Source organism: Heptranchias perlo, unplaced genomic scaffold, assembly GCF_035084215.1.
Source record: "Heptranchias perlo isolate sHepPer1 unplaced genomic scaffold, sHepPer1.hap1 HAP1_SCAFFOLD_1038, whole genome shotgun sequence".
Taxonomy (NCBI): Eukaryota; Metazoa; Chordata; class Chondrichthyes; order Hexanchiformes; family Hexanchidae; genus Heptranchias; species Heptranchias perlo.
This window is the reverse complement of record NW_027138258.1, coordinates 1-63604: the sequence shown is the minus strand read 5'-3', so window position 1 is coordinate 63604 and position 63604 is coordinate 1. Positions and strand designations below refer to the sequence as shown.

At 47.2% G+C, this 63604-nt stretch overlaps 1 protein-coding gene and 1 long non-coding RNA gene across 2 annotated transcripts; both read right to left on the bottom strand.

Moving 5' to 3' along the window:
* Positions 1-33608: 33608 nt before the first annotated feature.
* On the bottom strand, positions 33609-48410 carry LOC137307536 (eukaryotic translation initiation factor 4 gamma 2-like). The gene is made up of 15 exons (XM_067976862.1): positions 48350-48410; positions 48114-48265; positions 46437-46547; positions 42779-42862; positions 42586-42684; positions 42351-42492; positions 42049-42206; positions 40161-40289; positions 39717-39815; positions 38983-39198; positions 37495-37753; positions 36366-36570; positions 35527-35732; positions 35190-35311; positions 33609-34507 (listed from the first exon to the last, which is right to left on the bottom strand). The coding sequence occupies exons 2-15, from the start codon at positions 48195-48197 to the stop codon at positions 34439-34441; spliced, it is 1983 nt and encodes a 660-aa protein (XP_067832963.1). The 5' UTR covers positions 48198-48265; positions 48350-48410; the 3' UTR covers positions 33609-34438.
* A 9211-nt stretch (positions 48411-57621) lies between these two features.
* Positions 57622-61291, bottom strand: LOC137307537 (uncharacterized). Its single transcript, XR_010959136.1, has 3 exons — positions 61017-61291; positions 59098-59213; positions 57622-57687 (listed from the first exon to the last, which is right to left on the bottom strand). It is a non-coding gene; the product is annotated as an uncharacterized lncRNA (long non-coding RNA).
* Positions 61292-63604: the final 2313 nt, after the last annotated feature.

Sequence of the window (63604 nt, the reverse complement as noted above, 5' to 3'; positions counted from 1 at the left end):
GTGGGCAATAGCCAGGGGCCGAGATATGGCACTCGCAGCGGCCAGGAGCACCGTCTGGGTGACTCTGTGTCCCAATATTCACAACCCTTGGTAACACATTCTATTTATCACACAAAATAATATGCAGGCTAATGGAATGCTGGCCTTTATATCTGGAGGACTGGAGTACAAGGGGGCAGAAGTTATGCTGCAGCTGTACAAAACCCTGGTTAGACCGCACCTGGAGTACTGTGAGCAGTTCTGGGCACCGCACCTTCGGAAGGACATACTGGCCTTGGAGGGAGTGCAGCGTAGGTTTACTAGAATGATACCCGGACTTCAAGGGTTAAGTTACGAGGAGCGATTACACAAATTGGGGTTGTATTCTCTGGAGTTTCGAAGGTTAAGGGGTGATCTGATTGAAGTTTATAAGATAATAAGGGGAACGGATAGGGTGGATAGAGAGAAACTATTTCCGCTGGTTGGGGATTCTAGGAGTAGGGGGCACAGTCTAAAAATTAGAGCCAGATCTTTCAGGAGCGAGATTAGAAAACATTTCTACACACAAAGGGTGGTAGAAGTTTGGAACTCTCTTCCGCAAACGGCAATTGATACTAGCTCAATTGCTAAACTTAAATCTGAGATAGATAGCTTTTTGGCAACCAAAGGTATTAAGGGATATGGGCCAAAGGCAGGTATATGGAGTTAGATCACAGATCAGCCATGATCTTATCAAATGGCGGAGCAGGCACGAGAGGCTGAATGGCCTACTCCTGTTCCTATGGAATGCAAGAGAGAGGAGGTTATGTTACAGTTATATAAAGCTGTGGTTAGACCGTATCTGGAGACCGCGTTCAGTTCTGGGCACCGCACCTCGGGAAGGATTTATTGGCCCTCGGAGGGGGTGCACCAGAAAGGGTTAAATTCCGAGGACAGGTTGCACAGACGAGGCTTGTAATCCTTCGAGAATAGAAGATTGAGGGGTGATCTAATCGAGGGGTTTGAGATGATTAAAGGATTCGATAGGGTCGATAGAGAGAAACTATTTCCTCTGGTGGGGGGAGTCCAGGACAAGGGGGGCAGAACCTTAAAATTAGAGCCAGGCCGTTCAGGGGTGATGTCGGGAAGCACTTCTTCACACAAAGGGGAGTGGGAATCTGGAACTCTCTCCCCCCAAAAAAAGCTGTGGATGCTGGGGGTCCATTGGAGCTTCCAAGACTGAGATGGATGGATTTTTATTGGGTAAGGGGATTAGGGATATGGAGCAAAGGTACAGATCTGATTCGTCCATCCTTGCAGAGTCCCGCCTTCCCACGGCCAATTAGCAAGCGAACAGACCTCCCCGCTACCCGATTGGACGATTCTCAACTGTCAATCAAACAGACTTCCCCCCCCCCCCATCATCTCCAATATATAACCAAAATTATTCAAAGAAAGTGAACAAAACACCCACTTTTTTTTGACGCCCCCAATGATGTTTCTCCCAGGTTTTTTTGTTGGCAGCAGTGTCCTGGAGATTAGTCTTTAATTCCTGGAGACTCCAGGGGCAATCCTGGAGGAGTTGGCAACCCCTGCACAAGGGTTGACATTCCAGTGATTGGATGGGTTCGTCTGACCAGGCCGTTCAGGACAGGGGCAAAACACGCAATTGTATCTTCGAAGACGAGAGAACATAAGAAATAGGAGCAGGAGGAGGCCAATCGGCCCCTCGAGCCTGCTCCGCCATTCAATAAGATCATGGCTGATCTGATCCTAACCTCAAATCTAAATTCATGTCCAATTTCCTGCCCGCTCCCCGTAACACCTAATTCCCTTTACTTCTAGGAAACTGTCTATTCTGTTTTAAATTTATTTAATGATGTAGCTTCCTGGGCAGCAGATTCCACAGACCTACCACCCTCTGAGTGAAGAAGTTTCTCCTCATCTCAGTTTTGAAAGAGCAGCCCCTTATTCTAAGATTATGCCCCCTCGTTCTAGTTTCACCCATCCTTGGGAACATCCTTACCGCATCCACCCGATCAAGCCCCTTCACAATCTTATATGTTTCAATAAGATCGCCTCTCATTCTTCTGAACTCCAATGAGTAGAGTCCCCAATCTACTCAACCTCTCCTCATATGTCCACCCCCTCATCCCCGGATTAACCGAGGTGAACCTTCTTTGTACTGCCTCGAGAGCAAGTATGTCTTTTCTTAAGTATGGAGACCAAAACTGTATGCAGTATTCCAGGTGCGGTCTCACCAATACCCTTATATAACTGCAGCAATACCTCCCTGTTTTTATATTCTATCCCCGAGCAATAAAGAAGTGTTTGCATGAGATGGTCTGAGAATAGGTTTCCATAGGGAGCTGGGGCCTGTTTACTCCAGAAAGGCTCAGGCCCTGCGGATCGAGGGCTTTGAAGGGGATGAAAGGATTGGACTTGGTCCATGTGAGTGGGGTCATTCGAGGTGGATGAGTTAGGGAGCACCGGGGGGGGGGGACATAAATTACATAAACATAGAACAAAGTTAGATGTCAGGAGGTTTATTCTGCTCACTGAAGGCCATCGACCGCTGGGACGAGTTTGTTGGCTCGAGCCAGAGGGGAAGGAGCTGGACCACTTCCTGAGTTTGGGCCAACGCAACCTCATCGAGAAGGTGGGTGGGGGTTTTTTTGGGGGGGGTGTCTCCGGTCGGCGGGGACTCTGTAATTTGTTTCATTGCTTACAGGGATTGGAGAGGAATTTATCAGAATTTATGCCCCTCATTCGGCCCAAGGGTTTTCTCACCTCTCCCAAGGGATTGGATGGGGGAGGCGTGGGGCGGGTGGGGAGGTGGAGGGGGAGGCTTAGGAGGTGAGGTGGGGGAGGGGTGGAGAGGTGGGGAAGGGAGGGAGATGGGGAGGTGATGGGGGAGGCGGAGGTGGTGGGGTAGGGGAGGGAGGGAGTAGGGGTGAGAAGGTGAGGAGTGGAGGGAGGTGTGGGGAGGGGAGATGGAGGGAGGTAAGGGGAAGATGGAGGGAGGGGGGGTGGAGAGGGGAGGGGCTGGAGAGGTGAGGAGAGGCGTGGGGTGGGTGGGGGAGGTGGTGAGGAGGGGAGGGAGGTGAGGGAGATGGAGGGAGGTGGGGTGGGGGAGGTGGGGTGAGGGAGGGGAGGAGGTGGGGGAGGAGGGAGGTGGGGGAGGGGGAGGAGAAGGGTGGGGAAGGGGTAGGTGGGGCGGAGAGGGTGAGGGGAGGTGTGGGGATGGGGGGGAGGTGGTGAGGGGGAGATGGAGGGAGTGGGGGAGGGGAGGGAGGTGAGGTGAGGGTGCGTGAGGGAGGTGAGGGGAGATGGAGGGAGGGGAGTTGGAGGGAGGGGGAGATGGAGGGAGGGGAGATGGAGGGTGGGGAGATGGAGGGAGGGGAGGGATGGAGGGAGGGGAGATGGAGGGGTGGGGATATGGAGGGGAGGGGGAGATGGGAGGGTGGCGGAGATGGAGGGGAGGGGAGGATTGGAGGGAGGGGTGGTGTGTCAAAGCCAACAATTGGACGAGTGTGGGACAGGTCGGAAGCAAACTGGTCTCTGTTTCGGCTTTTACTAAATATAATTAGCTCAGTGGTCGTTTACTCAACTCCTCTCCTCCCCTCTGCTCCCTCTCCGCCTCTCCTTCCTCCCCTCCCTCCTCTCCCTCCCTTCTCCACTTCTCCTTCTCCCCCTCTCCTCCCTCTCCCCGCCTTGCCCAAATCGCTGAGACAGAGGGACTTCGGAGGCCCAGGTAAAGGCAGCACTGGCGGTGAGGTTGGGTAACAGAGCGTCTGCTGCCCAGAGGTGGCCGTCGGTGCTCGGAGACTGGACAATCCCAAGAAAAGGAGGTGAGAGAAAACAAACTCCGAACATCAGACTCCAGGAGGAAATCGGACAACTGAAGGAGCAGGTAAAGGACCGCCCCCCCTCGCAGGGTAAAGGACCCGCCCCCCCCCGCAGGTAAAGGACCGCCCCCCCCTCGCAGGTAAAGGACCGCCCCCCCCCCCCGCAGGTAAAAGGACCGCCCCCCCCTCGCAGGTAAAGGACCGCCCCCCCCCGCAGGTAAAGGACCGCCCCCCCTCGCAGGTAAAGGACCCGCCCCCCCCCCACAGGTAAATGACCGCCCCCCCCCCGCAGGTAAAAGGACCGCCCCCCCTCGCAGGTAAAGGACCGCCGCCCCCCGCAGGTAAAGGACCGCCCCCCCCCCCCCACAGGTAAAGGACCGCCCCCTCCGCAGGTAAAGGACCGCCCCCCCCCGCAGGTAAAGGACCGCCCCCCCCCGCAGTAAAGGACCGCCCCCCCCCGCAGGTAAAGGACCGCCCCCCTCGCAGGTAAAGGACCGCCCCCCCCCTCACAGGTAAAGGACCGGCCCCCCCCGCAGGTAAAGGACCGCCCCCCCCTCACAGGTAAAGGACCGGGCCCCCCCCGCAGGTAAAGGACCGCCCCCCCCCGCAGATAAAGGACCACCGCCCCCCCCCCTCACAGGTAAAGGACCGGCCCCCCCCCCGCAGGTAAAGGACCGCCCCCCCTCGCAGGTAAAGGACCGCCCCCCCCTCGCAGGTAAAGGACCGCCCCCCCCCCCCCCGCGCAGGTAAAGGACCGCCCCCCCCACCCCCGCAGGTAAAGGACCGCCCCCCTCCGCAGGTAAAGGACCGCCCCCCCCCGCAGGTAAAGGACCCGCCCCCCCCCCCACAGGTAAAGGACCGCCCCCCCCGCAGGTAAAGGATCGCCCCCCCCTCGCAGGTAAAGGACCGCCCCCTCCGCAGGTAAAGGACCGCCCCCCCGCAGGTAAAGGATCGCCCCCCCTCGCAGGTAAAGGACCGCCCCCCCCCCCCACAGGTAAAGGACCGCCCCCCCCGCAGGTAAAGGGACCGCCCCCCCCCGCAGGTAAAGGACCGCCCCCCCCGCAGGGTAAAGGACCCGCCCCCCCCGCAGGTAAAGGACCGCCCCCCCCCGCAGGTAAAGGACCACCCCCCCCGCAGGTAAAGGACCGCCCCCCCCCCCCCACAGGTAAAGGACCCGCCCCCCCCCCCCCGCAGGTAATGGACCGCCCCCCCCCCCCCCCCCCGGAAAGGACCGCCCCCCCTGCAGGTAAAGGACCGCCCCCCTCCCGCAGGTAAAGGACCGCCCCCTCGCAGGTAAAGGACCGCCCCCTCGCAGGTAAAGGACCGCCCCCTCGCAGGTAAAGGACCGCCCCCTCGCAGGTAAAGGACCGCCCCCCACGCAGGTAAAGGACCGCCCCCGAGGTAAGGACCCCCCGGACCGCCCCCCCTCGCAGGTAAAGGACCGCCCCCCTCGCAGGTAAAGGACCCCCCCCCCCTCGCAGGTAAAGGACCGCCCCCCCCGCAGGTAAAGGACCGCCCCGCTCCGCAGGTAAAGAACGCCCCCCCGCAGGTAAAGGACCGCCCCCCTCCGCAGGTAAAGGACCCGCCCCCCCCCGCAGGTAAAGGACCGCCCCCCCCCGCAGGTAAAGGACCGCCCCCCCTCGCAGTTAAAGGACCGCCCCCTCCGCAGGTAAAGGACCGCCCCCCCCCCCGCAGGTAAAGGACCGCCCCCCCCCCGCAGGTAAAGGACCGCCCCCCCCCCCCCCCCACAGGTAAAGGACCCGCCCCCCTCGCAGGTAAAGGACCGCCCCCCCCCGCAGGTAAAGGACCGCCCCCCCCTCGCAGGTAAAGGACCGCCCCCCCCCTCGCAGGTAAAGGACCGCCCCCCCCCCCGCAGGTAAAGGACCCGCCCCCCTCGCAGGTAAAGGACCGCCCCCCCCCCCCCCACAGGTAAAGGACCGCCCCCCCTCGCAGGTAAAGGACCGCCCCCCCACCCGCAGGTAAAGGACCGCCCCCCTCGCAGGTAAAGGACCGCCCCCCCCCCCCCACAGGTAAAGGACCGCCCCCCCCCCCCCACAGGTAAAGGACCGCCCCCCCCCCGCAGGTAAAGGGACCGCCCCCCTCGCAGGTAAAGGACCAGCCCCCCTCGCAGGTAAAGGACCGCCCCCCCCCCCTACAGGTAAAGGACCCGCCCCCCCTCGCAGGTAAAGGACCGCCCCCCCACAGGTGAAGAGCCGCCCCCCTGCGAGTAGGTAAACAGCCTTCAATGCCATTTGTGCCCCCACACGGTCCTGGTCCAGATATTTCCACTTTACCCCTGATCCCCCCTCGTTCCCAGGATACAGACCCTTCACCCACTCCCAGGGATCACTGCTAGCTTTTAGGAAATGGCCTCCTTTGAACTTTGTTTAACGACACAGAGTGGGTTCACTCTTTACTGAGGTTTCAGAAAAATAGGAACATTTTGGATCTCCAAGTTTGCAGATGACACAAAGCTGGGGTGGAATGTGAGCTGTGAGGAGGATGCAAAGAGGCTCCAATGTGATTTAGACAAGTTGAGTGAGTGGGCAAGAACATGGCAGATGCAGTATAACGTGGATAAATGTGAGGTTATCCACTTTGGTTGTAAAAACAGAAAGACAGATTATTATCTGAATGGTGATAGATTGGGAAAAGGGGAGGTGCAACGAGACCTGGGTGTCCTTGTACACCAGTCGCTGAAAGTGAGCATTCAGGTGCAGCAAGCAGTTAGGAAGGCGAATGGTATGTTGGCCTTCATTGCAAGAGGATTTGAGTACAGGAGCAGGGATGTCTTACTGCAGTTATACAGGGCCTTGGTGAGACCACATCTGGAGTATTGTGTGCAGTTTTGGTCTCCTTATCTGAGGGAGGATGTCCTTGCCATGGAGGGAGTGTAACGAAGGTTTACCAGACTGATTCCTGGGATGGCAGGACTGACGTATGAGGAGAGATTGGGTTGACTAGACCTATATTCACTAGAGTTTTAGAAGAATGAGAGGTGATCTCATCGAAACGTATAAAATTCTAACAGGACTAGACAGACTAGATGCAGGGAGGATGTTCCCGATGGCTGGGGGAGTCCAGAACCAGGGGGTCACAGTCTCAGGATACGGGGAAATGCCATTTAGAACCGAGATGAGGAGAAATTTCTTCACTCAGAGGGTGGTGAACCTGTGGAATTCTCTACCACAGAAGGCAGTGGAGGCCAAGTCATTAGATGTATTCAAGAAGGAGATAGATATATTTCTTAATGCTAAAGGGATCAAGGGATACGGGGAAAAAGCGGGAACGGGGTACTGAGTTAGAAGATCAGCCATGATCATTTTGAATGGCGGAGCAGGCCCGAAGGGCCGAATGGCCTACTCTTGCTCCTGTTTTCTATGTTTCTATAAACAGAGCACAGACCACAAGAGTAAAGAATTAGAGATAAATTTGAACAAATTATCCACAGTTAGAGACTGTGTGCAGTTTTGGGCCCCCATTACAGAAAGAACATTAAAGCCATCGAGAGCGTACAGTGTAGATTCACCAGGATGGGGCCAGGGAGAAGGTATTTCCTCTGGTCGGGAGACAGTGACGAGGGGCCAATGATTTAAAATTATCGCTGAGAGAATGAGGAGAGAGACTAGGAGGGTTGTGGGAGCAGGGAATGGTTTTCCACGGGGAGTGGGTGAGGGAGAGGCCGTTGGATCATTTAAGGGAAAATTGGAAAAATATTTGAAGCATTGGAAGATGCAGGACTATTGGGAGAGAGCGGGGGCAGTGGATTAGTTTGGGATTGATACAGGACTATGGGGAGAGAGTGGGGCAGTGGGATTAGTTTGGGATTCATACAGGGCTATGGGGAGAGAGTGGGGCAGTGGGATTAGTTTGGGATTGATACAGGACTATGGGGAGAGAGTGGGGCAGTGGGATTAGTTTGGGATTCATACAGGGCTATGGGGAGAGAGTGGGGCAGTGGGATTAGTTTGGGGATTGATACAGGGCTATGGGGAGAGAGCGGGACAGTGGGATTAGTTTGGGATTGATACAGGGCTATGGGGAGAGAGCGGGGCAGTGGGATTAGTTTGGGATTGATACAGGGCTATGGGGAGAGAGCGGGGCAGTGGGATTAGTTTGGAATTGATACAGGGATATGGGGAGAGAGCGGGACAGTGGGATTAGTTTGGGGATTGATACAGGGCTATGGGGAGAGAGCGGGGCAGTGGGATTAGTTTGGGATTGATACAGGGCTATGGGGAGAGAGCGGGGGCAGTGGGATTAGTTTGGGATTGATACAGGGCTATGGGGAGAGAGCGGGGCAGTGGGATTAGTTTGGAATTGATACAGGGATATGGGGAGAGAGCGGGGCAGTGGGATTAGTTTGGGGATTGATACAGGGCTATGGGGAGAGAGCGGGGCAGTGGGATTAGTTTGGGGATTGATGCAGAACTATGGGGAGAGAGCGGGGCAGTGGGATTAGTTTGGGATTGATACAGGGCTATGGGGAGAGAGTGGGGCAGTGGGATTAGTTTGGGGATTGATACAGGGCTATGGGGAGAGAGCGGGGGCAGTGGGATTAGTTTGGGATTGATACAGGGCTATGGGGAGAGAGCGGGGCTGGCAGTGGGATTAGTGTGGGATTGATAGAGGGCTATGGGAGAGAGAGCGGGGCAGTGGGATTAGTTTGGATTGATACAGGGCTATGGGGAGAGAGTGGGGCAGTGGGATTAGTTTGGGATTGATACAGGGATATGGGGAGAGTGGGGCAGTGGGATTAGTTTGGAATTGATACAGGGCTATAGGGAGAGCGGGGCAGTGAGATTAGTTTGGATTGATACAGGGCTATGGGGAGAGAGTGGGGCAGTGGGATTAGTTTGGGGATTGATACAGGGCTATGGGGAGAGAGCGGGACAGTGGGATTAGTTTGGGTTTGATACAGGGATATGGGGAGAGAGTGGGGCAGTGGGATTAGTTTGGGATTGATACAGGGATATAGGGTAGAGAGCGGGGCAGTGGGATTAGTTTGGGATTGATACAGGGCTATGGGGAGAGAGTGGGGCAGTGGGATTAGTTTGGGATTGATACAGGGATATGGAGAGAGTGGGGCAGTGGATTAGTTTGGGATTGATACAGGACTATGGGGAGAGAGTGGGGGCAGTGGGATTAGTTTGGAATTGATACAGGGCTATGGGGAGAGAGTGGGGCAGTGGGATTAGTTTGGGATTGATACAGGGCTATGGGGAGAGAGCGGGGCAGTGGGATTAGTTTGGGGATTGATACAGGGCTATGGGGAGAGAGTGGGGCAGTGGGATTAGTTTGGAATTGATACAGGGCTATGGGGAGAGAGTGGGGCAGTGGGATTAGTTTGGGATTGATACAGGGCTATGGGGAGAGAGCGGGGCAGTGGGATTAGTTTGGGATTGATACAGGGCTATGGGGAGAGAGCGGGGCAGTGGGATTAGTTTGGGATTGATACAGGGATATGGGGAGAGTGGGGCAGTGGGATTAGTTTGGAATTGATACAGGGATAAGGGGAGAGAGTGGGGCAGTGGGATTAGTTTGGGATTGATACAGGGCTATGGGGAGAGAGCGGGACAGTGGGATTAATTTGGGGATTGATACAGGGCTATGGGGAGAGAGCGGGGCAGTGGGATTAGTTTGGGGATTGATATAGGGATATGGGGAGAGAGCGGGGCAGTGGGATTAATTTGGGATTGATACAGGGATATGGGGAGAGAGCGGGGCAGTGGGATTAATTTGGGATTGATACAGGGATATGGGGAGAGTGGGGCAGTGGGATTAGTTTGGAATTGATACAGGGATAAGGGGAGAGAGTGGGGCAGTGGGATTAGTTTGGGATTGATACAGGGCTATGGGGAGAGAGCGGGACAGTGGGATTAGTTTGGGATTGATACAGGGATATGGGGAGAGTGGGGCAGTGGGATTAGTTTGGAATTGATACAGGGATAAGGGGAGAGAGTGGGGCAGTGGGATTAGTTTGGGATTGATACAGGGATATGGGGAGAGAGCGGGGCAGTGGGATTAGTTTGGGGATTGATACAGGGATATGGGGAGAGAGCGGGACAGTGGGATTAGTTTGGGGATTGATTCAGGGATAAGGGGAGAGAGCGGGGCAGTGGGATTAGTTTGGGATTGATACAGGGCTATGGGGAGAGAGCGGGGCAGTGGGATTAGTTTGGGATTGATACAGGGATATGGGGAGAGTGGGGCAGTGGGATTAGTTTGGAATTGATACAGGGATAAGGGGAGAGAGTGGGGCAGTGGGATTAGTTTGGGATTGATACAGGGCTATGGGGAGAGAGCGGGACAGTGGGATTAATTTGGGGATTGATACAGGGCTATGGGGAGAGAGCGGGGCAGTGGGATTAGTTTGGGGATTGATATAGGGATATGGGGAGAGAGCGGGGCAGTGGGATTAATTTGGGATTGATACAGGGATATGGGGAGAGAGCGGGGCAGTGGGATTAATTTGGGATTGATACAGGGATATGGGGAGAGAGCGGGGCAGTGGGATTAGTTTGGGGATTGATACAGGGATATGGGGAGAGAGCGGGACAGTGGGATTAGTTTGGGGATTGATACAGGGATATAGGGAGAGAGCGGGGCAGTGGGATTAGTTTGGGATTGATACAGGGATATGGGGAGAGAGTGGGGCAGTGGGATTAGTTTGGGATTGATACAGGGATATGGGGAGAGCGGGGCAGTGGGATTAGTTTGGGATTGATACAGGGCTATGGGGGGAGAGCGGGACAGTGGGATTAGTTTGGGTTTGATACAGGGATATGGGGAGAGTGGGGCAGTGGGATTAGTTTGGGATTGATACAGGGATATGGGGAGAGTGGGGCAGTGGGATTAGTTTGGGATTGATACAGGGATATAGGGAGAGAGCGGGGCAGTGGGATTAGTTTGGGTTTGATACAGGGATATGGGGAGAGAGCGGGGCAGTGGGATTAGTTTGGGTTTGATACAGGGCGATGGGGAGAGGGCGGGGCAGTGGGATTAGTTTGGAATTGATACAGGGATATGGGGAGAGAGCGGGACAGTGGGATTAGTTTGGGGATTGATACAGGGCTATGGGGAGAGAGCGGGACAGTGGGATTAGTTTGGGGATTGATACAGGGATATAGGGAGAGAGCGGGGCAGTGGGATTAGTTTGGGATTGATACAGGGCTATGGGGAGAGAGCGGGGCAGTGGGATTAGTTTGGGGATTGATATAGGGATATGGGGAGAGAGCGGGGCAGTGGGATTAATTTGGGATTGATACAGGGATATGGGGAGAGAGCGGGGCAGTGGGATTAATTTGGGATTGATACAGGGATATGGGGAGAGAGCGGGGCAGTGGGATTAGTTTGGGGATTGATACAGGGATATGGGGAGAGAGCGGGACAGTGGGATTATTTTGGGGATTGATACAGGGATATAGGGAGAGAGCGGGGCAGTGGGATTAGTTTGGGATTGATACAGGGATATGGGGAGAGAGCGGGGCAGTGGGATTAGTTTGGGGATTGATACAGGGATATGGGGAGAGAGCGGGACAGTGGGATTAGTTTGGGGATTGATTCAGGGATAAGGGGAGAGAGTGGGGCAGTGGGATTAGTTTGGGGATTGATTCAGGGATATGGGGAGAGAGCGGGGCAGTGGGATTAGTTTGGGGATTGATTCAGGGATAAGGGGAGAGAGTGGGGCAGTGGGATTAGTTTGGGGATTGATTCAGGGATATGGGGAGAGAGCGGGGCAGTGGGATTAATTTGGGATTGATACAGGGATATGGGGAGAGAGCGGGGCAGTGGGATTAGTTTGGGGATTGATACAGGGCTATGGGGAGAGAGCGGGGCAGTGGGATTAGTTTGGGGATTGATACAGGGCTATGGGGAGAGAGCGGGGCAGTGGGATTAGTTTGGGGATTGATACAGGGCTATGGGGAGAGAGTGGGGCAGTGGGATTAGTTTGGGATTGAATAGCAAAGAGCCGACACGGACATGATAGGTCAAATGGCCTCCTTCTGTGCTTTAAATCCCTGTGGTTCTGTAGCTGTTACAAGATTAAGACACTGGGTCTGTCCAGCCTGTTTGGTTACCATGGCAGCTTTATCTCTTTAATCCTAATCCCCTGCCTTTTCTCCATATCCCTTAGTCGTCTTAATACTGCTAATCACAAGTAAGTATCTATTTCCTTTTAAACACCTCATTTGGCTCCTTGTGTTTAACTCCCTCTGTGGCCTCGCCCCTCCCTTTCTCTGTCACTTCCTCCAGCCTTACAAACCCCCCAGAACTCTGTATCCCTCTAATTCTGGCCTCTCGTGCCACCCCCAATCTCTTCGCCCCATCATTTTGAATGGCGGAGCAGGCCCGAATGGGCCGAATGGCCTACTCTTGCTCCTATTTTCTTTGTTTCTATTAGCGGCCACGCCTTCTTACGCCCAGAAGGCACCGGAATCCCCTCCCTAAAACCCTTCGCCTCTCCACTCCCCTCTCCTGCTTTAAGATCCTCCTTAAAACCCATCTCATTGACCAAACTGCAGTACTTTTACTGCAGTACAAAGGGATCTGGGGGGTCCCGGTGCAAGAAAACCAAAAAGTTAGTATGCAGGTGCAGCAGGTGATCAAGAAGGCCAACGGAATGTTGGCTTTTATTGCTAGGGGGATAGAATATAAAAACAGGGAGGTATTGCTGCAGTTATATAAGGTATTGGTGAGACCGCACCTGGAATACTGCATACAGTTTTGGTCTCCATACTTGAGAAAAGACATACTTGCTCTCGAGGCAGTACAAAGAAGGTTCACTCGGTTAATCCCGGGGATGAGGGGGCGGACATATGAGGAGAGGTTGAGTAGATTGGGACTCTACTCATTGGAGTTCAGAAGAATGAGAGGCGATCTTATTGAAACATATAAGATTGTGAAGGGGCTTGATCGGGTGGATGCGGTAAGGATGTTCCCAAGGATGGGTGAAACTAGAACGAGGGGGCATAATCTTAGAATAAGGGGCTGCTCTTTCAAAACTGAGATGAGGAGAAACTTCTTCACTCAGAGGGTAGTCGGTCTGTGGAATTTGCTGCCCCAGGAAGCTGTGGAAGCTACATCATTAAATAAATTTAAAACAGAAATCGACAGTTTCCTAGAAGTAAAGGGAATTAGGGGTTACGGGGAGCGGGCAGGAAATTGGACACGAATTTAGATTTGAGGTTAGGATCAGATCAGCCATGATCTTATTGAATGGCGGAGCAGGCTCGAGGGGCCGATTGGCCTCCTCCTGCTCCTATCTCTTATGTTCTTATGTAAACTTTTGGTCTCCCCTCCTAATATCTCCTTCTTTGGGCTCGGTGTCAATTTCTGTCGGCTTGCGCCTCCGTGAGGCGCCTTGGGACATTTCACTACGTTAAAGGCGCTACATGAATGCAAGATGTTGTTGTTTGTTTGAACTGAGGAGGTGCTGACCGTCACCAATGGGCTAAACAGGTTAGTGTTCAGAGACCTGAGGACATAATCCAGGCTCATTGTCATTCAATAATCACCTCCTCAAACTGATTCCACTCTTGGTCGGTTACTTTAGTCGCTATTCCGACCAATTCCTTGCTTGTCCCTTCAATATCAGTCTTGTTAAAATCCAAACCCTTGGTTTCATGGCCCTCCGTTCTCCCCCTTCAAGCCTGACAATGAGTTAATTCACGTCAGGGTTCATTTTTTAAAATATATTCGTTCATGGGATGCGGGCGTCGCTGGCGAGGCCGGCATTTATCGCCCATCCCTAGTTGCCCCTTGAGAAGGTGGTGGTGAGCCGCCTTCTTGAACCGCTGCAGTCCGTGTGGTGAAGGTTCTCCCAAAACGCTGCCAGATTACGAACAAGTTTTGGTTCATTACTCATGACTAAATCGAACTGAATTCGATTCTGACAGATGTGCAGCACAAATAGTTCTAATCATAGAAAATAGGAGCAAGAGTAGGCCATTCGGCCCCTCGGGCCTGCTCCGCCGTTCAAAATGATCATGACTGATCGTTTAACTCAGTACCCTGTTCCTGCTTTTTCCCCATATCCCTTGATCCCTTTAGCATTAAGAAACATATCTATCTCCTTCTTGAATATATCGAATGACTTGGCCTCCACTGCCTTCTGTGGTAGAGAATTCCACAGGTTCACCACCCTCTGAGTGAAGAAATTTCTCCTCATCTCGGTTCTAAATGGCATACCCCGTATCCTGAGACTGTGACCCCTAGTTCTGGACTCCCCAGCCATCGGGAACATCCTCCCTGCATCTAGTCCGTCTGGTCCTGTTAGAATTTTATATGTTTCGATGAGATCACCTCTCATTCTTCCAAACTCTAGTGAATATAGGCCTAGTCGACCCAATCTCTCCTCATACGTCAGTCCTGCCATCCCAGGAATCAGTCTGGTAAACCTTCGTTGCACTCCCTCCATGGCAAGGACATCCTTCCTCAGATAAGGAGACCAAAACTGGACACTAATTTACCCTCTCTGCCCCTGTATCCCTCCAACCCACTTTCATTCATCCACCTATCCGATCTAATCTTCAATATTGACATTAGTTTCTGCCTCAATCACTAACCCTGGAAGCAAATTCCAAATCCTTCCCAATCTGTGTGAAGAAGTTTCTCCTGCCTTCTGTTCTAAACCTCGTAACATTTAATCCTGTATCTCCGGCCCCTCGTTCTTGGCCCTCTCAACCACTGGAAACAGGCTGCTTCTATCTGCTCCGTCCCATCCTTTCATAATCCTCTGCTTCAAACTTTTATCCAATTTTCCCTTAAAAAGATGTCATGGTCTCTGCCTCAATCACTCCCCGTGGTGAATCATTCCGTGCTCCAACTACTCACTGTGCGAAGAAAGTTCTCCTAAAGTCTCTCCTCACTCTCTCAGTGACAGCTTTGACTTGATCCAGTGCCCAGTCACAAAACTCCCCAGTCCTTCTCCCTCCCTGTCCTTCTCCAGATTGAGATGGCGAGTGAGAGGCCTCCAAACTGATAAGTGCTATTATTATCTGCACCCATAGCAACCTTCCCCCTGTGAGTCGTGCCCGGTCTCACTACAGGATATTGGGAGACATCAAATCATAAGAACATAAGAAATAAGAGCAGGAGTAGGCCAATCGGCCCCTCGAGCCTGCTCCGCCATTCAATAAGATCATGGCTGATCTGATCCTAACCTCAAATCTAAATTCATCTCCAATTTCCTGCCCGCTCCCCGTAACCCCTAATTCCCTTTACTTCTAGGAAACTGTCTATTTCTGTTTTAAATTTATTTAATGATGTAGCTTCCACAGCTTCCTGGGGCAGCAAATTCCACAGACCTACTACCCTCTGAGTGAAGAAGTTTCTCCTCATCTCAGTTTTGAAAGAGCAGCCCCTTATTCTAAGATTATGCCCCCTCGTTCTAGTTTCACCCATCCTTGGGAACATCCTTACCGCATCCACCCGATCAAGCCCCTTCACAATCTTATATGTTTCAATAAGATCACCTCTCATTCTTCTGAACTCCAATGAGTAGAGTCCCAATCTACTCAACCTCTCCTCATATGTCCGCCCCCTCATCCCCGGGATTAACCGAGTGAACCTTCTTTGTACTGCCTCGAGAGCAAGTATGTCTTTTCTTAAGTATGGAGACCAAAACTGTATGCAGTATTCCAGGTGCGGTCTCACCAATACCTTATATAACTGCAGCAATACCTCCCTGTTTTTATATTCTATCCCCCAAATCGTAGAACCAAACAGCACAGAAGGAGGCCATTTGGCCCATCGTGCCTGTGCTGGCTCTTTGCAAGAGCTATCCAATTAGTCCCATTCCCCCCTGCTCTTTCTCCACAGCCCTGCAAATTTTTCCTTTTGAAAGTTATTATTGAATCTGCTCCCACCGCCCTTTCAGGCAGCGCATTCCAGATCATCACAACTCGCTGCGTACAAAAAATTCTCATCTCCCCTCTGGTTCTTTTGCCGATTATCTTCAATCTGTGTCCTCTGGTCACCGACCCTCTGGGGCGCCAAACCCAACTGGTTGGCTGATGTCCTTTTAGGGAAGGAAGCCTGCCGTCCTTACCCGGTCTGGGCCTATATGTGACTCCAGTCCCCCACACCAACCTGGTTGGCTCTTAACTGCCCCTCTGAAGCGACCAGTCTGTTTCATCAAACCCAGCGGTTCAAGAAGGAGGCTCACCACCACCTTCTGAGGGCAGCTCGGGATGGGCGTCCGCAACCCGAGAATGAATTGAAATAAAGATTGTTTTTCCCCTGTTCCCTCGTGCCAAGCCAAACTCCAGGCTCATTACCCGTGCAAGGCCAGCGAGTCAGTGTCGCAAGAGCACATGGTGGGAGGGCGAAGAGTTTCGTGGTAAATATTTTTTAAGAGCTCGTCATCTGTGGTGAGCCTTGACCAAAATGATGCCCTTTGGCTCCTGCCTCGTGAAAATGAATCTGCGGCGAGGTCGGAGGTGGGTCTGTGTTGCGTTAACCCACATCTCTCCTTGTTGGTCACAGGAGGAGAGACACAAGGAGCAACCGTGTGTCATTGGTTCAGTTTATTAATTGAATTCACAGTCCCCGTTGTATCTTAAACATCTGGAGAAACTGATCGGCTGACAATGCTTCGCTGCCTGAAAGCTCCTCCCTCATACAAGTATCTTTGGAGATAAGATCTACTAACACTTCAAAGTCGACCAGCGAACAGGTCCAATGCATCAGATCATTTCTTACACTCGATGCTGACATACATTCACCCCTCACCCCCTGACCTACATCGGCTCCCGGTCCGGGCAACGCCTCGATTTAAAAGTTCTCAGTCCTGTTTTCAAATCCCTCCACGGCCCTCGCCCCCCCTCCCTATCTCTGTAACCTCCTCCAGCCCTATAAACCCTCCGAGATCTCTGCACTCCTCCAATTCCGGCCTCTGATTTTCATCGCTCCACCATTGGCGGCCATGCGCTCAGCTGTCATTTTTTTTTTATTCGTTCATGGGATGCGGGCGTCGCTGGCGAGGCCGGCATTTATTGCCCATCCCTTAATTGCCCTTGAGAAGGTGGTGGTGGTGAGCCAACCTTCTTTGAACAACTGAGTGGCTCGCTAGGCCATTTAAGAATCAACCACATTGCTGTGGGTCTGGAGTCACATATAGGCCAGACTGAGTAAGGACAGCAGGTTTCCTTCCCTAAAGGGCATTAGTGAACCAGATGGGTTTTTAAGACAATCTGGTAATTTCATAGCCACTGTTACTGATATTATTTTTTTTTTAATTCCAGATTTTATTTAATTGAATTTAAATTCCCCAGCTGCTGTGGTGGGATTTGAACTCATGACTCTGGATTATTAGTCCAGGCCTAGCTGGATTACTAGTCCAGTAACATAACCACAATGCTACCATACCCTTTTTTACCATACTGACCCCTGTCTATGCCCTAAGCTCTGGAATTCCCTCTCTAAACCTCTCCGCCTCTCTACCTCTTTCTCCTCCTTTAAGACGCTCCTTAAAACGCACCTCTTTGACCAAGCTTTCGGTCACCTGTCCTAATATCTCATGTGCCTCGGTATCAAATATTGTTTGATAATTGCTCCTGTGAAGCACCTTGGGACGTTTCACTACATTAAAGGTGCTGAGCAAGTCTGCCCTCTCAGATGGACCTAAAAGATTCCATGGCATTATTTCGAAGAAGAGCAGGAGGGAATTCTCCCCGGTGTCCTGGCCAATATTTATCCCTCAACCAACATCACCAAAACAGATTATCTGGTCATTTATCCCGTTGTTGTTTGTGGGATCTTGCTGTGCATAAATTGGCTGCCGCGATTCCTACATTACAACAGTGACTACACTTCAAAAGTACTTCATTGGATGTAAAGCGCTTTGGAGCGTCCTGAGGTCATGAAAGTTCCCCTCCGAGTCACACACCATCCCGACTTGGAAATATATCGGCCGTTCCTTCATCGTCGCTGGGTCAAAATCCTGGAACTCCCTTCCTAACAGCGCTGTGGGAGAACCTTCACCACACGGACTGCAGCGGTTCAAGAAGGCGGCTCACCACCACCTTCTCAAGGGGCAATTAGGGAGGGGCAATAAATGCCGGCCTCGCCAACGACGCCCATGAACGAATAAAAAAAAATTTTTAAGCCCTGAATGTCACCGACTCACTCAGCTTGGCTTCCTGCCACTCTGGGGGACAATACCAGGGTCTTGTGGGCGCCTCTGTTGTCAAACCCAGGTGACCATTAATCATGTATGAGCTTCATCAGTGGGTGTTGGCAAAGGGGGCATCACAGCTCAGTCTTGGTGCCACCCTCAACTACGACTGCACACGCCTGCTTCCAGCATGGGGTCACTGGCCAGCGATCCAGAGTTGGAAGGCAAGCCAACTTTCCCGCACACTAACCCAGCGGAGGCTAATTGTACTGGTTCTGCCGCTGATCAGCTAATTCCTGGCAGATGAGGGGGGTCCAACCTGGACCATTCCTGGTCTGAATAGCTCGTATCCCCACTGAGCTGTTGACCACATCCCTGCTTTCCATTCTTACGGTATTTTGGTATTCCCTGTCCAAGAGCCCAGCGAGCTCGGAGAACCTCGCCGATGCTGTTGTTACTCAAGCCGTGAGGCGTCTCGACCACCAACTTCTTCCACTCACCGGAGAGTCGAACTTTGCCCTTTCCTTTGGCAGCACAGAGGAGAACGGCGGACACCGTCCCTCCTCTTACCTCGGTCTCTGTGCTGTCCCTCGCCACGGCACTGCCCTGTTCTCCGTTTAACAAATACAAATTTATGTTCTCTGGTCTCATTTGTCTGACTTTGAGGTAATGGTCTTTCCTTTTCCATCCCATTTAATACTCTCAATGAGGTACGGTAATACTCTGGGTTTACTTTGTCTATCCCATTTAATACTCTCAATGAGGCACAGTATTACTCTGGGTATACTTTGTCTATCCCATTTAAAACTCTCAATGAGGCACAGTAATACTCTGGGTTTACTTTGTCTATCCCATTTAATACTCTCAATGAAGTACAGTATTACTCTGGGTTTACTTTGTCTATCCCATTTAATACTCGCAATGAGGCACAGTAATACTCTGGGTTTACTTTGTCCATCCCATTTAATACTCTCAATGAAGTACAGTATTACTCTGGGTTTACTTTGTCTATCCCATTTAATACTCGCAATGAAGTACAGTATTACTCTGGGTTTACTTTGTCTTTCTCAGTTAATACTCTCAATGAGGCAAAGTATTACTCTGGGTTTACTTTGTCTATCCCATTTAATACTCTCAATGAGGCACAGTAATACTCTGGGTTTACTTTGTCTATCCCATTTAATACTCTCAATGAGGCACAGTAATACTCTAGGTTTACTTTGTCTATCCCATTTAATACTCTCAATGAAGTACAGTATTACTCTGGGTTTACTTTGTCTATCCCATTTAATGCTCTCAATGAGGCACAGCAATACTCTGGGTTTACTTTGTCTATCCCATTTAATACTCTCAATGAGGCACAGCAATACTCTGGGTTTAATTTGTCTTTCCCATTTAATACTCTCAATGAGGCACAGCAATACTCTGGGTTTACTTTGTCCATCCCATTTAATACTCTCAATGAGGCACAGCAATACTCTGGGTTTACTTTGTCCATCCCATTTAATACTCTCAATGAGGCACAGCAATACTCTGGGTTTAATTTGTCTTTCCCATTTAATACTCTCAATGAGGCACAGCAATACTCTGGGTTTACTTTGTCCATCCCATTTAATACTCTCAATGAAGTACAGTATTACTCTGGGTTAATTTGTCTTTCCCATTTAATACTCGCAATGAAGTACAGTAATACTCTAGGTTTACTTTGTCTTTCCCATTTAATACTCTCAATGAGGCACAGCAATACTCTGGGTTTACTTTGTCTATCCCATTTAATACTCTCAATGAGGCACAGCAATACTCTGGGTTTACTTTGTCTATCCCATTTAATACTCTCAATGAGGCACAGCAATACTCTGGGTTTACTTTGTCCATCCCATTTAATACTCTCAATGAGGCACAGCAATACTCTGGGTTTACTTTGTCTATCCCATTTAATACTCTCAATGAGGCACAGCAATACTCTGGGTTTACTTTGTCTATCCCATTTAATGCTCTGGATGAAGTTGCCCCTCAACCACCTTCTTTCTATTCTTCTCCGACCTCTTCACATTTGGGATCTGTCCTGCTCCTCTCCTTTGCACTTTTTCCAATGCATGTGCGGCAATTCAGTTATAACGTGTGTGTGTGTGTGTGTGTGTTTCGGAGAGTCAGTGAATGACCCGGGGCAATTTTCAACATGTAAATTCCATCTATTTCGGGATGGAGAGCAATTGCACTTCCCTTTCCCTGTTGCTGAAAGCCACGACGGTGAGCAATTAACGGCCACGGAAGGTGGGCTTCCGAAGTTTCAACATCGAAAGATCGAGACATTTCTCTTTTGCAATGGACGCCCATGTCACAAACACCATGTCCGGCCGGTTATCCAGGAACGCTTCCTTCCACCTCCGTGATATTGCCTGTCTTTGACCCCCCCCCAAATCCCCTGAAACCATTGTCTGTGCCTTTTGTCCAAGGTTTGACCTCTCAAACACTTTCCCTGGTGGTCTCTCAGCCTTTGCCCCGTACGAGCACCAATTCATTCAGAACTCATTGGGGTTGTATTCTCTGGAGTTTCGAAGGTTAAGGGGCGATCTGATCGAAGTTTATAAGATATTAAGGGGTAACGGATAGGGTGGATAGAGAGAAACTATTTCCGCTGGTTGGGGATTCTAGGAGTAGGGGGCACAGTCTAAAAATTAGAGCCAGACCTTTCAGGAGCGAGATTAGAAAACATTTCTACACACAAAGGGTGGTAGAAGTTTGGAACTCTCTTCCGCAAACGGCAATTGATACTAGCTCAATTGCTAAATTTAAATCTGAGATAGATAGCTTCTTGGCAACCAAAGGTATTAAGGGATATGGGCCAAAGGCAGGTATATGGAGTTAGATCACAGATCAGCCATGATCTTATCAAATGGCGGAGCAGGCACGAGGGGCTGAATGGCCTACTCCTGTTCCTATGTTCCTAAGTACATGTCCAATGGCTCTTTGAAAGTTCCTATGGAATCTGCTTCCACCGCCCTTTCAGGGAGTGCGTTCCAGATCATCACAACCCTCTGTGCGAAAAAATGTCTCCTCATTTCTGCTCAAGTTTTTAAGACCCATCGTGCCTGTACTGGCTCTTTGAAAGAGCTATCCAATTAATCCCACTCCCCCCTGCTCTTTCCCCACAGCCCTGCAATTTTTCCTCTTCAAGTATTTACCCAATTCCCTTTTGAAAGTTATTATTGAATCTGCTTCCACCGCCCTTTCAGGCAGCGCGTTCCAGATCAGAACAACTCGCTGCGTTAAATAAAAAATTCCCATTGGTTCTTTTGCCAATTATCTTAAATCTGCGTCCTCTGGTTAATGACCTTTCAATGAGCAAGGAGGTTATGATGGAGCTGTATAAAACACTGGTTAGGCCACAGCTGGAGTACTGTGTGCAGTTCTGGTCGCCACACTACAGGAAGGATGTGATCGCTTTGGAGAGGGTGCAGAGGAGATTCACCAGGATGTTACCAGGGCTGGAGCGCTTCAGCTATGAAGAGAGACTGGGAAGATTGGGTTTGTTTTCCTTGGAGCAGAGGAGGCTGAGGGGGGACATGATTGAGGTGTACAAAATTATGAGGGGCACAGATAGGATGGATACTAAGGAGCTTTTTCCCTTCGTTGAGGGTACTATGACAAGGGGACATAGATTCAAGGTAAAAGGCGGGAGGTTTAGAGGGGATTTGAGAAAGAACTTTTTCACCCAGAGGGTGGTTGGAGTCTGGAACTCACTGCCTGAAAGGGTTGTGGAGGCAGGAACCCTCACAACATTCAAGAAGCATTTGGATGAGCACTTGAAATGCCATAGCATACAAGGCTACGGACCAAATGCTGGAATATGGGATTAGAGTAGACAGGGCTGATGGCCGGCGCGGACACGATGGGCCGAAGGGCCTCTATCCGTGCTGTATAACTCTATGACTCTATGACCTGTTACATGCCACCAATACAAAAAAGGGAAAAAATGTCCCCCAAATATCCAGGACTTACTCTGATCAGCTCACGTGTTAAACCACTCTGCTCCAAGCTTAAAAAAAAACGATTTCTTAAGCCACCGGCTTTAGCAAAAACAGGAAACGACAAGTTTCTCTTCAACTAACTCATGCTCCAACCTACCGTCCATCGTAACAACCCAACTTAAAATTTCAAATCGCAGTCAAATCTGCTCACGTTTAACCCTAACGCAGGTCACTAGATCCCAAAGTGAATCATAGCACATCTGCTTTTATTGTCTTGATAAGAACAAGCCCGTGCTCTCTGGGTAGGAAGGTTCCAGGTACAAACATTTGTTTTAATCTGAAAGATGGTTCTGTTGCAAAGGTGCAAAAACTGAAATTGCAGAGAAACTATTAGGAACATAGGAACAGGAGTAGGCCATTCAGCCCCTCGTGCCTGCTCCGCCATTTGCTAAGATCATGGCTGATCTGTGATTGAACTTCAGTTATGTGGAGATATTGGAGAAGCTGGGGATTGTTCTCCTTAGAGCAGAGAAGGTTAAGGGGGAGATTTGAGAGGTGGTCAAGAACATGATTGGTTTTGACAGAGTAAATAAGGAGAAACTGTTTCCAGTGGCAGAAGGGTCCGGTAACTAGAGGACACAGATTTACGGTGATCGACAAAAGAGTCAGAGGGGAGATGAGGAAACATTTTTTTTTAACGCAGCGAGTTGTTATGATCTGGAATGCGCTGCCTGAAAGGGCGGTGGAAGCAGATTCAATAATAACTTTCAAAAGGGAACTGGATAAATACTTGAAAAGGAAAAATTGCAGGGCTGTGGGGAAAGAGCAGGACTAATTGGATAGCTCTTTCAAAGAGCCGGCACAGGCACGATGGGTCGAACGGCCTCCCCTCCTGTGCTGTACCGACTACGATAATCGATGAATATCTTGGCTGCCCGAAAACTCTAATCCAAGAGAGACCCCAAGGTTCGAGGCTCGGAGCCGCAGAGCATAGAGCTCCAGAGCTCGAATATATTAAAAGTTAACTTCATGCTAAAGGTTAATATAAACTTTCTACCCTATTAATTTGCATACATGTATTTGTGGAGAGAGAGAGAGATCTGGGCATTCTGGTGCCTAAAGGTTCACGAGCAATGCTGTGAAGCAATAGCCAGAGTGAATAGGGTGTTGGGGTGCATTTATAGGACAATTGACTAAGGCAAAGCCTTCTATTTCCTCCTTGTACAAGATCTTAGTCAGGCCCCACTGTGTCCAGTTTTGGTCTCCTCGCACGGTGGATGATATTGAGGCTTTGGAAAGAGTACAGAGCAAGGGAGGGGGGGTGGCCCCTAGATTAACTCCCAGCTTAAAGCATCCTGGGTGTCAAGACAGGCAACAGGAGCTGGAACTCGGCCCTTTAGAGAAGTGTTGACCCGGGGGGTGATCTGATTGAGGTCTACAAGAATGAAAGGAATAGATTGAGGTCCAGTTGAGTTTGTTTCAATCATAGAATGGTTACAGCACAGAAGGAGGCCATTCGGCCCATCAAGCCTACGCTGGCTCTTTGCAAGAGCAATCCAGTTAGTTCCACTCCCCCGTAACCCTGCAAATTTTTTCCCTTCGATTATTTATCCAATTCCTTTTTGAAAGCCACGATTGAATCTGCCTCCACCACCCTTTCAGGCAGCGCATTCCAGATCATAACCACTCGCCAAGTAGAAGTTTCTCCTCGTGTAGCCTTTCGTTCTTTTGCCAATCACCTTAAATCTGAGTCCTCTGGTTCGCGAACCTACCACCAATGGGAAGTTTCTCTTTATTTACTTTATCTAAACCCTTCATGATTTTGAACACGTCTATCAAATCCACTCTTAACCTGCTCTGCTCTAAGGAGAACAACCCCAGCTTCTCCAGTCTATCCATGTAACTGAAGTCCCTCATCCCTGGAATCATTCCAGCAAATCTTTTCTGCACCCTCTCTAAGGCCTTCACATCTTTCCTAAAGTGCGGTGGCCAGAATTGGACACAATACTCCAGTTGTGGCCGAACCAATGTTTTATAAAGGTTCATCATGACCTCCTCGCTTTTGTACTCTATGCCTCTATTTATAAAGCCCAGGATCCCGTATGCTTTTTTAACCATTTTCCCAACCTGCCCTGCCACCTTCAAAGATTTGTGCACATATACCCCCCCAGATCTCTCTGTTCCTGCACCCCCTTTAGAATTGTACCATTTAGTTTTTATTGCCTCTCCTCGATCTTCCTGCCAAAATGTATCACTTTGTACTTCTCTGTGTTAAATTTCATCTGCCACGTGTCCGCCCATGCCACCAGCCTGTCTATATCCTCTTGAAGTCTATCACTATCCTCCTCACTGTTCACTACACTTCCAACTTTTGTGCCATCTGCAAATTTTGAAATTGTGCCCTGTACACCCAAGTCCAAGTCATTAATATATATCAAGAAAAGCAGTGGTCCCAGCACCGACCCCTGGGGAACACCACTGTACACCTCCCTCCAGTCTGAAAAGCAACTGTTCACTTCTGTCTCCTATCATTTAGCCAATTTCGTATCAATGCTGCCACTGCCCCTTTTATTCCACGGGCGTCAATTTTGCTGACAAGTCCATTATGCGGCACTTTATCAAACACCTTTCGAAAGTCCATATACACATCAGCCGCATTGCTCTCATAGACCCTCTTACCTCATCAAAAAACTCGATCAAGTTAGTTAAACATGATTTTGCCTTCAACAAATGCATGCTGGCTTTCCTTTATTAATCCACACTTGTCAAAGTGACTTAATTTTGTCCCAGATTATCGTTTCTAAAAGTTTCCCCACCACTGAGGTTAAACTGACTGGCCTGTAGTTGCTGGGTTTATCCTTACACCCTTTTTTGAACAAGGGTGTAATATTTGCAATTCTCCAGTCCTCTGGCACCACCCCCATATCCAAAGAGGATTAGAAAGTTATGGCCAGAACCTCTGCAATTTCCACCCTTACTTCTCTCAGCAACAGAGGCTGCATCCCATCCGGACCGGGTGACTTATCTACTTTAAATACAGCTAGCCTTTCTAGTACCTCCTATCAATTTTTAGCCCATCCAGTATCTCAACTACCTCCCCTTTTACTGTGACTTTGGCAGCATCTTCTTCCTTGATAAAGACCGATGCAAAGTACTCATTTAGTACCTCGGCTATGCCCTCTGCCTCCATGAGTAGATCTCCTTTTTGGTCCCTAATTGGCCCCACCCCTCCTCTTACTACCCGTTACTGTTTACATGCCTGTAGAAGACTTTTGGATTCCCTTTTATATTGGCCGCCAGTCTATTCTCATACTCTCTCTTTGCCCCTCTTATTTCCTTTTTCACTTCCCCTCTGAACTTTCTATAATTCAGCCTGGTTCTCACTTGTTTTATCAACCTGTCATCTGCCTCCTTTTACTGATTCATCTTACTCAATCTCTCTGGTCATCCATGGAGATCTGGCTTTGCTTGCCCTACTTTTCCCCCTTGTGGGAATGTACCTGAACCATCTCCTCCTCAAAGGCCACCCACTGTTCAATTACAGTTTTGCCTGCCGATCTTGGATTCCAATTTACCTGGGCGAGATCCGTTCTCAACCCACTGAAATTGGCCGCCCTCCAAGTATGTATTTTTACTCTAGATTGCCCCTTATCCTTATCCATAACTAATCTAAACCTACAATCACTGTTCCCCCACTGATACTTGCTCCACTTGATTGCCCAGAATCAGATCCTGCAATGCCGCCTTCCTCAATGGGCCAGAAACATCCTGATCAAGTTCTCCTGAACACATCAGAAATTCTTCCCCCTCTCTGCCCTTTACACGATTACTATCCCAGTCTATATTAGGATAGTTGAAGTCCATTATCACTACTCTATAGATCTTGCACCTATAATTTCCCTGCAAATTTACACTCTATCCTTCCCACTAGTTGCTGGTCTATAGAATACACCCAGTTGTGTAATGGTGCCTCTATTGTTTAACTAACCAAATAGATTCTGTCTTTGACCCCTCAAGGGCATCCTCTCTCTCCAGCACTGCAATATTCTCAATCAATACTGCCACCTGTACACCGCCCCCCCCGCCACTCTTTCTCCCCTTCCCTAAACACCTTTTATCCAGGAATATTTAGGACCCAATCCTGTCCTTTTTTGAGCCAAATCTCCATTATCGCCACATCGTATTCCCATGAGGCCATTTGCACCTGCAGCTCATCAATCTTATCTACCGTGTTTTGTACGTTTACACACATGCACTCCCAACCTTAGATCTCGAGTCTCTGCCTGATCCCACCTAATACTCTTACTCGAGTGCTCTATCTCTTCCAACCCTTTGCGCTCCTCGTTTCTCCTTTCTAGTACTACATCCTGGTGCCCATCTCCCATCAATGTAATTTAAACCCTCCTCCACAGCACTAGTGAGACCCTCCGCGAGGACATAGAATCATAGAAGTTTACAACATGGAAACAGGCCCTTCGGCCCAACATGTCCATGTCGCCCAGTTTATACCACTAAGCTAGTCCCAATTGCCTGCACTTGGCCCATATCCCTCTATACCCATCTTACCCATGTAACTGTCCAAATGCTTTTTAAAAGACAAAATTGTACCCGCCTCTACTACTGCCTCTGGCAGCTCGTTCCAGACACTCACCACCCTTTGAGTGAAAAAACTGCCCCTCTGGACCCTTTTGTATCTCTCCCCTCTCACCTTAAATCTATGGCCCCTCGTTATAGACTCCCCTACCTTTGGGAAAAGATTTTGACTATCTACCTTGTCTATGCCCCTCATTATTTTATAGACTTCTATAAGATCACCCCAAAACCTCCTACTCTCCAGGGAAAAAAGTCCCAGTCTATCCAACCTCTCCCTATAAGTCAAACCATCAAGTCCCGGTAGCATCCTAGTAAATCCTTTCTGCACTCTTTCTAGTTTAATAATATCCTTTCTATAATAGGGTGACCAGAACTGTACACAGTATTCCAAGTGTGGCCTTACTAATGTCTTGTACAACTTCAACAAGACATCCCAACTCCTGTATTCAATGTTCTGACCAATGAAACCAAGCATGCTGAATGCCTTCTTCACCACCCTATCCACCTGTGACTCCACTTTCTTTTTTTTTTATTCGTTCACGGGATGTGGGCGTCGCTGGCGAGGCCAGCATTTATTGCCCATCCCTAATTGCCCTCGAGAAGGTGGTGGTGAGCCGCCTTCTTGAACCGCTGCAGTCCGTGTGGTGACGGTTCTCCCACAGTGCTGTTAGGAAGGGAGTTCCAGGATTTTGACCCAGCGACGATGAAGGAACGGCGATATATTTCCAAGTCGGGATGGTGTGTGACTTGGAGGGGAACGTGCAGGTGGTGTTGTTCCCATGTGCCTGCTGCTCTTGTCCTTCTAGGTGGTAGAGGTCGCGGGTTTGGGAGGTGCTGTCGGAGAAGCCTTGGTGAGTTGCTGCAGTGCATCCTGTAGACGGTACACACTGCAGCCACAGTGCGCTGGTGGTGAAGGGAGTGAATGTTTAGGGTGATGGATGGGGTGCCAATCAAGCGGGCTGCTTTATCTTGGATGGTGTCGAGCTTCTTGAGTGTTGTTGGAGCTGCACTCATCCAGGCAAGTGGAGAGTATTCCATCACACTCCTGACTTGTGCCTTGTAGATGGTGGAAAGGCTTTGGGGAGTCAGGAGGTGAGTCACTCGCCGCAGAACACCCAGCCTCTGACCTGCTCTCGTAGCCACAGTATTTATATGGCTGGTCCAGTTCAGTTTCTGGTCAATGGTGACCCCCAGAATGTTGATGGTGGGGGATTCGGCGATGGTAATGCCGTTGAATGTCAAGGGGAGGTGGTTAGACTCTCTCTTGTTGGAGATGGTCATTGCCTGGCACTTATCTGGCGCGAATGTTACTTGCCACTTATGAGCCCAAGCCTGGATGTTGTCCAGGTCTTGCTGCATGCGGGCTCGGACTGCTTCATTATCTGAGGGGTTGCGAATGGAACTGAACACTGTGCAGTCATCAGCGAACATCCCCATTTCTGACCTTATGATGGAGGGAAGGTCATTGATGAAGCAGCTGAAGATGGTTGGGCCTAGGACACTGCCCTGAGGAACTGCTGCAGCAATGCCCTGGGGCTGAGATGATTGGCCTCCAACAACCACTACCATCTTCCTTTGTGCTCGGTATGACTCCAGCCACTGGAGAGTTTTCCCCCTGATTCCCATTGACTTCAATTTTACTAGGGCTCCTTGGTGCCACACTCGGTCAAATGCTGCCTTGATGTCAAGGGCAGTCACTCTCACCTCACCTCTGGAATTCAGCTCTTTTGTCCATGTTTGGACCAAGGCTGTAATGAGGTCTGGAGCCGAGTGGTCCTGGCGGAACCCAAACTGAGCATCGGTGAGCAGGTTATTGGTGAGTAAGTGCCGCTTGATCGCACTGTCGACGACACCTTCCATCACTTTGCTGATGATTGAGAGTAGACTGATGGGGCGGTAATTGGCCGGATTGGATTTGTCCTGCTTTTTGTGGACAGGACATACCTGGGCAATTTTCCACATTGTCGGGTAGATGCCAGTGTTGTAGCTGTACTGGAACAGCTTGGCTAGAGGCGCAGCTAGTTCTGGAGCACAAGTCTTCAGCACTACAGCTGGGATGTTGTCGGGGCCCATCGCCTTTGCTGTATCCAGTGCACTCAGCCGTTTCTTGATATCACGTGGAGTGAATCGAATTGGCCGAAGACTGGCTTCCGTGATGGTGGGGATATCGGGAGGAGGCTGAGATGGATCATCCACTCGGCACTTCTGGCTGAAGATGGTTGCAAACGCTTCAGCCTTGTCTTTTGCACTCACGTGCTGGACTCCGCCATCATTGAGAATGTGGATGTTTGCAGAGCCTCCTCCTCCCGTTAGATGTTTAATTGTCCACCACCATTCACGACTGGATGTGGCAGGACTGCAGAGCTTTGATCTGATCCGTTGGTTGTGGAATCGCTTAGCTCTGTCTATAGCATGTTGCTTCCGCTGTTTAGCATGCATGTAGTCCTGAGTTGTAGCTTCACCAGGTTGGTACCTCATTTTTAGGTACGCCTGGTGCTGCTCCTGGCATGCTCTTCTACACTCCTCATTGAACCAGGGTTGATCCCCTGGCTTGTTGGTAATGGTCGTGAGGAATATGCCGGGCCATGAGGTTACAGATTGTGGTGGAATACAATTCTGCTGCTGCTGATGGCCCACAGCGCCTCATGGATGCCCAATTTTGAGCTGCTAGATCCGTTCTGAATCTATCCCATTTAGCACGGTGGTAGTGCCACACAACACGTTGGATGGTGTCCTCAGTGCGAAGACGGGACTTCATCTCCACGAGGACTGTGCGGTGGTCACTCCGACCAATACGGTCATGGACAGATGCATTTGCGACAGGGAGATTGGTGAGGACAAGGTCAAGTAAGTTTTTCCCTCGTGTTGGTTCGCTCACCACCTGCCGCAGGCCCAGTCTAGCAGCTATGTCCTTCAGGACTCGGCCAGCTCGGTCAGTAGTGGTGCTACCGAGCCACTCTTGGTGATGGACATTGAAGTCCCCCACCCAGAGTACATTTTGTGCCCTTGCTACCCTCAGTGCTTCCTCCAAGTGGTGCTCAACATGGAGGAGGACTGATTCATCAGCTGAGGGAGGACGGTAGGTGGTAATCAGCAGGAGGTTTCCTTGCCCATGTTTGACCTGATGCCATGAGATTTCATGGGGTCCAGAGTCAATGTTGAGGACTCCCAGGGCCACTCCCTCCTGACTGTATATCACTGTACCGCCACCTCTGGTGGGTCTGTCCTGCCGGTGGGACAGGACATACCCAGGGATGGTGATGGAAGAGTCTGGGACGTTGGCTGAAAGATATGATTCTGTGAGTATGGCTATGTCAGGCTGTTGCTTGACTAGTCTGTGGGACAGCTCTCCCAATTTTGGCACAAGTCCCCAGATGTTAGTAAGGAGGACCTTGTAGGGTCGACTGGGCTTGGTGTTTTGCCGTTGTCGTGTCCGGTGCCTAGTGGTCCGATGCCGGGTGGTCCGTCCGGTTTTATTCTTATGACTTTTCGTAGCGAGATTTTACAACTGAGTGGCTTGCTAGGCCATTTCAGAGGGCAATTAAGAATCAACCAGATTGCTGTGGGTCTGGAGTCACATATAGGCCAGACCGGGTAAGGACGGCAGGTTTCCTTCCCTAATGGACATTAGTGAACCAGATGGGTTTTTACGACAATCCGGTAGTTTCATGGCCATCATCACTGATACTAGTATTTTAATTCCAGATATCAAGGAGCTATGAACCTGTACTCCTAGATCTCTTTGTTCTATATCTCTCCCCAACGCCCTACCATTAACGGAGTAGGTCCTGGCCCGATTCGATCTACCAAAATGCATCACCTCACATTTATCTAAATTAAACTCCATCTGCCATTCATCGGCCCACTGGCCCAATTTATCAAGATCCCGTTGCAATCCGAGATAACCTTCTTCACTGTCCACAATGCCACCAATCTTGGTGTCATCTGCAAACTTACTAACCATGCCTCCTAACATTGGTCCCAGCTCTGTTGAGGTGCAACCCGTCTGCCTTGAACAGGTCCCTCCTGCCCCAGAACCGGTCCCAATGCCCCAAGGATCTGAAGCCCTCCCTCCTACACCATGTCTCTAGCCATGCATTAACCTGCCTTATCTTCCTATTTCTGTGCTCAGTAGCACGTTGCACTGGGAGTAATCCAGAGATTACTACCTTTGAGGTTCTGCTTTTTAAACTTCCTCCCTAGCGCCTGAAACTCTGACCGCAGGACCTTGACCCTTTCCTATGTCGTTGGAACCCACATGGATCATGACTTCTGGCTGTTCCCTTCTCCCCATAGAATGTTCTGCACCGATATGCTTTACCCTGGCACCCTGCAGGACTCAACTTGGCAGTCACAAATGCCCATCTCTCCCCAACTATTGAATCCCCTATGACAACTGCATTTCTACACTTCTGTGCCCCAAGTGCAGTCCTTTGCCCCGATAGTGCCATGCTCAGGACTGCACTCAGGTGGCATCACTCAGGAATCTGATGCTGAATTCCAGTTTGAGTGTGCCACACATCAGGATTCCTGCACTGCCTGCCTCTTCCTACCCTTTCGATGGTCACCCACTTGCTATCCTGAACTCTGTGGCTGCAGGGTCATCACCTGCTGGAATATATGATTCAGGAAAGCTTCGGCCTCCCTTAGGCTCTGCACTGACTCCAGCCGCCCCTCATGCTCAAACCCTCAGCTTGAACTCTAGCAACTGGAGGCATTACCTGCACATGTGGCTCTCCAGGACACACGAAGCATTCTGAAGTTCCCACATGGTGCAGGAATTGCAGGCAATGAGTCTCAGCTGCCATTATAGTTAGAATCTTTCTAAACTATTACTTACCCCGATTAACCTACCCTTTTATTCCTGGTTTCAGAGCTCCTCTGTTCACTATCTTTCCCTCTCTACACGTAGTTCCCACTCTGTTCACAATCCACATCGTTCACAGAATGCAAACAGTGAATGCAAATATTATCAGGACTGAGGTCCAAGGGTCAGACTGTCAGGATGTGGTCCTAACCACCACAGTTTGGACACCACCACATGTTGGAGATTAAACCCTTATTCACAGGCTATATGAAATAAAAGGGTAGTTGGAATTAAGATAAAGATCAGCCACGAGCCAATTGAATGATGAACAGGCTCGAGGGGCTGAATAGCCTCTTAAGTAAAGCTGATGTACTGAGGATCTGTAACAGGAACACTCAAATTGAATTGTTTTAAAAGATAATAAACTTGGACTCTGCTAACCTTCTGGAAGTCATGATGTGGAGATGCCGGTGATGGACTGGGGTTGACAATTGTAAACAATTTTACAACACCAAGTTATAGTCCAGCAATTTTATTTTAAATTCACAAGCTTTCGGAGATTTTCTCCTTCCTCAGGCAAATGTTGAAACATTTGAAACATTTGAGATCTTGAAACATTTGCCTGAGGAAGGAGAAAATCTCCGAAAGCTTGTGAATTTAAAATAAAATTGCTGGACTATAACTTGGTGTTGTAAAATTGTTTACAATTGTAAACCTTCTGGAAAGGGGACAAGATCCCTCCCACCTCATGATTACACCTCCAAATGGAATCAAGATTAGTTTACTTCAAAAGCAAACTACTGCAGAAGCTAGCAATCTGAAACAGAAAATGCTGGAAACACTCAGCAAGCCAGGCAGCATCTGGAGAAACAGTTTGTTTCAGGGGTCAAGGACCTGTCAGAGCTGAGTTTCCAATGAAGGGCCACTGACCCAAAACATTAACTGTTTGTCCTCCACAGATGCTGCCTGACTTAAATATTTCCAGATTAGTTCACTTGGTGTTTATGGGGGCAAAAAAAATTTACAAGAACAACATGCATCCTGGCGCAAGGACAAGTGAAACAACCCAAGTGATAATGACTGACGAGCTTTGGTTATGCAAAGAAATGTATACATCTCATGGAAATTAGCCCACACCAGCTCCCTCCTCTACACTGGGGGGGGGCCAAATATAATGGAGGCACACACTTTAGAAACTTCAAGATGGATTATTAAAACCCTCTGGTAGGGTCAGTTGCCCTCTGCAATTAAATCGGCCTGGATAACTAACAGCAAATCACAGGAGTGTCCCTTTAAGATCAAGCTAGTAACACAAGACCTTGCGCCAAGCTGAGTCCAGCCCCGGCTATTTTCAATGAAGTTCCTGAACTCCCAACATGTTAAATAATCTCATATCTCCAAGTTATAGGATGGTGTTAAAAAGTGACTGACATTTTCATTGCATGACTAATACAATAACCTCTAAATTACTTTGCTGAAATCCTTAAGATTTACCCAAGGATTCAGGTGCTTGCAACACTACTTCTAACATAAAAAGGTATTTAGTATATAACTTCCCCACAAGATTTCTACTCAATTATTTCTCCTGTCATGATCCACACAAAAAAAAACCAAATTGAGAGATCAGTAGGATTCAACTTACCAGGTGTTCTCTCCCCACCTCAAGGCAATGGGCCAGATGTTTGAGCAGCCAACGATCGGGCTTAGACTACTTTGTCAGTTCATCCTTGACCCACACCAATGCAAGACACTAAAGTCTGGGGGGTTCCCCCCCCCCACTTCTGATGTTTTGAATCCATAGTGCAAAAGTTTTCAAAACACAAGCAGGAATCCATCACCTCCATTTTCTTGGGCTCAACAGGAAGATTACCTCCCGAGTTGGTTAGGAATTTTGATGTTTGCCAATCCATCTAGCGTACCAGAAAGATCAACATTAACCCTATGGAAATGCAGTTCATTCCACATTTTTAAGAGGCGTATCTGCTGTGTGTGTGTGTGTGTGTGTGTGTGTGTGTGTATACACAAAGTATCTGCATCCATAATGGTCTAAAAGAACAGCTTTAAAACCACCATTTTGAATCATGAATTTATTCCATAACTGCATGAAAATATTGTAGGCCTCCCACCCGCAAAAAACAAAGCACAAAGGGGAAAAAGAGATAACAGCCCCAATTTCCTTTGACCACACTTGGATAGAACAGATCGAGGGGGGCAGGCAGACAGCTGGTTTTTTTAGTGCTAGGAGTTCTTCTCCCCATTTAAAAAAAAAAGGTCAAATACTTAAAAAATAAAACCAATAGGAAAATAATGCATCAAGTATCACAATGTTTATTATAGATACAAGTTACTTGTATATAAAATCAGGGCATGTGAACAAGTAGTGAACACAACTTGATAAATTAAGTAGGCTTCATTTTGTTACTATCACATACAAGGGGTCCAAAGAAAGGTTAGTTCCATTAATCTCACCATTGAAGTTTTTTTTTTCCCATCTTAAACAAGCACTTTAAGGTCATTTTACCACATCACAATATAGTATTGTGCGAGTAAACTAGAGATTAAAGACTTGTGCACTTGCCCAGGATGTAGGATTTAAGCATAGTTAACCCTGGCACATACCTTAAAACAAAGCCCAATAGTGGAGGTAGAAATTCAGGCAAATTAATGTTACAGCTGCAACCCATTGATTACAGTTTCCAATTTATTTTAGGTTTTTCTTTTTAACAATCCAAGGGAAAAAAAAAATCAAATATTGCAACGACTCAAGTATTTTGCTGAGCAAAGTGCATTTCTACAGTGTCTTGGTGTTGCTATTCAGTTTGTAAATCAAACAATGTAGAACAGCAGCCAACAGTAATGTCTTTCATTATAACTACTGCTTGCACTGAGTAAATTTAGGGTTCAGTTATTGCATGCTATTCATAGGTCATGAAGTTGCCTAAAAGGTACTGTAATCTTAAGATTCAATGGTACACTACGCTTAAGACATACACTAAAGGTTATGCAGAAGAAATTTGAGCCATGAACATGCTCCTGCGCTAAATACTGCAAACAGTGGAATGAATCTCTGCAGTGGTTGGGCTGAACACAGTCACATCACAGCAACAGTATAGTCGCACAATTTTAAGGCTTTGGCTGGTTTTCAGTCACCTTCCTCCTCCTCAGATTCTTCCTCCTCTGCAGTTTCCAGCCAGGTTAGCCACTGATTCACCTAAAAGTCAGATCAGGTTGATTAGTTGAAAAGCAACTCACCAGAGGCTGGAATCACAATTGATAAGACTCTAATACAGATTTCTGCAATCAGATTTGATGGTATTGCATTTTTTTTTTGGTATCAGTTGGCAAATCTCAGATTATGAGAAGGTCACAGGATCAAATCGCACTCCAGGAGACTCCAGTGCCAGGCTAAGTGCTACAGAGTCAGGGGCACCAGCATCCCAGGTGGTTACAACCCACCCCATGGTAGGATATGAAGAAACAGTTTAATGTCCTGGCCAACATTCTTTGACATAACAGCTGAATTGGCCAATTATCCTGGCCATTTTTGGGACATCCTGTGTCTACTTGCACTACAGCTGCTGCACTTCGAAGCAATCCACTGCAGGTGAAGTGCTGGGACACATCCCAAACAGATATAAAGCAAAACTGGTTCACATAGCATTTAGTATCTAACTATAATATGAATCCCAAGCTTTTATTTGAATAGTTTAAGTTACTAATGCATGGTATAGCCCCAATACAGTAAGAATGCAAAGCCCCGATATTTGCATCCTAAAAATAAGGCACAGGGGATTATCTACAAACTTGACAGTGCTGGTGTTATTTCAGCACCTCCCCAAGTTCATTCCTTAAAGAACAGATACAAGTTTACTACACACACTTTCCCCAGTTACCTGGAATAAAGCTTTGCCCTTTCCTGGGAATTCCTGGCTGATATCCTCTTTCCAGGCTAAGAAGGCTTCCTCTTCTATTATCTCCATGTCATAAAAGTTCACAAAAAAGCGCAGTAACATACCTGAAACACACCAGTTCACGTGTAAACATCTCACGCAGAAAATAATTTCAATTTTAAATCACTTTCAAACTAAACATAAAATCAAAATTAAACTAGTGAATCTCAGCTTCAACATTCAGATAGTCTTTACAGAATTCCAGATTCCTCCCACACCTGCGCCTCAAAAAGGTGGGGGGGGGGGGAAAAAAAAGTGAATTCAGTGCAAGGAGCCTTACCTTTAGGAAAGTTGTGATTGTAGCAGTGCACCTGCAATGCATATAGGGCGCTAACCTGCAGCTCAGTGTGGTCGTGCAGGAATTTCTGCATTACTGGCTTAAAGGAGAGAAGCAGCTGCTTCTCTTGTTCCAACAGCTCTTTGGAAGGGATGCCGGTCGGATCACCTACTTCAGCAGGGGTTATCTTAAAAATGTACTGCAGGAAGCTGGAAAAGGAAAAAAAAAGTTAGTTAATGGAAACTCATAACGAGCTCAAATAAAATCAACTGCAATCGAACTTCCTTAGGTGCAAGATATTGTGCAACAGCACATTATGCCAAATACACCTGTACACACTCCCAAGTTTCTCAGATGCCACAGGGAATGGGTTATTAAATTGGTTTTCCAAGAAATCAACACAGCATGGCAGTTTTTAATTTAGCCAAATATAATCCCTTAAGGGTTGAAGTTTCATTTAAACCAAGGATTATGACGATAGGGAGGCTCAGTCGGTAGCCCTCACCAAGTCAAAAAGTTCAAGCACAAGTCCAGGACCAGAGTACACGGGCTAGGCTGACCAGTGCAGTGGTAAAAGGAACGATGCATGGTCAGAGGCACCGTCTGATATCTGCACATTCGTGTGGGTGTAAAAGATTGCACAGTACGAGGAGTTCTGGAGCTTTGCTGAGCAGAGATCGGCTGAAAGATCTGCCTGCGTGACATTCCAGGCTCAGCATTTTGTTTCCACCGTCTGTTAAAACCAAGGTGGAGCAGAGTTTACTGTCAACACATTTTCCTTCAGAAAGATTAGGGAGCATTCAGGATTGAGTGATCCAGAAAGTAGCAATTGCTGTACGCACCTGGTTAAAAGAATGTTGACAAATCCTTTATCTGTATGCAATTTGGGAGAAATGTTATCCTTGATCCACTTATAAATGGCTTGAGGGGATGGGTCATTCTTGATCTGTTCTGCCAACTCTTTCTCCAGTTTTAGTAGTGGGAACAGGAAACTCAGGCCTTTCCCCTCCAGAATCTCCAACATGCGATCCTTATTCTGGTCAATCTCTGTTCGAGAGAAGGGGAGAGTGTAAATTGATCATGCACTAGAAGACTGTACAAATTTGATCTGGGAAACCTAGATTTTCATGTAGCAGAAAACAGGAAACCAATGACCTCACAAACACACTCACAAAATTCAATTCCAGAAACAGGAAGCAGAAAGTTTAACAGCCAAAACCAGACAAATCTACAATGCAAAGTCTGAAGTGGGGTTAGAGTACCTAACTGATGAATAACCACAAGGAGCTCACCAACACATGAAGCACATTTCACAGTAATCTAGTCTCTGGATGAAAATTTGAGATGGGAAATGTTTAGTGAGATGCAAATCAAGTCCCATTGGTTTGCTTGCATGCAACAGATGGTCACACAGCTCTAACAATGCCCTTGGTCACTATTTAAAAAGGACATCTCCCCACAATTACAAGAACAGTTTGAATTCTTCCCCAAATGACCTCAGTATATAGAAAAATAGGAGTAGGCCATTCGAGCTGATCATGGCTGCTCCTCAATACCACATTCCCGCTCCCCCCATACCCCATGATGTCGTGTCTAGAAATCTATCAAATGTATTCAGTGACTTGGCCTCCACAGCCTTCTGTGGTAGAGAATTCCACAGGTTCACCACCCTCTGACTGAAGAAATCTGTGTCCTAAATGTCCTACCCCATATCCTGAGACTGTGATGCCTCGTTCAGGACCCCAAAGCCAGGGGAAACATCCTCCCTGCATTGTCTGTCCAGCAACCAAAAGGTATTAAGGGATATGGGCCAAAGGCAGGTATATGGAGCTAGATCACAGATCAGCCATGATCTTATCAAATGGCGGAGCAGGCACGAGGGGCTGAATGGCCTACTCCTGTTCCTATGTTCCTAGCCCTGTCTTGTACCACACCCCTTACGCGAGACAATCGACCCCAAGCAGCACACACCTGGCAGCATTTTCTGCATGTTGACCTTGCTCTGCTGAAAGAGATCCGTCAGCCACTCTCGATCCTTCAATTTGGCAAGCTGCTGGAGGCAAAGCAGGAACAAGGGGAATTGGGTTCCATTCTCAAAGGGCTGGGCGAGCTCCAAGAGGGTTACAAGCTCCGCGATGACTGCACGTGCTGCATATTGGGCCAAGTACGATTTCACCAGAGGGATATCCCCTTCCAGCTTGGGGCACTGGTCCAATACATTCAGGAACGCCTGTAACCAAAATTAACATAAGCAAATTTATATATTTCTCATGAACAGGTGCAGAAAATAATCAAGGCTGGCCTTTATATCCAGAGGACTGGAGTACAAGGGGACAGAAGTTATGCTGCAGCTGTACAAAACCCTGGTTAGACCGCACCTGGAGTACTGTGAGCAGTTCTGGGCACCGCACCTTCGGAAGGACATATTGGCCTTGGAGGGAGTGCAGCGTAGGTTTACTAGAATGATGCCCGGACTTCAAGGGTTAAGTTACGAGGAGAGATTACACAAATTAGGGTTGTATTCTCTGGAGTTTCGAAGGTTAAGGGGTGATCTGATCGAAGTTTAAGATATTAAGGGGAACAGATAGGGTGGATAGAGAGAAACTATTTCCGCTGGTTGGGGATTCTAGGAGTAGGGGGCACAGTCTAAAAATTAGAGCCAGACCTTTCAGGAGCGAGATTAGAAAACATTTCTACACACAAAGGGTGGTAGAAGTTTGGAACTCTCTTCCGCAAACAGCAATTGATACGAGCTCAATTGCTAAATTTAAATGTGAGATAGCTTTTTGGCAACCAAAGGTATTAAGGGATATGGGCCAAAGGCAGGTATATGGAGCTAGATCACAGATCAGCCATGATCTTATCAAATGGCAGAATGGCCTACTCCTGTTCCTATGAGTGCAATATAGCCCAAAGATTGTACAAAGAATAGGATACTGAACCTGCAAGAACAAGCATTACAGGTTAAAAAAAGTCACCTAGCTTCATTAAAACATGCATAATGAAAGGACAGATCACAGTCAACTTGTTTTGAAGAGTCAGATGGCTCCTATTTGCCAAGTAAAAAAGGGTTAATCCTTACTAAACTGTAAGGAATCCAGGTTATAGTCCAACAGTTTTATTTGAAAATCACAAGCTTTGTTGTGAGATTCCTTACATTTGTCCACCCCAGTCCATCACTGGCATCTCCACATCATGGCTTACTAAACTGGACATTAAAAAAGTTAACCGCACTCCCAAGATAAAATGGCTGCAATAGAAAATGTGGCATCTGCTTTAAGATGCTACAGCTTTAGTTCACAGCATTTCAATCTCTAAGTAGATTCCAAATAAGCAAATATAATTTGGTTTGTTTGGGCCAGGCAGGGGGAAAAACACAAAGCAAACTCAAGTAGCAGGCCTCAACTTGGATACACCAACAATTCTATAGGCTAAAAAGGAGCTTCACAATTCACTTACTTGCATGAAGTTTTCACCCGTAACAAGCCCCTCCTGTCTGAGTGCATTTATCAGAGTGCTGGCCTGTTCTTTGTCCTCATCGGAGCGATCTAGAGTTTGTACGATCATCTTGCTCAACATTTCTGGCAGGAAAGGCTTTGGTGCCCTCATCTCCTTCACTCCATTGACAGCGTCTTTAACGTTAACATTAGTCAGGTACTCTGTTAGGATGGTCTCCTGTCAATGAAGGGACCCAGAAACACCAAATGAAACATACAAAAGCAGCAGATGCAAGGGATATATTAGCTTCACCACGGCAGGGGGAAGAGTATAATTGGCACACCCAAGTAACGTACACAATGCAGTTGGTCATCTTATAGTAACCTTCCCCTTTAAATGAAGTCCGCACCATCACCCACGAGGAGTGAATAACCAGAGCACTTCCATCCCCTTATTAGGAAAGTGCACAGCGCCATTAGTCGCTATTTGGCTGCGTTGGCTTTATGCAGCATTTGCTTGAGCACAGGTCGATTGTCCAACTGACCAAGCAAGTCGAGTTAGTGGTATTGAGATGTCATTCAGAGCTCAGCAGAGAATGGGCCCCAACACCAGCCCAGCTTCCTTGAACCTGTTCAAAAACCACTGGGCCCACAGTGCAAAAGACCACCACATTCTGTTTTTACTAGCTGACAGAGTCGGAACTAGACATATACCTACCCCTGCCCCCCATGAATTTAAATCACTGAGTCACTCACAGTCAGTTTTATCAGTTCTTCTTTGGAAGGTGTTTTCTTGTTCTTCACAGGCTTCTCCTGAATTAAGGGTGGATTTGTTTTGAGACCTAGTTGAGGGGGCTAACAAGGAACACATTATTCCTCAAACACTATATGCAGGTGCTTGCAGAAAACATTTTACAGCAAGAGTTATGGCTTCTCAAATGACAAACTGTGTTAAGAATCTCATACCAACAGGCATTAGAAATCAAAAGTAGAACGTTAAAGTTGACTATTTATCCCACTCATCCCTGTGTTAAGAGCGAGGATGATGGGAGAGCCCCACAATATAGCAGGGCATGCCACTTATGTTTGGATCCACGACTCAAGTCTCAAAAAAAGGGTAGAGTAACAAAGGGAATTGGATTAAAATCTAAAAATTTACTCTGAAAACTAACTGCTGCCGACAGCAAAAATGAACCATACCTGCCCCAGGGGTGGTGTCTGCGTACGAGGCGGCTGCGCACTTGGTGGGATCATAGTTGGTGTTTGTGGTTGAAGCTTGTGCATCTGATTTTTATTCAGCAAAAAAGACTGTGCAGGCCTCAAACTGATCTGTAAGGTAACAGGCCAACCTTAGTATCAAAGGCGTTCTAAAATATACACACACATACACCAGTTAGCACTGCATGTAAATACATAATGCTTCAAAAAGGAGGTTTATTATGGTTTAATGCAAGTCCAAATATCTGAAGATATTTGAACAGCTTGTTATTTAGTTGGGCTCAAACGCGAGTGGCTGCCCTCATTGTTCAATCGCGCTCACAGGACACTGGCCAGCTATCCCAGGTGGGGAAAAGGGTGGGGGGCGGGGTAGAGAAAGAGGGAGGAAGGGGGAAATAAAAGGGCAAGAGAAGGATGGTCGAAGTCAAATATGAGAATGGCCTGCCAGATTAGTCCTCGCAATAACGCGTCATTCCTTAATCATTGGGCACCAAACTAGTCCAGATGCCCTCGTCTGTATTTCTGTCCTTTCCCTTGTGAACAGGAGGAGGGCATGCCCTTGGATTGTGTTGGTTGCTGGGATGAGTGCCCCTGTAATAGAACACCAGGACTTCCTGTGCCACTACCAGGCTCTGCCTCAACTAGGAGCTGAGCAGGCCCCAGACTCCACATATTCCAACATCAGTGCTTTCTTGTCCACCAGCGACCAGTTCCCACGGAGACGGACATCCCGAGTAGCAGGAAATCTCTTCAGGCTTGGTCGAAAGCCGAATACAAGAAAGCACAGAAGCAAGGACAGCCTCGACCGTGCATTTAAGACTACAGCTGCCCTGCAACCGCAGCAATGTGAAGCCAGTGGCTTACTGCTCATCACCAAACTGGTTTGCAGGCATACATCTTGGTTAGAAAAGACTTCCATTTTAACAGGTGGAAGACAAGGAATCCAATGACTCATTTCCACCGACATTTCAATGCAAGTGGCAATCTGGTGCCAGCCCCCCTTCAGAAACATTAACCCTACCTTTCTCTCGATGCTGCCTGACCAGCTGAGCATTTCCAGGATTCTGTTTTTATTTCACTGTACATTCTTGGCATGTACCCCTTAATGCGTCATAGCAAGAAAGGGTGGAACAGTAAGTAACATTCATTTCAGCCACAAGATGTGTCTTGCAATAGTTTCAAGTGTTGCACAATGACAGCTGCTTCAAGGCATTTCACTCTTACTAATAATCTACCCTAAAAAAAACCTGCCTCATTCCAATGAAACCGGAAATGTTGGACACCAAGAGCAAACGGCAAAAAGGTAGTCTTACACGCCCATGTTCAGTCGGGTGCTTGAAACAGCTTGTGCCCTATTCTGTGTCCTACAACAATTAAGCCACTATAAGTGAGCCTCATCATCTGTGTGCTAAGACACTAAATTCCAGCCTGGTCTTTTTTTAAAAAAAAAGTCTTAAACTGCACATAGCTCAGAATATGATGGCCACCGAACAAGTTCACTCCTTCAGGCTGGCAGTGTAGCAACACAAGCTGCTTGCCCCAACTTTAATCTAGATTTATTACACCCATCACCTCTTCCAACATACATCTAGATACATCAAGTTTAATGACTTGCAACAATAACCCATTAACTTGCACACAAATGCTAATACAATAAAGGCAGCGTCAAATTGAAGATAAAACACCCCAGAACCAGTTTTCCATTTTTGAATTATGGGATATGCAGTGCCCATTACTTAAGGGTTGGCATAGCAATCTTAACACTTTAAATCATCTACACAATCCAACGAAGGAGAACAAGATACACAAGCTCCGAACAAATTGTTAGCCATCCATTCAAACAGACGAATGCAACAGTCTCATTCCTCACCTGATTAGATTTAAGGAAAGACTTGTTTCCCATTTCCCCAAACTGCGACTGAGGTACATGCCCCCCATGCCCATTAAAAAGTTGGTTGGAACGGTGACGCCCCATGGTCGGTGAGAATCGGTCTTGAATTACTCCTGGACCAGTACCAATTCCGCTACCTTTAAAGGCAAAAAAAAAGTTGAAGCAGCAAGTTAAGGCTTTTAGAAAGCAAACTAAACACAATCACACTTGGACGTATTTAACCTGTACATAGGACCATGTCCTTTGTCTGACAGACTAAGAACTCGAGACCCAACACTTACCAGGCATTTGTCCAAACATATCAGCAAGCCCTCCAAGTGGGTCTCTGTCAAATTTCCGTCCTGGTGGTATAAAAGGTCCCTCCAGAAAAAAGTCATTCCTCATTCCATGAGCCATAGCTGGCGGAATAAAAACTCCCAAATCCTGCACGCAACAAGGAGGAAAGTGAGAGCTACAGTTCCACAAAAACGGAATCTAATGTGCAGGAGTTTCAAACTCAGCCTCTCAATAACCCACCTTTACTGCATCTTGACGAATCTGGTTTATCGTCTTTGGTCCATTGTCAATAAAAGCCTTGCGAGGAACCCAGCGGTGCGCACGCAACTCCACGGTATCCTACTCGGAGAGGGGAAAGGGAGTTCAGAGCCACACCTTCAGATTAGTTTTAAAACCACATTCAAAAAAAAAGGGAAAAAAAAACACAAGTTACCTGCAGCAGGAAACGAATCCTAGCTGGCAATTCCTTATTTTGCATCAAGGAACGCATCCGGGCAAAGTACTGATCCATTAGAGACTAGGGAGAGCAGAAAGTTTCAAGTATTGGTACAAAGTTGAATTAAATGCAGGTACACAGGAAATATTCTAATGCGACACTGAACACCAGTACATCAGCATTCAATTAGAATCACAAAGGTTACAGCACGGAAGGTGGCCTTCGACCCATCTAGTCCGCACTGGCTCTACGCAAGAGCAATCCAGCTAGTCCCACTCCCCCGCCCTATCCCCGTAACCCTGCAAATTTCCTTTCAAGTACTTATCCAGTTCCCTTTTGAAGGCCATGGTTGAATCTGCCTCCACCACCCACCTCGGGCAGTGCATTCCAGATCCTAACCACTCGCTGTTTAAAAAAAGTTTTTCCCCTCATGTCACCTTTGGTTCTTTTGCCCATCACCTTAAATCTTTGTCCTCTGGTTTGTGACCCTTCCACCAATGGGAACAGTTTCTCTCTATCTATTCCCCATATGATTTTGAATACCTCGATCAAATCTCCTCTCAACCTTCTCTGTTCCAAGGAGAACAACCCCAGCTTCTCCAGTCTATCCAAGTAACTAAAGTCCCTCATCCCTGGAATCATTCTAGTAAATCTCTTCTGCACCCATTCTAAGGCCTTCACATCTTTGCTAAAGTGCAGTGCCCAGAACTGGACAATATTCCAGTTGTGGCCAAACCATGTTTTATAAAAAGGTTCTTCATGACTTCCATACTTTTGTACTCTGCCTCTATTTATAAAACCCAGGATCTCTATGCTTTTTAACTTCTTTCTCAACCTGCCCTGCCACCTTCAATGATTTGTGCACATATACCCCTAGATCTTTCTGTTCTTGTACCCCTTTTAGAGTTATGCCCTCTAGTTTATATTGCCTCTCCTCATTCTTCCCACCGAAATGTATCACTTCGCATTTTTGAGTTAAATTTTGTCTGCCATGACGCCAGCCTGTCGATAACCTCTGGAATACTTTATTAGCCGAGGCATAGAATAGAACAGCAGGGAAGTTATGCTAGAACTGTGTAACAATGGTTAGGCCACAGCTCAAGTGCTACATATAGTTCTGATCATTACCGGAAAGATGCGATTGCACTAGAGGGTACCGGAGATTTACGAGGATGTTGCCAGGACTGGAGAATTTTAGTTTTGAGGATAGATTGGATAGGCTGGGGTTGTTCTCTTTGGAACAGGGGAGGCTGAGGGGGGTGATTTAATTGAGGTGTACCAAATTATAAAGGGGCCTAGATAGTGGATAGGAAGGACCTATTTCCTTTAGCAGAGGGGTCAATAACCAGGGGGGCTAGATTTAAAGTAATTAGTAGAAGGATTAGAGGGGAACGGAGGAGAAAGTTTTTCACCCAGAGAGGGTGGTGGGGGTCTGGAAGTCACTGCCCGAAAGGATGGTAGAGGCATAAACCCTCAACGCGTTTTAAAAGTACCTGGACGTGCACCTTAAGTGCCGTGACCTACAGGGCTACGGACCAAGTGCTGGAAAGTGGGATTAGGCTGGGTGGTGTGGACATGGGCCGAATGGCCTGTGCCATAAATTTTCGATGATTCTAAGTATCACTATCCTCCTCACTGTTTACTACCCTTCCAAGTTTTGTGTCATCTGCAAATTTTGAAATTGCACCCTGTACACCCAAGTCCAAGTCATTAATATAAGAGCAGTGGTCCCAGCACTGACCCCGGGGTGGAGGGACACCACTGAACACCTCCTTCCAGTCCGAAAAACAACCGTTCACCACTACTGTTTGTCACTTAGCAAATTCTGTACCTATGTTGCTACTGCCCCCTTTATTCCATGGGCTGCAATCTTGATAAGCCTACCATGTGGCACTTTATCAGACACCTTTGTCCATATACACCACATCAACTGCACTGCCCTCATCAAAAAACTATCAAGTTACTGAAACACAATTTGCCGTTACCAAATCCATGCTGGTTTTCCCTAATCAATCCAAACTCATCCAAGTGACTTAATTCGTGTTACAGATTATTTCTAAAAGTTTCCCCACTGGAGCTTAAACTGACTAGGCTATAGTTGATCCTTAGACCCTTTTTTTGAACAAGGTGTAACATTTGAAATTCTCCAGTCCTGGCACCACCCCCGTATCTAAGGATGTTTGGAAGATTATGGCCAGTACCTCCACAATTTCCTCTCTTACTTCCCACAGCAACCTACGTCACCCCATCCAGACCGGGTGACATCTATTTTAAGTACAGCTAGCCTTTCTAGTACCTCAATTTTTAGCGCATCCAATATCGCAACTATATCTTCCTTTAGAGACTCTGGCAGCATCATCTTCCTTGGTAAAGAGACAGATGCAAATTGCTCATTTAGTTCCTCAGCCATCTCCTCTGCCTTCATAAGTCGATCTCCTTTATGGTCCCTAATCGGCCCCACCCCTCCTGTACAAGCATGTAAACGGGTAGTAAGACAACTTTTGGATTCCCTTTTACGTTGGCCACCAGTCTATTCTCGTACTCTCTGCCCCTCATTTCCTTTTTCACTTCCCCTCTGAACTTTCTATATTCTGCCTGGTTCTCACTTGCGTTATCAACCTGACATATGCCCTATTTTCCGTTTCATCTTAATCTCGTCATCCAGGGAGCTCTGGCTTTAGTTGCCCTACCTTTCTGCCTCGTGGGAATGTGCCGAGACTGTTCCCGAACCATCTCTTTATAGGCTGCCCATTGTTCAATTACAGTTTTGCCTGCCAATCTTGGATTCCAATTTACCCGGGCCAGATCCGTTCTCATCCCATTGAAACTGGCCCTCCTCCAATTGAGTATTTTTACTTTAGAGTGGTCCGTATCTTTTTCCATAGCTATTCTAAACCGTACGATACTATGATCGCTGCTCCCTAAATGCTCCCCCACTGACACTTGCTTCACTTGGCCCGCCTCATTCCCTAGAATGAAGTCCAGCAATGCCTCCTTCCTCGTTGAAGCTTATTTACTCAACATGTCCTCTCAAACAAGTGGTGCAGCATTAGGACACCAGGTGAAGGTCAACCGTCTTGTTTGTGACCATAAACATGTCAAAGCTGCAAGTATTCAGTTGCAGCTGCATTTCAGAGCTCCCTCCAACTAGTGCCAGCTTTAGATGCAGACAAATCAAGGCAGCACTAGAATTCAATACTTATAATTCAGCAGCTCCACTTCCCTCAAAAAAGCCAAAAATAAAACTGGAATACCAATACTAGGGCTAAAACAGCCAGAGCTCAAGCCTACATCAACTCACGGAGTGCCCAAAAATCTAGAAATACAGAGTGTCGCAACACTGGCAAAGAATCCTTTCCTAAAAAAAGGAATTTGCTCCCACTTTCACATGTGGTTCTGAAATAGCATTGCAGCTCTTTGCTTATTCTCTGCTTTCCACCCCCCCACAAAAAAAAAAATCCAAAATTTTCAACCCCAAGGACCCCAGTACCTCAAATGCACATGACACATGGTGCAGGGCTACAGAGCACTGTACTGGCAACAAAGATGGGGTTGGGAACTATTTGACTCAAGTTACCCTAATACATTAATGGTTTCAGTGAGCTGGGATGGTAAAGTAAATGTACACACACACAAACAAGGTATATAACCTTACCTTGGCCTTTTCATGGTCTAGTCTAGGTCCTATCGTCCTCATTATCTGACAGAGGCACTCCAAATCCTCCCCCATATCCTTAAGTTGGACTCTCTTCTTCTTTTCCAAAAGCTGCAATGGGAAAAGAGCTTTATTAGTCATTGGATTGAATAATTACATTTAAATTGGTGAGCAATTATGGTCAGTAGAATTTACTTGGTTACCTTAACATTGGAGAAGAGGTGAAATAAGGAAAAAGAATGTGCATGTATATAGCATAAATCACCCAGACATCTTAAATGCTTCACAACCAACTAATTATTTAAGTGAGTCCCAGGCAGCTGAATGTGTGGTTAAGTGAGGACGAGAGCACTGGAGGATGTTCCAGGGAGAGATGGGGAGAAATTTAAATTTGAGGCATTGTGACATGGTGCAGGATAAGATACTAGATGTTTTGGATGAGTTGATGTTTATGGCGGGTGGAGAATGGGTAGCTGGCAAGGATAGCACTGAAGTCTGGAGGTGAGATAATCAGCAGGTAGCCTGAGGTATTGACATTATGGAGGTGAACAGGCAGTCGTTGAAGGGAGATATGGTTCAGAAACTCAGCTCAAGGTCAAACAGGACAGAGGTTGCAGTCTGGTTTATTCTCAGTGTCTGGGTAGGAGCAAGAGAGTCGATGGCGAGGGCTAAAATTGATGGCTTCAGACTCCAAGGTGGAAGTTAAGCTTCAGACAACACGACGTCAGACAAGTCATTTGATGGTGCAGAAGCATTGATGTGATGGAGAAGTAGAGTTGGGAGTCATTAGTGTACCAGTCATCAGTGTTCATGCAGATGCAGCCCCTCCTCACCCCACCTGCAAATAATGTCACTACGGGTCACTGTGTGCAAGAGGTGGTGAGGGATTGGTTAATACTTAATGCACAGCTATTAATCTGACCCCTGATGGGGGGTCAACACACTTGTTTTGGCCAAGTTGGGGTTTGTAGAGGGGAAATAACAAGGCCACAAAAGGAGGGCGTTGGAATAAACAAATTCTTGGTGAAAATCATGGTTACGGGTTTTAGCAGCAAGGAGGCAGACTTGGGTTGGAGGCAGGCAATGTTACGCAGGTGGAAACAGGCTGTCTCGGTGATCAACAGGATGTGGTGTTTGATGCTCAGCTCTGGTCAGAGGATAAAGGTTTCAAAGGGTTTAAACCATGAAAAAAAAAGATAAGAAAGCTATGACGAGCGTGAAAAGGAAAATCTAGCTCGCACCCACTCTAGTTTCTCATCACCAATCATTCCATGCGTCAGCACAATAGATCAGGCGACACCCATTACCCCATTCTTGCCTAGCACTACCACGGTATCCATCTCAAGGCCTTTAGTTTTCAAATCTCCATCCCTACACCCACTTTATTCAGTCACATGTCCCAGCATTCACCTTCCAGTCACTGTCCTGTCCATGGAACTCAACCCCTTTAACACTTTTCAAAAGCTTCAAATCCCTTCAATCACTGTCTGCTCCTCCCATTAACTACTACATCCCTGATCATTCCTATTTCTCTTCATTAAGCACAAGATGTTCCAACTAAAAAAGGTCTTAAACAGTTTTTCTTTTGTACACAACCTAAACCAAGCTAAAAAAAAAGAGCCACTAACTACACAGAATAGCTGGCCAGCACAACCTAATCTGAGCCTAGTCACTTACTGTTTTGATGCACTTATGAAGGATAGATTCATGGATAAGATCAAGCTTGCCAAGCTCTCCAATGAATTTGATGTTTCCCAGCATCTTGATCTTGGCAATAGCCCGTTGCTCTTCATCTTCATTTGAGAGAGGGCCATCATGTTTGTCATAGACTAAAAATAAAATAAAGTTTTAACAAGCCTGCAAGGCAAACACTGACTTACAGCACATTAATCACTGTTTTAAAGTGTACTTACCATCGACATTTCTGGTACGGTTTTCAAATTCATCTTGAAGTTTTGAAATTAAAAGGCGTCTGAATGTCTGGAAAAATATAGAATCATAGAAGTTTACAACATGGAAACAGGCCCTTCGGCCCAACATGTCCATGTCGCCCAGTTTATACCACTAAGCTAGTCCCAATTGCCTGCACTTGGCCCATATCCCTCTATACCCATCTTACCCATGTAACTGTCCAAATGCTTTTTAAAAGACAAAATTGTACCCGCCTCTACTACTGCCTCTGGCAGCTCGTTCCAGACACTCACCACCCTTTGAGTGAAAAAACTGCCCCTCTGGACCCTTTTGTATCTCTCCCCTCTCACCTTAAATCTATGTCCCCTCGTTATAGACTCGCCTACCTTTGGGAAAAGATTTTGACTATCTACCTTATCTATGCCCTTCATTATTTTATTGACTTCTATAAGATCACCCCTCAACCTCCTACTCTCCAGGGAAAAAAGTCTCAGTCTATCCAACCTCTCCCTATAAGTCAAACCATCAAGTCCCAGTAGCATCCTAGTAAATATGCACGGTGATCAGTACACAATATGTTTTGTTTGTTCGAGTTAAAAAACATTCCCATCAATAGCGAACCCAAATGGTCTCGGGCATCCACACGCAAGGTTTTAAGTGGACACTGCTTACCGTACTTTGCTTGTGGTGTTGCAGCAAGCCCTCTGGAGTTGGGCCATCAAAGTTAGGAGCATCCTCTGCTAGACGCAGACATAACTGAGCATACAGTGAGCTATACTTGGGCTCTTCAAGGGCTTTGTCTACTATCTGTAGAGAGAAAGATTCCATATCAAGGCTACAAGTACGGGTGTTGGGTCACATTGTAGTCAAACCAATTTTCTTCATCCATCATCCCACCAAGGCCAACAAATCTAGCCATGCTCTCCATGGCAACTTTTTCATTCACGCAGCAATTTAACATTAATATTAGGACAGGTCGAGTCAGAAGCATTTCTAGACTGGCAGAAGAACCCTGCAGTAGTTTGAGCGCACGAACGGAGACATTACAAATTAGGAAAGGCACTGTGTAGGTGAAAGGTGCTGCATGTTAAATTAGCATTATTTTTTCTGCACACTGGTCAGATGACTACTGGCAAGAGATTCGTATTTTAGAATTAAATTAAGAGTAGTGAGAATTTGGAACTCACTACCACATGGAATGGTTGAGAAATAGAATCAGAAAATTTGTGGCACAGAAGGCGGCCATTCGGCCCATCGTGCCCGAGTATAATATTGATGAAAGGAATAGGATATGTCGATAGGGTTAGATGAAGGTGGGAAGAGGCTCATGTGAAGCATAAACACCACAGACCTGATGGGCCAAATGGCCTGTAAAATTCTATGTAATTAGTTTGTGATTGCTATTCCTGTGCCAATTTAAAAAAAAAATTGTATCAATACTTCTTAAAGCCAACTCACCAATAAAATGATCCCTTTTAGGACCAGTTTAGAGTCTACGCCCACATTGAGGAGCTCAAGGCATAGCTTGTCAAACTTTTCTGGAGTAAGCTTGTTCAAAATGCTGAAAGTGAAAACGGAAGATTAGTGCTGCCTACTTTAAATTCAATTTTCAATAATGCCATTTTATATTTGATGGAATTGTCATCATTGCATTTTCCATTAACCTACCACATTTATGACTCAATCTCTCCTAAAGACGATATCAAAAATCCATCAGGACACTGCGTTTCCAAACAGTCATACTATGTCACAAACCATGGTTTACTGCACCGTGCCATATCAGCTATGCTGTATTTTGAAAACAAGTGGCACTGCTTTCATGATAAGGCGAATACTGGAAAAACAGGTCTTGTTTCAGGTGTAGACCATTTGCCAGAACACCAAAAGATCCATACAGGCAGTGGAATAACTATTTCCAGCATTTAGAATCTCTTATATGGGACAATCAAGCACCAACATACTATTCAGTATCAGTGGCCTCAATTTTCCAAAACTCCAGCTTGATAAAGGCTGTAAAGCAAGCTGAAGCATTTCACTGGTTTCATACAGGCTCAGTCAGGATAAACTATAGCCACAAAACTGAAGTTCTAAGTGGGTCTATTGAACACAGTTCTGCTAAATCTACTTGTATTGGAACTCTGGTGATGGGCTGGCTACCATTATCACTACTCGACAGCAGCTATACTCTTTACCATGATCTCCCAGTAAGTGCTCAGGAATTCTTTTCTATACTGAGGTTAGCTTTGTAATACACCATTTTAAAGAACAAGTTTTGCAAAAGTCCTTAATCAAAGCCAGAATGAATAGCAGCTAATATTAAGTTATTCCATATACACAATAGAAAAATATACCAGAATGATTACTGGCAACAATGCAACTGCAGATTCAAACACAAAATTGGAGCAAGAGTAGGCCATTCGGGCCTGCTCCGCCATTCAAAATGATCATGGCTGATCGTCTAACTCAGTACCCTGTTGCTGCTTTTTCCCCATATCCCTTGATCGCTTGATCATTAGTGTATCTACTTCTTGAATACATTAATACTTCAAATGACATTGTAAACTACAAGAACAAAACTGGCGGATGACCAATTTAACCACAATTGGATAAACAGTAACAAACATGAAACTTTAGTTATAGCATTTACCATTGCACAGCACCAACACCGACTGACTTGAGTGCAAGATTTGAAGAGGAAAAGAATTGAAGTGTCAAGTGTCAAGGAAGAGACCCAAAAAAGGCACCGTACAATTCAAGTCTGGTGCTTACAAGTACACACGGAGTGCACTTCACAGCAATCATTAGGAAAGGTTGGATCCCCCAAATTAACTCTCGCTCGGAATTAAAGTTCAAGGTTTCCTTTAAAACCCTTTTCCAAGTTCCACATCAATATTAAACAATAGGCACGGTTTAAACAGATCAGCTAGACACCATTAAGTGACGTAATGCACAAGCTATCCACTGCTTTTAATTTTCCTGAAAGCCAAGGCTACCCTACTGCTGGAATACTGTACTGTGCCCCAACCTGTCTAAAAAACAGATCAAACACAGGATGTTGAAACTTGAGTTCACACTGCAGGCATACCACAGCCATTACAACAGGAATTATTTGAACAAGTCTTTGACCAGGCATATTTCTGCAATTCACAATTGTGGCATTATGGGAGACATAGCAAGCAGTAATCAACTGCTGAGGAGGGGGGATTGGGGGACCGTAACCCACTCTTGGGTCTTAACAGCAAGTTTAGCTACAGGCCTGAGAACAAACTGCTCATCCCTCTTGGCTACCACAGATTCAGAAAAATTAAAGCATTTACAGATGCAACTGCAAATCACGATTAGAACCAATTTCTCATACTCCTAAAAACTTTGCCACGGAGTGCAGTTCATTTTTGCAGCATGATTCAGGAAATTGACTAATCAGAATACTCCACTTCAAAAAAAAACTCTGCTTTAACCCCCATTCATTTATCTCACTGCTGTTTGAGGGACCTTGCTGCATTTCCTACATTACAGTGACCACAATTCAAAAGTACTTCATTGGTTGTAAAGTGCTTTGGGATGCCGAGGTCACGAAAGGCTCTATAGAAATGAACATCTTTATTTTAACATTTACATCATAACCAACAAAAACATTGCATTTGCCCACAAAACAGCGATAACAAGCCCACGGTAATTCACTTGCAGTAAGGAATATCCGGAGGACATACAAGAATGCAAGGTCATTCCTTCCACAGCCACTATCCAACGACCTCTGCTGGAAGTGCGCCTGGCTGCAATTCTTCCACCCCCCCCCCCCCCCCTTTCATAGGGAAACAGCCCACTGACTCTCAGCCAAGGCTCACACGAAGCACTGCAAATAGTTAACAGCCCCAACAGAATACTGGCAAAAGGAAAGGATTCCTATGAACTACCTATCCAGTTAGAACACAATTTTTTTAAACATGCCTGTTCAAGTGCAATACAGCTCGTACAGAATGACGACTTAATCTGAGTTCACCCAGTGTTAATAACATCAATTCAGGTCCACCGTGGTGCATTTACAGGTAAGCAGCCTGTTGAAAGACAAGCTGGCAGCACGGAGGAAGCTGGATTGTACAGCTTCTTGTAAAACTAGTTCTCACATTTAGGTCAAGTCAGAGATTACAACAAAACTTGATGATGCAAGCCCAAGTGGTCCAGTGAGTAAATAGCAGCTGCCGGCCTTAGTTGCAGGGAACATACCAATCCAAAAAAGGATTGGATCAACAATGACAAGATTTTTGGGGTTAGCAGATTTGCAAAAGCCACTTTCCTCCTCGCAAGGAAAGGACGTGCATTTATACAACGCCTTTTACGACCTCCAAACACCCTAAAGTGCTTTACGGCCAATTAAATACTTTTTGACGTGTAGTCACTGTTGTAATGTAGGCAGCCAATTTGTGCACAGCAAGGTCCCACAAGATACACGACCAGATAACCTGTTGGCTGGGGTATAAATGTTGGCGAGGACACCAGGTGAACAGATCACGGTCGGTGATTGGCAGATTGCATGATTACATATGTACATAATTCATGCACTGATGTCAAGTGACATTCCAGGGCCAGGTTTCCAGCGACAAATGAGGCAGAGACTCTAGGCAACATATGCTCATATTAGAAGGTGCAGGGATACCCATTAAAATTGGAATGGATTTCTAAACTATATGTCGCGGCACAGATTTGAAAGGAGAAATTTTATGCTGCTGGCAATAATCTTTCTTGCTTGATGCAAGAGCACTCATTAACCACCAGGGACACAATGGCCACCACAAGGGTCAATTCTTGCCATAAGCTATAGGCTAGAAGAGGCTACACTAATGCAGAGAGGCAGCCATCTCTATTTATTCAGAAACGGGCATCATGATTTATACATCAATGCTTTGACTGGCACAGAAGGAGGCCAATCTCATATCTGGTTTTCACATTTTTACTAGGGCTCTAAAAATTAAGCACACACAAAGGCCTTAAGGTTCAATGAAGTGGCTGAGCATGTCTGGTTTGCAAGCTATAATTTAGCATAAAATGAACTGCTCGACATCAAGTGATGGTCAGATGGAAGCCACATGAAGTTACTGATCAGTTTTTAAAACCAATTTCGACTGATACTTTTAATAATAATGTTCACAATAAACAGGTTCTCTGAATTTTCCATTTCTTGGATTTCCTCCTGTTCTATGATACAGGCTTTTCTAAAGAAAAACTAATAAATACTGACTAATGATCCTTAGCAATCAAGACTTTTGGATAATTGAAGTTTTAATAGCAAAAACCTGTGACTAACTCAATAACCATGAAAGTTACCAGTGTAGATTTCAAGCAGAATTTGTGCTGCAATCTAGGTGCAGTGGAGTGAACTCACTGCGGCTGCAGTCAGATCCTGCTGCCCAGGGAGCGCCGAACAGCCAAGTCACAAGCTACTCCACTCAATCGAGAGCAAGTAATGTTAGGACTAAGAGCACTGGCAAGAACATCTCAATTTGAAAACCAAGCCTTTGTGCTTTGATGTTCCAGAAGGAAGCCTTTCCTGCGCTCACACTCCCAATTTACTGCAAGGCAAGCCCACACTTCCCAGCAAAGGGTCTCACGGCCTTTCCGGTCCCCAGTACAAAGCCTGGCCAGCAAGCTGATTGCACCTGTGAAGACAACACACTGCACGTCTAGGTCTAGAGTCCAGGTCTACTTTGCCAAGCGTGCTAGTTGCAGACCAGACAACTGAATTAAGCTTTGCAGTATTATGGATAAAAGCTGCCAAGACAAGTAAACTGGACGCAGGAAGTGAAGTGCTCATTTCTTAAATTAAATACCAGGCAGGTTGATCCCACCTGCACCAAGAGTATGTTCTGCAATCATCGCTGCCATTAAACATCCAGCATAGGATTTCTGAAAAATTCATGGGGCCTCAATTTTGGAATCTGAATACAGTTGCCTCGTAGTAGGGACTGGGGAAAAAAAGCCTTTTTATCCAAGATCTAACTTGGGATGACCTTTAATTCTGTCGCATTATATAATTGGTTATGAACGAGCTTCGCCATGAGATGGTTCCAGCTTGTTGATACAAATCTTTGGTCATCGGTCAAGTGCCCATAGGAGAAGCCACACAATTCAACCCAAACATGTGATTTGTTAATATCTTTGATTTGCAACTAAACTCAAATGATCCTGGTCATTTTAAAAACAGTATTTCTCAGCCTGCCACCTTCAAGGAGACAGCCAGAGATTCTGTAATTGCACAAAAAGTACCACTCCCTAAAGATATTAGTAAACAATTTTACAACACCAAGTTATAGTCCAACAATTTTATTTGAAATTCACAAGCTTTCGGAGGCTTCCTCAGGTGAACATTCACCTGAGGAAGCCTCCGAAAGCTTGTGAATTTCAAATAAAATTGCTGGACTATAACTTGGTGTTGTAAAATTGTTTACAATTGTCAACCCCAGTCCATCACCGGCATCTCCACATCATTAAAGATATTAGGACTGCAGTTGTAAACTATTCTTTAGTGCAAAAAAAGGGCTAACTATGCTTAACTTCTGTAATAAAAACCCACTTCACCCTCTTAATAAATTTGTTTGGAGGCTAATGCCCAAGTCTAGCACAGGGCTATTCTGCCACTTTCTGTAGGCGATGAGGACGTGATGGGAGTGGAAGTAAACTGAAGTAGATCACTCTGCTCATTTCCTGGACACTATGAATTTGCCGATAGCTAGCAAGTAGCCGCATACAAAAGCCAAAACCCCCAAAAAACTTAATGGGACCTTGATTTCAGCATGGTCCAAGCTATTTGTTTGACCCCCAGTCTGTGCTGGGTTAGCTTCTCAGTCATTGGTGGTATTAAGGGTGGTTCAATTGGCTTCAGTGCTTGAAAGGTGAAAGATCCTAACAGCTTGGCTGTCATCCTTCCCCTCACCCAAATAAACTGCCATGCTTTTGGGCCCCATGCAACCATGGCCAGGTGATCGGTACCATGGAATGGAACACCACAAGTCAGCACTTTTGGGGTGAGGGGCAACCTTACAAGATTATCTCCTAGTGCAGTGTCACTTGCTGCTCGAAGGCGAAGTCTCGTATAGTCCTAAATTGATGGAAGGATCAAACAAAAAGTTTAGTTCTGCAGGGCATCATGTGAATTGTGGAGACCCGCAGATACTACTTCCCACACACGGGGTCAATTCCAAAACAGCAGGGATGACGGATGTTGCTTCAGATTTCCCGCACAAACTAGCAATATATTTTTGCTTACATTAAAAGGACAAGTACATTTAGCAGTGAGCAAAAGCTATAATTGGACTGGCTGATTATCTTTACCTCAGACTTCTAACAAATCCAATTTATCTCAGGTTCATTTAAGTTTTTAAACAGACCAGACATGCTGAATATTAGCAGACAGGATCATACATAGGCATGAAAAGCCAACAGCACACACCGAGTTCCTGATATTGCTATTATTTACCAAGATACAGAAAACATTCTACTTTATAAAATGGTGGAGAACCATCTTGTGAGCCAGGATATTTTACAGCCCCCTCGAGCCTGTTCTGCCGTTCAATTAGATCATGGCTGATATGCATCTTAACTCAATTTACCTGCCTTGGTTCTACCAATATTCTAGCCTAATTGAACTTCTCAATTGTTCCTCAGCTTTGAGGGAGAGTTCCAGATTTCCACTGCCCTTTGTGTGAAGAAGTGCTTCCTGACATCACCCCTGAATGGCCTAGTTCTAATTAAGGTTATGCCCCCCCCCCCATCCCCTGCTCTGGACTTCTCCCATTACAGCAAATAGTTTCTCTCTAGCTATCCTATCATCTTAGAACACCTCGATTAGATCACCCCTCAATCTTCTATAATCACAGGACTAAAAGCACAGTCTATGTAACCTGTCCTCAATTTAACCCTTTTAGGCCTGGTATCACAGACCCGTACTTAGAGGTATGATTCAGAATTAAAATGCCTAAAACTCCCTTCTATACCATGCACAATTAAGTTAACATTTTAATAAACTTACCCTCTGACTTTCCTGAAGATTCCATCTTGTCTTTCTTTGTCATTCAAGGAGTTGGCATCTCGTTTAGTGCTTCATGAAGGAACCCATCTCTGAACGCTAGGCCCTGGGGTTTCCCCCAGGAACTGGCTGTAGAGAGATAGGAACAAAGTCTATAGCAACAGCTCAACATAATTGATTGCTATCTGATCTACTTGCTGGTTGGGAATCAAGAAGTTCTGGTTAACAAATGTTGCAATAGTCCAGTTGGTAAAGGAAGTTCCCAACAGCCACACAAAGCTTCAATTCCCCATTGTGCGCCAAGTCAGCCGACCACAGCTAAGATGACAGCAGGGAAGCAACCCTGCTCCTGTCCCCAATGACTTTCCAGTGACCTACTGCCAGAAGAGCATGCAAGTGCTGGAATGCACTGCCTGAAAGGGTGGCAGGAGCAGATTCAATAGTAGCTTTCAGAAGGGAATTGGATATACTATATACTTGAAAAAGGAAAAAATTTGCAGGGCCACGGGGAAAGAGCAAAGGGAGCAGGACTAATCAGTTAGCTCTTTCAGACAGCCGGCACAGGCACGACGGGCCGAATGGCCTCCTTCTGTGCTGCATGATTCTGAAGTGCAAATATCTTTAAGAAAGGACAGGATTTGGAACGGCTGATATCTGCCACATCACACCTGCCTAGGCTCACACGAGCATGGTAAGGAACCCCACAGAACTGTACTGTTCTAGTCAGCACCTCAAGGGCAGGAATATAAATCAGAAACCACCCCCCTCCCCCACACAAATAAAAAGGTTGACTTTAGATTGTAAAGACCCGATGTCAACATTAGCTATCAGAGTACATTTTTAAAAAGATATTTCAGAAACCCACTACTTTGAAGACGGTTAAAAGAGATTAGTAACATCTTAAAGAGTTTGAAGATTCAAATGGCTTAATATCAATGATGGGGTTTCACAATTTGCAGTAGTTGACATGTTTCGCAAACATCGGCCATTAACTAGTACACAAAATTGCTAAACCGTCTAACTTGCTACTTAGCTTTCTAGGCACAATAAAAAACCACAGCTGTACGCACAACAGCACGAATGTTTTTGTATTAATCGTGTTGCAACTATATATATATATATATATATATAAAAAATCAAGTTATGTCAACTACCAGAGGTATACTGCTCGTTTTAGTCTCAATAGTGAGCCTGGTGAAGGTTTCAGAACTTAAGCTACAATTTGAATGTCCCTTTCTGGGAGTTGACAGTTACCTGTTGCTGGCAGTCTTGGGATAGTGCTGAGGTGCACCCCTACCTCCTCCTCCGCCCGAAGAAGCACTAAAAAGAGACCAGAAAATATTTTTTTTTATAGCTCAAAAAAAGGTTTGTATCAACCACATTAGTGTAACTGCTGCCATCTACACTCATCCAGGGCATTTCATACCTTGGCAGCTCACTAATACCATTGAATGTTCAATGGTATTCAAGCCATCAATACTGGTTCCCCATACCCAGTCAAGGCCAGTCACTTACCTGCTCAAAATTGGGATGACCCAATGTCAAGCATAATCACTGCCAGCAAGTAATTCAGAGCTCAACTCTGGTCTTGGGCCATGAAGCTCTAAATATCTACTTCAAGCATCTGGTATGAAGCAGTCACTATTAAGTACCACTTGGGGACTCTTCTACAGATTCCAAGTGACTGAAGATGCCCCCCCCCCCCAAAATCAGGAACAGCCATGAAGTGGCAGATTCTCCGTTTATAGACCATCCTAACAGCCAACATTTTGAGAAGCCCTGTAAAGTATCAAAGCTAGAAAGAAGCTCTCAGCCACCCAGTCCACAGTATTTACCAGATGACTATTCTAGACATTGCCATAATCACCGCTAGAGATTGATAGTCACCGTGAACTACTTATGACAATTTCATCCTCAATTGCCATTTGTTAAAAAGACTTACACCTTCCGGCCATGAGCTGCCCCAATTCATGGTTTTCCTTCACTTTCTATACATTTACTCAAAAGGTTTTACACCTTGCTCAATAAGAGAACCCATGACAGATCCAGTTCTAGAACAAGTGCCACAATGAAGGCTCAATGGATTGAGCTGAATGATCCCAGGGATGAGGGACTTTAGTTACGTGGATAGACTGGAGAAGCTGGGGTTATTCTCCTTGGAACAGAGAAGGTGGAGAGGAGATTTGATAGAGGTGTTCAAAATCATGAAGGGTCTAGACAGAGAAACTCTTCCCATTGGTGGAAGGGTCAAGAATCAGAGGACATAAATTTAAGGTGATTGGCAAAAGAACCAAAGGCAACCTGAGGAAAAACTATTTTTAAAGTGAGAGGTTAGGATCTGGAATGCACTGCCCGAGGGGGTGGTGGAGGCAGATTCAATCGTGGCTTTCTAAAGGGAACTGGATAAGTACTTGGAAGGAAAAAATTTGCAGGGCTACGGGGAAGGAGGGGGGAGTGGGACTAGCTGGATTGCATAGAGCCGGCACGGACTCGATGGGCCAAATGGCCACCTTCCGCGCTGTAACCTATGATTATGTAATCACCACTCAATGGTTAGACATTAACTCAGGCATTTCCTTGTGCCCTGTTTAACCCATGAGTTACTTTGTAAGATCTACCTATTCTGGACAGCAAACCACCACCAAATGTATTCTTGTAAAAATAGAAAACTAAAAACATTTAATTTTTTTTAAAAAGCACATTAGGACAGTACAAGGCTGGTGTAAATACCTGAAACGAGAAGCACCCCCTTCTGCAATCACACTCTCCACTTTGGCGGCTTATCACAACGAAAAACTTCCAAAAGAAGAATATTAAAAAAGGGAAGGGTGGGGAAAATGAGTCACCTAGGAGAGAAAAGAAGAGGATTTCTGACCGGTTATTGCTGCATCCTCCTCCAATCTAGGTGCAAACGATGAATCACCGAGTCACACTCCACCCATCCCATTGCACAAAGGAAAACATTGCACAAAAGATTAACAGCAAAGGGAAAAGGGCCTGCACCGCCCAGAGCCGGGAAACGCAGCACAACTGGGCTCGGCTACCAATGACGCAGGGCAATTAAATCAGGGCAATTTCAATCCAACGATGGGGGGGTTGGGGGGGGGGAAAGAGAGAGAGAGAGAGAGAGGAGACACAAAGAACCGGGGGGGGGGGGGGGGGAAGGAGGACACAAAAGGAACCAGGGTGGGTGGGAAAAGGACACAGAACCTGGGGGGCAAAGAGGGACACAGACAACCGGGAACGGGGGGGGGGGGGGGAGAAGGGAGACAAACAGGGGGGGGGGGGGGGGGGGAGGAGGAGGAAGAAGGGTCACAGACAACCGGGAACAAGGGGGGGGGGGGGAGAGAAGGGACACAAAAAGGGGGGGGGGGGGGGGGAGAAGGGACACAAAAAGGGGAGGGGGGGGGAGAAGGGTCACAGACAACTGAGAACTAGGGGGAGGAAAGGTCAGAGAATCAGAAAAAAAAGGGGGGGGGGGAAAGAGAAAGGATCTGGAACCTTGGAGGGGGGATGACACTAAGAGAACCGGGAAGTGGTGGTGGGGGGGAGATACAGAATCAAGAACCCAGACAAAGAGAACCGGGGAGGAGAGGAACTGAAACCAGGAAACGGGGAGGAGGGGGGGAGAGAGAGACACACACAGAATCAGGAACCTGGGGGGGGGGGGGGGGGGGGAGAAACACAACCGGTGGTGGGAAAGGGAAGGGGGAAAAAATAGACAGAATCACAAACTGAAACAAAGAGAACCGAGGGGGGGGGGGGGGAAAGAGGGGAACTGAAGCCTGGAAACGAGGGGCAAGAAAGACGACACAGAACTGGGAACCAAGGGGGGGGGGGGGGGTGAAAGAGAGAGAACACTCGGGGGGGGGGGGGGGGAGAAGAGAGAGGAGAGGAAGAGGAGGGGGGGGGAAGGGAACCGAAACCAGAGCTTTTTCTTTGGAGGGGGGGGGGGGGGAGGAAAGAGAAGAGAAAAGGAAGGAAAGGCACAGAACCAGGAACCAAAGGGGGGGGGGTGAAAGAGAGAAATCCCGGGGGGGGGTGGGGAAAGGGAACCGAAACTGGGAGGTTTTTTTTTTGGGGGGGGGGGGGGGGAAGGAAAGAGAAGAGAAAAGGAAGGAAAGGCACAGAACCGGGAATCAAGCCCGGGGGTGGGGGGGGGGGAACGACACAGAACTGGGGACCAAAGAGGACGGGGGGGGGGGGGGGTGAAGGAGAGAAAAAAAAATCGCGACAGAGAACCAGAAACCAGGGGGGGGGGGAGGCATAAAGAGGACCGGGAATTTACCGAAGAAATCTTCAATCAGAGGAGGGGAGGGGGAGGAGGAGAGGAGCCCCGGCCCACCCTCAAAACCCCAGACCGAGGAAGAGAGAGCGCGGGGAGCGGGGAGGAAGGAAATGCGGAAAACCCCCGTCTCCTCACAAAAAAAAAAAAAAATTTACTTCAAAATCACAAACTCACCCTCCGCTCAACAACGATCCCCCCCCCCCCTCCTTCACCCCACCCTCGCGTTGTTTAAACAGAGACCGAGCCCGGGGACGACGACGACGACGACGAAGAAGAAGAAGCCGCCGCCATCCCGCGGAAAGCCGCGCCCGCCATTTTGTGAGGAGAAACCCAGCCACAAAATGGCGGCCGTTCACCTCACCTTCCTCGCGCGGGCCCCCAGTCAGTCCGGTTTTCAGTAGCGCTCAACTTCTTATATATAAAAAAAAAAAATTATTATAACATAAAGGGAGGAGAGTAAGGAAGGAAAAAAAAAAACAACCCTCTCCCCCCCCCACAGAGCAACCCAAACGCGGTCAAAAACAAATAAATAAACGCTTCCCGGGAAGGAGCGACCGGCAACAAAGAGCGCGCTTGAGCTCCGCCGCCGCCAGTTAGCCGACTGGCTTCTTTTACCCACACTGCACAGCGCCGCACTCTGCAACCGAACTTTATTTCCCGCTCCGTCGTCCGTCGCCGCCGCGCCTTTTTTTTTCTCTCTCTCTCCGCCCCACACACACACACACAGGCGCGCGCGGGAGGGGGGGGGAGGAGCGACGCACGCGCCGAGCCACAACCAAACTTGGTGTGTGTGTGTGCGGGCAGCCGCGTCACGTTGATTGACAGCCGGCTGGTACCACTCAAAGCCGCCCGCGGTCCGGTTTGTCTCTCTCTCTGTGGGTGTGTGTGTGTGTGTCATAGCGCCCGCCCCCCCCCCCGCGCCCGCGCTCCGGCCAATCAGCGTCGGCGGCGGCCGCCCTCGCGGCGCTGATTGGGCCGGAGGCTCAATGCCTTGCCGCACTGCGGCTTGCGGAGGGAGACCCCGCCCACTGACGCGTTGGGGGAGGCGGGACGGGGGCGACGGCCACGCCCATTGAGGGCGAGGACACGCCCATTGAGGGCAAGATCACACACACACACACACACACACACACGCCCCACCCCACTTAATGATAGGCCCCGCCCCACACCGGACTCCTGATTGGCTGCTGCTCGGAACCCGAGGGAACTTTCTGTCAATGGAGCCGCCAGGGACCGTCCCTAAATATCACGGCGGCAGGCAAAGCGAACACCCGGCGCCCTTCGTTTTAAAACCTCACCCAGAATCGATCATTTTCATCCGTGCATCGTGTGAAAGGGCCTGAAACGCTGCGGCCCCTTTTTCCCCCACGAAATTAATCTTTTTTTTTCCTCTTTGTGAGAGTGATGCAATTGTGGATGGTCCCTGGATGAAATCTGGGCTCAAAACCAAGGTGCTAAAAAAGAATTAAAAAGCTAAATAAATTGCATAATGTGAATCAAAACATACTGGACATATTGGCCTTGGAAGGGAGTGCAGCGTAGGTTTACTAGAATGATACCGGGACTTCAAGGGTTAAGTTACGAGGAGAGATTACACAAATTGGGGTTGTATTCTCTGGAGTTTCGAAGGTTAAGGGGTGATCTGATCGAAGTTTATAAGATATTAAGGGGAACGGATAGGGTGGATAGAGAGAAACTATTTCCGCTGGTTGGGGATTCTAGGAGTAGGGGGCACAGTCTAAAAATTAGAGCCAGACCTTTCAGGAGTGAGATTAGAAAACATTTCTACACACAAAGGGTGGTAGAAGTTTGGAACTCTCTTCCGCAAACGCAATTGATACTAGCTCAATTGCTAAATTTAAATCTGAGATAGATAGCTTTTTGGCAACCAAAGGTATTAAGGGATATGGGCCAAAGGCAGGTATATGGAGTTAGATCACAGATCAGCCATGATCTTATCAAATGGCGGAGCAGGCACGAGGGGCTGAATGGCCGACTCCTGTTCCATGTTCCTAAAAACATTTTTTTTTAACTATATCCACTTTGAAGGGGGAAGACAAGGCACTGGAGAAGGGTCAAAAAAAAAGATTTACTGGGATGATACCAGAATTGAGGTTCTACCTATCATGAAAGATTGAACAGGCTGGGGTTCTTTTCTCTAGAAAAGAGAAGACTGAGGGGTGACCTGATAGAGGTCTTTAAGATTATGAAAGGGTTTGATGGGGTAAATGTAGAGAAGATGTTTCCACTTGTGGGGGAGACGAGAACTAGAGGCATAAATATAAAATAGTCGCTAATAAATCCAATAGGGAATTCAGGACAAACTTCTTTACCAGAGAGTGGTGAGAATGTGGAACTCACTCCACAAGGAGTAGTTGAGGTGAATAGTGGAGATGGATTTAAGGGGAAGCTGGAATAAACACATGAGGGAGAAAGGAATAGGAGGATATGCTGATAGGGTGAGATGAAGTAGGGAGGGAGGAGGCTCGTGTGGAGCATAAACACCGGGATAGACCAGTTGGGCCGAATGGCCTGTTTCTGTGCTGCACATTCTATGTAATTCTATGTAAATTTAAATTATGGGATACAGTGAGCGTTTTGAGACTAACTTTCTCGCACACTTCTTTCCAAAAACAAATCGGGGGGGGGGGGGGGGGGAATGGAGAATAGAAACATAGAAAATAGGAGCAAGAGTCGGCCATTCGGCCCTTCGGGCCTGCTCCGCCATTCAAAATGATCATGGCTGATCGTCTAAACTCAGTACCCTGTTCCCGCTTTTTCCCCATATACCTTGATCCCTTTTAGCATTAAGAAATATATCTATCTCCTTCTTGAATACATCTAATGACTTGGCCTCCACAGCCTTCTGTGGTAGAGAATTCCACAGGTTCACCACCCTCTGAGTGAAGAAATTTCTCCTCATCTCGGTTCTAAATGGCATACCCCGTA

Excerpts from the sequence above, each read along its gene's own strand:
- LOC137307536 (XM_067976862.1), bottom strand. The coding sequence starts at position 48,197 with ATGCTGGGAAACATCAAATTCATTGGAGAGCTTGGCAAGCTTGATCTT. Across the intron at positions 39,816-40,160 it reads AGACACCACCCCTGGGGCAG|CCCCCTCAACTAGGTCTCAA; the intron begins GTATGGTTCATT and ends GTTCCTTGTTAG. Across the intron at positions 39,199-39,716 it reads AAGAACTGATAAAACTGACT|GAGACCATCCTAACAGAGTA; the intron begins GTGAGTGACTCA and ends CTTCATTGACAG.